Below are 72089 nucleotides of genomic sequence, written 5' to 3'. Positions count from 1 at the left end.
AACGTTTGGGTGTGAAATCCAGGCATTACCATATAGAAGGTGGGGCTGAGGGCTCCAGGACCTTGCTATCAAAAGTATTCCCTTACCAGACATTAGTTCACCACTGCAACAGTATGAACCTGGCTGTGCACCGCACTTCCAGAATAAACTGACGAAGTGAGTTCCAATACAGAAAACATCAATACGGCCATCCCTCGGCAACTCTTTTAGAGCTTTATGAACTCACCAAGATATGATGAGAGTACAAAGCAAAACCATTTGCAAAAATGAAGCTCAGGAAGGACAGAAAGGGAAAAGGCCCGCTTTTAAAGCCAAGCATTCGAGATTGGGAACAGAGGCAACAGTGTCCTCATTGCTTTAAAGGAAAGCACAGGTGGGCACTGGGGTGATTTCCTCCGACAGCCAGTGTATACAGAGCTTGAGACGCTGACAGGCATGCAACACCACTGATCGAGGCCCCACCTTACACCTGTGGTGGCCCCTGAAGAAGCCACGCCAACCTAGTTCATCTGCCCACTGGGAGCCCCAGACTCTGTGCGGATGAGGCTGGACACGAGGACCCCAGCCTTTATGGTTCTCTGGCTTAGCTGTCCTCCATTGTATTGGAAAAGAACCGTCTGTCTGTCTCTACTCCGCAAAACACAGGTACCAGATACTGACCTCCACTGGTCCCTCCTGCCATTTTCCTCCCCATCCCGCCAGCGGCAGGATGCACACGGGAGCCCAGGACATAGGACGACTGGGCAAAGTTTGGATTTTTTGCTGGAAACTCTGAATACACCATGAGCGAGGGAACAGGTAGGCGATCTGGGCAGCAAAGCCCAGGTGCCCCCAAGAGAATCCCACCGTCTTCGTTGGTCAAATTGGAGAAGAAAGTGGAACTGAACTAAGGGTCCGCAAACCACAGCACAAGGGCCAGATCTGGCCTGCTGCCTGGCTTGGTAGATAAAGTTTTGCTTTAATGCATAATGTGTTTCTGCATTTCCCACGGCTGCTTTTGTCCTGCGATGCCAGAGTGGGGGAGCTAGAACAGAGATGATCTGGCCCTCAGAGCCTAAAGCCTTTATCATCTGGCCCTTTGCAGAAAAATGTGTGTCCACCCTGAGCTCAACTGAAGGGTCCCCACGACAATACACTAAAGCTGAATCTGAAGCAACCCGATCTGCTTCATCCACTTACCCATCTATCTATGATCTGCCTATGTATGTATCATCGCTTATCTGTCTGTCTATTACCTATTTGTCTATCTAGAGAGAGGGAGGCAGAGACAGGGAATGTCACAATATATGCAGATACACCACAAATATAATTATTGAAATAGAGAATGGGGAAAAATAGATGGAAATGTGCCAAACTAACTACACGATGACACCTCTATGGATATGCCATTCATTATTTTATAAATTATTTCTCATTTTCACATTATTTTGATGATTGGAATAATTTTATTTAAAAACTGCCAGCACGGGGGCACCTGGGTGGCTCAGGCGGTTAAGCATCCGACTCTTGATCTCAGCTCAGGTCACGATCTCACGGTTCGTGAGATTAAGCTCCACGTCGGGCTCTGCACTTGGCAGGGAGCCCGCTCGAAGTTCTCTCGCACGCCCTCTACCCCTCCCCTCCTGGCATGCGTGCATTTACTCTCTCTCTCCCTCCCTCTCTCTCTCTCTCTCAAAAAAGTAAAAAATAAAACTAAATAAAGATAATTAAATCAAAACTGCCAAGGCGAGTCTGGGGTTTGGGAAGTGGGGCAGGGGGTGGGCTGGAGGAAATGTCTAAATAAATACATATACATATACATACATATATATATAATGAGGTGAATGTACGTAAGCATTTCAATGGCATGAAGAATATTTGTAAAATAATTTTAGAGTGATTGCCATTGGATGGTAGAATTACTACCTTTAAAGTAGTTATTTATTCATCTTTATACTTTTCAAATATTCTGCAATCAAAAACTATTACTTAAACTATAACAATAAAGCACATTAACTTTTTAAATGTTTATTTACTATTTTTTATTATACTTTATTGTCAAATTGGTTTCCATACAACATCCCGTGCTCATTCCAACAGGTGCCCTTCTCCATGCCCATCACCCACGTTTCCCTCCCCTCCACCCCCCATCAACCCTCAGTTTGTTCTCAGTATTGAAGAGTCTCTTATGCTTTGCCTCCTTCCCTCTCTGTAACTTCCCCCCCCCTTTCCCTCCCCCATGGTCTTCTGTTAAGTTTCTCAGGATCCACATAAGATTGAAAACATATGGTATCTTGTCTTTCTCTGTATGACTTATTTCACTTAGCATCATGCCCTCCAGTTCCATCCACGTTGCTACAAATGGCCAGATTTCATTCTTTCTCATTGCCAAGTAGTATTCCGTTGTATATATAAACCACATCTTCTTTATCCATTCATCAGTTGATGGACATTTGGGTTCTTCCCATAATTTGGCTATTGTTGAAAGTGCTGCTGTAAACATTGGGTACAAGTGCCCCTCTACATCAGCACTCCTGTATCCCTTGGGTAAATTCCTAGCAGTGCTATTGCTGGGTCATAGGGTAGCTCTATTTTTAATTTTTTGAGGAACCTCCACACTGTTTTCCAGAGTGGCTGCACCAGTTTGCATTCCCACCAACAGGGCAAGAGGTTTCCTGTTTGTCCCCATCCTCTCCAGCACCTATAGTCGCCTGGTTTGTTCATTTTAGCCACTCTGACCAGTGGCCACACTCTCAGTGTGGTTTTGCTTTGTATTTCCCTGATGAGGAGTGACGTTGAGCATCTTTCATGTGCCATCGGCCATCTGGATGTCTTTTTTAGAAAAGTGTCTGTTCATATCTTCTGTCCATTTCTTCACTGGATTATTTGTTTTTCAGGTGTGGAGTTTGTTGAGTTCTTTATAGATTTTGGATACTAGCCTTTTATCCAATATGTCATTTGCAAATATCTTTTCCCATTCTGTTGGTTGCCTTTTAGTTTTGTTGATTGTTTCCTTTGCAGTACAGAAGCTTGTCATCTTGATGAGGTCCAAATAGTTCACTTCTGCTTTGAATTCCCTTGCCTTTGGAAATGTGTCAAATTAGAAATTGCTGTGGCTGAGGTCAGAGAGGTTTTTTCCTGCTTTCTCTTCTAGGGTTTTGATAGTTTCTTGCCTCACGTTCAGGTCCTTCATCCATTTTGAGTTTATTTTTGTGAGTGGTGTAAGAAAGTGGTCTAGTTTCATTCTTCTGCACGTTGCTGTCCAGTTCTCCCAGCACCATTTGTTAAAGAGACTGTCTTTTTTCCATCGGATATTCTTTCCTACTTTGTCAAAGATTAGTTGGCCATACATTTGTGGGTCCAATTCTGGAGTCTTTATTCTATTCTATTGGTCTATGTGTCTGTTTTTGTGCCAATGCCATACTGTCTTGATGATTACGGCTTTGTAGTAGAGGCTAAAGTCTGGGATTGTGATGCCTCCCACCTTGGTCTTCTTCAAAATTACTTTGGCTATTCAGGGTCTTTTTGTGGTTCCATACAAATTTTAGGATTGCTTGCTCTAGCTTCGAGAAGAATGCTGGTGCAATTTTGATTGGGATTGCATTGAATGTGTAGATTGCTTTGGGTAATATTGACATTTTAACAATATTTATTCTTCCAATCCATGAGCATGGAGTGTGTTTATTTATTATTTTGAGAGGGAGACAGACAGAGCATGAGCAGGGGAGAAGCAGAGAGAGAGGAAGACACAGAATCCGAAGCAGGATTCAGGCTGTGAGCTGTCAGCACAGAGCCCGATGTGGGGCTCGAAATCACAGACCGCGAGATCATGACCTGGGCCAAAGTCAGACACTCAACTGAGTGAGCTACCCAGGCACCCCATTAAAATTAAGTTTTAAAGATTGTTCGATGTGATGAATGGATACACAAAATGTGGTACATACAGCCAATGGAAAACTACACAGCTCTTAAAAAGAATGAAATCCAGGGGTGCCTGGGTGGCTCAGGTTAACCCTCCGATTATTGATTTTGGCTCAGGTCATGAGCTCACGGTTTGTGAGGTCAAGCCCACATCGAGCTCTGCGCTGACAGTGAAGCCTGTGAAGCCTGCTTGGGATTCTCTCTCTCTCTCCCTCTCTGCCCCTCCCCTGCTTGCAAGCTATTTCTCTCTCAAAATAAATAAATAAACTAAAAGGAAAAAAAAGGAAGGAAATTCTGTCACATGCTAAGCATGTGGATAAACCTTGGGGATATTATGCAAAGTGAAAGAAGCCAACCACCAAAGGACAAAATGTTCTATGATCCCACTCATATGAGGTATCTAAAGTTGTCCAAATCATAGACACAGGAAATAGAGTCTTGGGCGCCAGGGGCTGCGGAGGGGGGTAGGCCGTTGGTTACTGGATATGGAATGTCGGTATGCAAGATGAAAAACTTTGGGAAGTCTGTTTCGCAATGATGTAAATGTACATAGCATTACTGAACTGTATATTTAAAACTGTTTTATGATGGTAAATTTTGTATGTGTTTTCTACCCCAATCAAAAAAAAATTGTCGATGTGAATTTGTGTCGCAAATGTTTTATCGTCATGCAACTTGATAGAACGTAAAAACTTCCATATTCATAAAGAAGATGTGTTTTACATATACAATGGAATACTACTTGGCAATGAGAAAGAATGAAATCCTGCCATTGGCAGCAATGTGGATGGAACTGGAGGGTATTATGCTGAGTGAAATAAGTCAGTCAGAGAAAGACAATATATGTTTTCACTCATATGTGGACTTAAGAAACTTAACAGAAGACCATGAGAGAAGGGAAGGGGGAAAAAAAAGAATAGTAACAAACAGAGAGGGAGGGAGCCAAACCATAAGAGACTCTTAAATACAGAGAACAAAATGAGGGTTGATGTGGGGTAAGGGGGGAGGGGAAAGTGCGTGATGGACATTGAGGAGGGCACTTGCTGGGATGAGCACGGGGTGTTGTAGGGAAGCCAATTTGACAATGAGTTATATTTTAAATTTTTTTTTTCAACATTTATTCATTTTTGAGACAGAGAGAGACAGAGCATGAACGGGGGAAGGTCAGAGAGAGAGGGAGACACAGAATCCGAAACAGGCTCCAGGCTCTGAGCTGTCAGCACAGAGCCCGACGCGGGGCTCGAACTCACAGACCGCGAGATCATGACCTGAGCCGAAGTCGGACGTTCAACCAACCGAGCCACCCAGGCGCCCCAGACAATGAGTTATATTTTAAAAAATCTCCCATATTTTATGTAAGATGATGATGATGGGTACACGTTTGGAAGTTAAGAAATTCCTGTCCATTCCTATGACTATACTCTACTTAAGACAAACCACATTAACAAAGTTAAACATATATGATACGAATTATAATAGTATTTCACTTAGGCATATAGCATAGCAGATACACTGACTATGACAGTTGAACCGTGAGTGTAGCCTTAGAAATTATAGCATATTACTCTCCTTTCTAACGAAATATTTCCTTTTTGTTTTCTACTGAAGGTTACTCAAAGTCTTTGCTTCATTTCTGTTCTCATCTGTTCGTTTTCACTTCGAGTCATCCCAGCAATAAATATCCTAAGGATAAAATGATAATCTTGAAAATCATAATGCATGCATTTGGATATACGCTTGCAATAATGCGTCGAGACCCCAGGAGGCTTTCTCTCCTGTGTGCCCCATTCACGGGGCCCGGAGAAACAATGTTCCTGGAGGACTCTGCTCTGCCTGGCACTCATCATCCTGGTAGAGAGTAGGGACCCTGTTTCCCTTTTCCTGCTCTCCACCCAGAGAAAACCTGATACTTCCTAAGTACCTTAAAAATATTTGTTAATGTTTATTTATTTTTGATAGAGAGCGAGAGACACAGAATCCGAAACAGGCTCCAGGCTATGAGCCATCCGCACAGAGCCCGATGGGGGGCTCGAATTCACGCACTACGAGATCATGACCGGACGCTTAACCGACTGAGCCATGCAGGGGCCCCTCATACCTTTAAATGTTTGGCCAGTGATTCAATTAATCTGAACCGTCATCCTTTCAACTCCTATGCCAGGAACAGCCACGGGTTCAATGCATAATTTTTAAGAGAATCCAGCCATTAGCATATGGCACTGGAGATTTTGGAAGGTAACTTTTCAGTGTTTCATGGAAAGCATAGAGATTGCTCTGAGAAGTACTTGATCTTTATCATTAGAAATGCTTTCATGGATTAAAGTATATTTAAACACATTAAAAACAAATAATCTGTTCAGTGCTTGGGTAGGCATACATGTTGAATAATGATAAATATTAATATTTGGACTGATTGATACTCCCAACACCCCTCCCTGTATATATATATATATATATACATATGTTGTGTGTGTGTGAATGTTCGAGATTTGGGGATGTGGGGAGGTCAGCATAGAGCTTTAATTGCCCATTGGAAAGAAGGCACGGATTGCACTCACTCATTAAGTGCCGCAGGTCACTCTGGTCTAGGGAGGAAGCCTCTTGATCCTTTCTTAATCGGCACAAAAATGAGGCTTGCTTTCCCCATTTAGCTATCGATTACTTGGCCTCACCTCGGGGAATATATTTGTCCATGATCCCCTGCTTTAATGGACATCATCTCCTCATTTTTCGAGAATGCACCTAGCTTGGCGACACCGTGTGCCCTGAACACTTGCCCCTAAGAGTGCCATTCAATTACCGTGTAGAGGAGTAGCTACTGGGAATTCAGTAATGAGAAAAACCTTTGGGGGCTGAAGCCACCAATATATCAAAGCCTTCATATATGAGAAAGCAGAATAGATCTTCCAACCAATGGGGCCCATGTGCATGGTGGGGAATTAAAGGGAGAGAAACGGTGGACTGGAGCCTGACAAAGTAACGAACGGGTCTGTGACACTAAGTTTGCTCAGCAAAACAGTCACTGGTGTATTTGTCCTTGAAATTTCACTACCAAATAGGTACAGCGTTTGAAGACATACGAGACTCGCTGAATGAATCTTTAAAAATCTCCGGCAGAATTTTCACTGCCAGCTCTAAAAGCATTGTTCTTTTATTCTTTCTGTCGTAAGTTTTGTTGGAAAAGGGGGAAAAAATATCTCTTCTTTCAGTCTGTATTGCTATAGGCATATGCTAGGAAAAACAATGTTATTTCTTCTTGGTGAAAAAGGATCTCTCCCCAAAGTCTCTTTGTTTATCTTGTCATAATTATAATTTTTTGTATGTTATACATGATACTCACATGAAATACACCTTTAAGTGTAATTGTATGTGTATTTTACATAAAACATTTAAATTTTGTATCTATGCCTTATACTTCCTAAATTGTCATGCAGATCTGAAGCAGATTTAATTTGTGCACTATTCTTGCTCCTTTAGAAAAAAATCCTGGGGCACCTGGGTGGCTCAGTTGGCTGAGCATCTGACTCTTGATTTTGGCTCAGGTCATGATCCCAGTTCAAGCCCCGCATCAGGGTCCGTGCTAAGTGTGGAGCCTGCTTGAGATTCTCTCTCTCTCTCCCACTGCCCCTCTCTCCTACTCCTGATCTCTCTCTCTTAAAAAAAAAGTCTTTATTCTCCTTAATCTAGTATTTCCTAACATGTGATACCCAGATATCTACTTATGGAAATACTCCTACTTCTGCTTCTATTGCAACGCTTCATAATAAATGCTATTGCCCGGGGCCGTTTTATTAATTAACAAATCCTTCTGCGAAGCTTACTCTCTGGCAAGTGCTTTACGAATATTAACTCTTTTTACCTACATAATAACGTTATGAGGTTTGTCAAACCATGACTCCTGTTTCACAGATTAAAACAAATAATCGAAACACAAACCATTACCACAATGGCTGGAGGAACTTGCCCAAGGTCCTGTATGTAATAGGCAGCCTCATTAGGATCTGTCCCTCAGCAAGTTCCCCTCCAGAGCTTATACTCTTTACTTTCGGCTGTTGTACAGGTGTTGCTATGCCATGTGCATTGAGAGTTGGGGCTGATTCTTCCTCTTCTTTGGGATTTCCAGGTCTCAAAGTTCCTAGGCACAGTCAATGCCACAGTGTGCTGCCCACATAAGCTCCTTCTTGACTGACATGCCCAAGTTTTCAGCTGCCAGGAGAATCGAGGGCTGATTGCTCTGCTGAGTCCCGCTCTGGGAATTGCCTTCAGCGGAAGAAAACCACCTTGCCCGAGGTCACAGTCCCTCCTCAGGGGCATCCCAGATACAAACGGTCCATGTTCTTCCAACGACTCACCTTCCTTGCCCAAATGTGAATGGTCATCCCAGCTTCATGGGATCTGCTGGGATTTTGTGCAGATCGTGTTACGGTTCAGTTCAGCTCTGCCTCTGCCCGATTCAATGTCACTCTTTCATCGGCATGGATCCCCAGGGAACTCCCCAATGAACTTCCTGCATGTGAATCCAAGGAAAGCTGGCAGTAGGAAGCCAGATTCACAGCTGGGTTTTGTTGCCTGATCAAGGTGGGAGCCAGACGCTAGTTATGCAAGGGTTTAACTCCACTTAGGTCTTAGGAGAAGAATAAGCCACTGTTACTGCTGTCACTGGAAATGGCTCTGGGGACAAACTAGATAGTCATTTGTCTAGGCTGGTCTAGGCTGATTACTAAACCTGCTCCAAGAGTTTTAAGCCCATAATTTTTTTTTTTTTTTTTTGGATGGGGCATGGTGGCTGGAGTTTCTTATACACTTCTCTGATGTAGCAGAAAAAACATCAAGGGAGACCTCAGTAAATACCCTTCGTGCCAGACACATTCCTCCTTATCACCATTGTGTAGCACCGATCCTAAATCCTCATAGAATACAGGGCAAATTCGTCCCATTAATGTAGCAACTTCTAAGTTTGTCTGCCTGCCCACTGGCCTTAGGAGCCTAAGTCAATCAAGTGGTAGCATCACATTCCATGAAACTCGTGCCAGATACTCTGATAGAACTTCCTTTCAGAGACTAGAACAGAGCTTGAATTTAGGAGAGTGGAATATTCAAATTCTGGAAGGGGTCGCAGGGAATCTTGATGAGAGATCGATCCTATTTCCACCCTGTGATTCCCAGATAGGTGTGCTCTACTCATTGAGACCCAACACCGTTGCCATAATGCCATAAAGCTCCATTGGCCACCGGTCCAATATAAATATCACAACTCAGAGGATGGCACTCCCACCCATCATAAGATTTCTATCAAGCTGAAGTCTGATTGAGACTTCAGCAGGCTAGTCCACTCTTCTATTGGGCTGTCAGCCTTTGAGTGATGAGGCATACTCTATAATACGTAGAATCTGCGGTTACAGGCCCATAAAATGGGTCCCTGGGTCTGAAGCAAATTTAATCAAGATATTACGTCCAGAAAACTGTTGAAGGGTCTCATCGTGGTGAACGCTTTCTGGTGGCAGGGTGGTATTAAGCTGAGACTACAAGTTTTATGCTGACCTTCATCATCTTACCCACATCCTCATTTTCTAAAATTCTTCTCCGTATTTTTCTTCTGATTGGCTATATTGGTTTGAGGAGGTGGGGGATGTTGCACCAGCTCCTTCTTGGTCCTTCCTATCTTAAACTTTTACTCCAAGGTCAAAGAACCAGTAAGAAGGTTACGCCAGCTATGAATGTATGCTATAGAGAGAAGAATGGGACTACAACCAGGGTTTATGGACACTCTGGATCTCTGTGGCATGGACTTGGGCCAGAGGTCAAGTTAACACCGGGCCTCCTTTAGGTTCCAATCTTATTTGAGGATCATGATGGCATTTGAATTACATCGATGTCAGTTCTTTATAGGAACCGGTTAGTACATAGTTACCCTGGTGAATGCCTGCCCATGTCTTTGGTAAGTGGCAATGCTTATCCTTCTTGTTGTGAAGATGCGCAGAGCCCGTCCTCAAGTGGAATCAGTTCTCGCCTGTAATCAATGGACTTTTTGTCTACGAATTGACTTGAATATGAAAATGAAGTGAGCACTCCAATTTTTGATCACCAACTCCCTCTCTGTCTCTCTCCATATCTCCCTGCCCCTCTTCTCTGCTCACCAACTCTCCACTTCTGTTTATAATACAAGGGAAGCAACACTTCACCGGCTCTTCCTACTCATTGATCCGTTGACCTCCACCATAGAGCCCCTGGTTTCTGTTCACTCTGGGCATCATTTCCGCTTGGCTTCCTGGCAGTTCTGGAGCCCCATGTCATTATATCCTACTGTCAATGTATGCCCAGAGGTGACAGTCCCTTCTGAGCCTCTGGGTTCCCCTAATACACGCGTCGTCCAGGAGGACTCCTGGTCTCACGAAGAACCCATTCTAACATTGCTTTTTAGCTTCCTGGCCCCTTCCTCAGTGCTATTCCAGGGGAGTTGGGGAACCTGCAACTGTAGGTGACTGTAGTTACTAGGTTTTCTACATTATCACAACATATTAGGATCGCCTCCATGAGTTCCAGTCAAATCATTAACTGTCGAGTCATAGAAGAATGCTCTCCTGTTGAAATTTTCTCCTGGGCCCTGATTTTGTTCTAGGAGATGTATCATGACTAAGAAGTCTGTCTTTTCTGTGGCTCTGAAATTGTTTCAATTACATCCTGAATTTGGTTTTCTACCCTGTCTTTCCTCTAGAGCTATAGGAGATGAGGGTCTTCTTAAACATGGGCACAGAGGACTTGCAGCTTACAGAGCACATTGAGCTGCCAGTTGGCTGCCCTGGGACCATGTTTTATCTCAAGACTTCCAGCCAATTTCAAAATACTTAAAATTACCTTTATCTCCCTTCCCAATACTGATCATATACCACAGTTAACATACAACGGACTCTTCACCTGCTACTTGAACCTGTTTCCGGCCCTCACAGGTGATAGGGCATCAGTGGTGGTGTTCCATGTGTGGGATTATCACCACCTACTTACTCCAGCAAGGGGGTCTTTTTGCTTTCTCACTAGAGAATGATCCAGCTATGAACTCCTTCTTAATAGGCCTTTAAAGTCCTAATTACTAGGGCTAATTCTAGTCGTGAGCCTGTGTTCCCCCGCAGAGTGGAATCTGAGGCAATCATGTGGGTAGTTTATTTGGGTAGCACTGTGAGGGGTGGGGGAGCACCAGGAGGGAAGGCATACCAGTCAAATCACACGCTTCCCGATTTTTCCACCCTTTGGGGGCAACTAGTCTGCAATCTTCAGCACTTAGTAAAGTTTTATGAGGTGTACCTAAGGGCAAAGAACACAACAGGGAAACCACTTACCCATTGACTCCGGTGTCCTTTAGCCAAGGGCACCTCACAGGCACTGACTCCCCCTTACTAGGGGGCAATGGTCACATTCCCAGAGTGGCCCACGCCAGGCTCAAAGAAGCTCTGTGGCAGGAAGTCAGGTAGTATGGGGCTGGTCTAAGGGGAGGGGCTGCAGGATGCATTTAGGCCAGGCTGATCAAAGTCTGCACGGGATAGAAGAAGAAGAAGATTTGAAGCACACACAAGACATCAAGCATTGACGCGTGGGGTCCAGAGATGAATATGCGGCCCGATGTTATGGGTAGAAAGGTCTATTGCGGGTATACATTGTGCTAACTGGAGACCTCACAGCTAAGACAAGGCTGACTGTCAGATCTAAAGTCGATGGTCTGGAAAGGTGATAACTGCATTGACCCAGAGTTTCTACTGTGGACCTATGACCACAATGTTGTCTTAGTTTTCTGGGACTGCCTGGAACCTGGTGACTTAAAAGAGCAGAATGTATTCTCCCCAAGTTCTGAAGGCCAGAGGTTCAAAATTAAGGGGCAAGTGTTCCCTCCAAAGGCGCTAGGGGATAATCTTTCTCTAGCTCTCTGTAGCTTCCGGTGGTCGCTGGCCGTCCTTGGGGTTCCTTGGCTTGGGGCTCTGTTACTCCACGTCTGCCTCCATCTTCACTGGCCTCCTTTCTTCCGCGTGCGTGCCTCCATCTCTCTGCATGGTTTCAGCAGGACAACATGCACTGGATTTAGGGTCCCCCCCCACTCCAGTGTGACTTTATCTTAACGAAGTACGCCCGCAAAGATGCTATTTTCAAATAAGATCACATTCTGAGGTTCCAGGGGACACGTGTTTTGGGGGGACACCATTCAACCCAGAACAGTCCCGTGTGGATGGCTATTGGATGATAAGGATGAGGGAAGGGCAGGTAATCGGTTGTATCAGTAAGACATTCGAACAAAACCATTGGCTGGGGAGTCACCCAAGGCCCAGATGAGTCTACTTTGGAGCCCTGGTATTTAATGACAGTCAGTAAAACAATAGCTCAGTTAAGTGTGTGTCCTTGGAAAAAAGAGAGAAGACAATTTTTGCAGAGCTAAGTCGACATACATAAAAACTCTCCGACTTCTCATCCAACCTATTTCTGAGAGCCTTCTTCGGGATAGATTTCCCTTTCGGGGCGAGGCACCAACTGTATAAAAGTTACTTAAGATTTTAATGTTTTTACAGGAAGAGTCCCGGCCGCAAGTACCTGTTTTTCTTGTCTTTATTCACATCTAATATTGTTAAAACTGAAAAAGCAGAACATCTCCGTTCTGAGTCTAGGCCTCAGACTATATATCTGAATATCACTTTATGGAAAGAAAGTTATAAGGTAGAGCTTTGCGTTGGCTCTAACTAATCTCCTTTGCTGAGCTAAATTGCTTGAGATTTAGCACGGAGCTCCGCTACAATATTCCAACGGTGAAAAATCAGGTGCAGAGCAAATGAAATGAATGTCTCTGGCAGCACCGTATATTTCCTTTGCTTAACGTGGAGCGTGCCATATTTCCGCTCGTGGTGCGCCTTCGAAGAATCATCATATTTTAGAGTGAAACTAATTGTCAGGGAGAATGGAAGTTCATTTCCACAGACGACTTAGCGCCTGGGGCCTGGGAAGAAAGTGGTTTTCGTTTATCTTTATTTGCATTCTCAAGGATGACTAGAGAGAGAGAGGCATAAAGATGTCTGCACTTACAGCTGGCCAGCCACTCCGGCAACCCCTTTGTTCTCTGCTGACGCGTGACATCCGCTACTGTCCCCCGCTGCGTTTGCACCAGGGAACAAAGAAGTGTAATTCTTGATTGATATGATGATGATGATGAAGGTGGTGGTGGTGATGATGGTGATGATAGATAATAATTAGATACAAGACTCCATTGGGGTGCCTGGGTGGCTCAGTCGGTTAAGCGTCCAACTTCGGCTCAGGTCATGATCTCACGGTCCGTGAGTTGGAGCCCCGCGTCGGGCTCTGTGCTGACAGCTCAGAGCTGCTTCGGATTCTGTGTCTCCCTCTGTCTCTGCCCCTCCCCCGCTCATACTCTGTATCTCTCTGTCTCAAAAATAAATAAAAACATTAAAAAAAAAGATACAAGACTCCGCGCTAGGCACATTCTGCTATAATTTCATTTCACGACCCCGATACTCATCTAGATCACATGTCATTCACAGCATTCTATAAGTGAGGAAGTAGGCTCAAAGAAGCACATCATCACTCAGGATGTGAACAAAAACCATCCTTTTTCCTTCATTCTTCTTCGTCTCCTAGTGGAAGGAAGATGCTGTACTTTATGTTAGCGAACATTATTCAAACGTACAAGATCGGCCAAAGAATCGAAACTAGAATATCAGAACAGGACTTGACGCCTCAAAAAAAAACCATTTATTCATAGTCCCTTATTTTCAAGATTAGGAATGGCAGACCAGAACTTTTCTGCAGCATGGGTTGAAAGTCACTGTGGTAAAGTATTTATGTAATTTCACGATCTGTTTAACAAAGAAGGAGATACCACTTAAGCTAAAATGTTGGCTGGCAAGGCCCACAATGTGTTGAAATAAGTTTTTGCACCTGAGGCATGAAAATCCAAATTTGCTGAACCTAACTCAGAATATCAGAAAATTACGTTTGAGGAAATTCCAAGGTGCATAGAAAGACCAGTCTCCAAAATTGAACTTCAGGCGGTCATTTATCTGGACATACAACAGAGAGGATTTGAGAAACTCAAGCATTTGAGTTTCTGTGGGATAACCATTTGTTAGACAAGGTGGGACATTCTTCAAAAGGTTTTCTTTCTCAGGGGTGTCCGGGTGGCTCTGCTGGTTAAGCATCAGACTCTTGATTTCGGCCCAGGTCACGATCCCACGGTCCGTGAGTTCGAGCCTCACATTGGGCTCTGTGCTGACAGCACAGCATTTAAAAAAATGTTTTTAATGTTTCCTTTCTCTTTTCTTAGGGCTAGAACTTTGTCTAAATTTTTCTAAATTTCCCACCATGACCATAAATTATTGAAGATTGGTATTCAGAGGCAGAGTCGTCATGAAAAAATGAAAGTAAGACTTCATCGTGTTCCACTGGCATGGCTCCTTCCGAGGGCCCCTGGGGGACGTCCTACTGGCTTGATCACTGGCCCACATATTTTCACAAAGTTTGCCAAAATAGAATAGATTCAGCATTCCGGGTTGAGATCCCTGTCCCTTCCACTCTAACACCCCTACTTCATACTTCTCCTTAATGCCTCTTTTTTTAATGTTTATTTATTTGGGGAGGGAAAGTGAGCACCAGTATGGGAGGGGCCAAAAGAGAGGGAGACAGAACCCCGAACAGCCCAACTCAGGGCTCGATCCCAATGAACCGTGATATCATGACCTGAGCCAAAATCAACAGTCAGACACGTAACTGTGCCACCCAGGCGCCCTTTGCCCAATGCCTCTTGTGGCACTAGGCTAACAGAAGGCGGTTTGAGAATTTGGTTAAAGGACGGTGATTAGAGACATTGAATCTGGGTTCGGAGTGACAGATTTATGTGCTTTGCCACTGCTTTCATTTTAATGGAGCTACTGCTAGCATATTAACGTAGTAAGAACTAAAGGAATATATGCACTCGTCTCCCTGTTGACTCGCTCAGGGTGTGTCCCTTGGGGCCACCACCAAGAGTTCGTGAGTAACGGACAGGAAAAGGAGGTTAGAATGTCGGAGATCTAAGCGCGTCCCTCTATGAATGTGTGTTCCTATCCTCTCATCTAGCCTAACGCTGGTTCGGTTATGCAGGGAAAAAATACGTACAAGGAGTACAATAGAGAAGCATGGCAAAGATCTTATCAAGCAAAGCCACGGACAGTTGGCCCATCCCTTATCCCCTGGCCCCATTCCCAACACCAAGCACAGAACCAGAATTCTTTCCAGACTTCTTCTCATGTTTGAACCTGTCTCTTGTTCACCATCTTCATGAAACACCTTGCGATCATATTACTAAAAAATGGCATTTAGCGTTAGATGCTGACCTCCCCCTTCCACAGTGATTTTTAGTCCTTCCACTTGTGGCTCTAATTACTGTATTTTTTCATTCCATCAACTTGAGACATAATAAGTCGACAACTGGGGATTCATCTTCCACAGTCATAATCAATGGTCGGATGACCCATGGGGGACATAAATATCACCGCAGAACAGAATGCAAATAGTGCCTTCATTGTCAAGGTCAGAATGTTTGTGGGGCCCCTGGGTGGCTCAGTCAGTTGAGCATCCGACTTCGGCTCAGGTCATGATCTCATGGTTTTGTGAGCTCAAGCCCAGCGTCAGGCTCTCTGCTGTCAGCACAGAGCCTGGAGCCTGCTTCGGATCCTCTGTCCCTTTCTCTGTCCCTCTCTTTCAAAAATAAATAAGAATTTACAAAATTTCTTTTTTAACGTTTATTTATTATTGAGAGACAGAGAGAGACAGAGCACGAGTTGGGGAGAGGCAGACAGAGAGGGAGACATGGAATCCGAAGCAGGCTCCAGGCTCCGAGCCGTCAGCACAGAGCCCGACAAGGGGCTTGAACCTACAAAGGCAGCGGGGAGGGGTCAATTTCACACAGATGTGTCTTATGCAGCGACAGTTATAAATACGTATCCATAGGCACGTCCACGTGTGTGCGCGTGTGCAGGTGCGTGCATGTGCCTCACTCACAGAGCTCACCCCCCCCCAAGACAATTCTACAAGGCCTTTAGCATTCGGTGAATTTAAAGTCATCTGTTCATGTTCTAATCTTACGTTTGACTTAGTATAACATCCAGAATAGTAAGGGTTAGCATTCCCATCCTTAAAAAAAAAAAAGAAAAGGCCAACATTACATAAGTTAAGTTGTCTTAACTTCAGCGGATCACATTTAAAGCGACCTCTCATGTAGTTTCGAATGATGAAACAAAACTGCCATGGTCAACTGCAGTTCACAAAGTGGAGGGAGGCAGGAACTGTCCCCCGGCCTGCTTCCATCCGGAGGGGCTCCGGGACCAGCAGCGAGGGTGGCTGATGCGGGCGGGACAGTAATTAGAGACCTGTGAGAACGCCAATTCCCTGTGTTAATTAGTTGAGGTTTAAAACCTAGACTGGGGCGTGATTCGCCCTATGAAAGCCTCCCTCCCCTTTCCTTTCCTAATGAGCACATTAATTGTAGCTATTTTAAACATTCCCATGGCTAAAGAACAGGGGATATGCTGTAAATTACTGATATTTTGGCTGTTTGAAAACACACCATGAAGCGATTTTTTTTTAAAGAAATTTTTTTAAATAGTTTTGGTAAATGAAGGAGCAATACCAAATTGTGCTCCGGGAAACACACTGAATTAAATTTACATGGGTATTTTTCCCCCTTCTAAGGATTCATTAAATGATCTGAAGGTGGATGCATGCTGTTCCATTGATCTATTATTTGCAAGATTTCTGTTCTATTAAGAACATGGTCAGCGCTTTATTTGATTAAATCAAAGTATCGGGAAGGATCTTTTTTAAGGAAGACTTGGCAACAGGGGTCCGTTGAGGCTAAGCCATCTTTTCCTTGTAAACTGGAAGGAAAATTTCCATAAGGTCAAAGGAGACCTCAAATATATTTTTGCACCTGGGTACCTTGAGAAACAGTGAATTTTTCCCCCACATAAAAATGAGCTATATATTGCATTTTATAATGGTATAAACTTGAATGAGGTTATTGCTGCCGTAATATTATCCATGCATAATTGATGTGTGCTATTTTTCACAGCACAAAACAAACTTAGCAACACTAACTTAGAACACATCCCTCTTTCAGCTCTGCCCCCCCCCCCCCCACTCCACATGCTTTCTCATTACTAAATAATTTTAACACCTTACCTAGTGCGTCCTCAGTTTCTTTCTCAGGGGGAAAGCAGGAGAGCGTGTGGGTCCAATAGTGAAGACGAACAGAATCGACTTAAGTAAAATGTGCTCTTTGTGCCCAAGAAGCTAAGCTCTTGTTTCTCCAAGGAAGCTGGAAAGATCTAAAGGAAGACCAGTAGTATTAAGACTTGAAAGGGAATTTCAGCCCCCGAGGCTAGTATGATTCTGCACTTCACGATTCAGTGTTTCCTGTTTCTACATTTATGCTCTCCCCAAATTTCTGGCATCGTTTTGGGGGCACACAGCAAGCACAACCCACCTACACAGCAGGTCAGGCTGGCTTCACGTTGGCATGAGTGGGATTCACGGAGGCACTTTAAATTCTATTTCTGGGGGGTGCTTAGGTTGCTCGGTAGGTGAAGCATGGATTCTTGATTTTGATTCAGGTCACCATCTCACAGTTTGTGAGTTCAAGCCCCACGTCAGGCTCTGTGTTGATAGCTTGGAGCCTGCTTGGGATTCTCTCTCTCTCCCTCTCTCTCTCTCTCCCTCTCTCTCTCTCTCTGCCATTGCCCGCTTGTGTGCATGCACGCATGTACTCTCTCCCTCTCTCTCTCTCTCTCAAAATACATAAATAAACATTTTTAAAAGTTTAAAAAAATAAAATTTTCCTTCTGAGAGTACAGGTGGTTTTTATCAGGGGTGTAGAATGCTTTAGGAATTATAGATCTGAGACGTGACCTTCAGTTACTCCTTCTTCCTGCTTCGCGGTCACATCAAGGACCACGTTCCGCCAGGTGAGAAGCAAAACAGGAGAGAAGCCCCTATTGTGACATATTACTGAGTAACATTTATCTATATATTTAGTCATTCGGAAAACTCCCGTTGACTCTTTCTTGAGGGCCAAGCATTGGGTTCCACCGAGAATGCTGCCATGTCCGGCCACGCTGTAGGGGACACAGAGCATAGAGACCTTTACAAATATGGGAAGGCAATCAGCATTTCCTGGAGCATTTGGGAAACAGAAGGGTCCCACGATCTTCCAGTGGCAGGAATGGCAGGGATAGTAACGGTAGCAAGCACAGCAGACCTGAATATGACGATGACAATGATGATGATTTTACGAAGGTCCATACAAGTTTTTTTTTAAATTTTTTTTCAAGTTTTATTTCTTTTTGAGAGGGAGAGCATGAGTTGGGGAGAAGCAGAAAGAGAGGGAGACACAGAATCCGAAGCAGGCTCCAGGCTCTGAGCTGTCAGCACAGAGCCCGACCAGGGGCTCGAACTCACGGACCGTGAGATCATGACCTGAGCTGAAGTAGGACGCTTAACCGACTGAGCCCCCCAGGCACCCAAAGGCCGATACAAATTTTAATTGGAGAAAAGAGTAATATATGAATATCAGGGAGGAATTAGGAACCAGGATCAATGGGCTGAACTTTGAAAGATGAGGAGATTTTTGGGATAAAGAAATGACTGAATAGGGAGTGTTAGCAACATGAGCCAAAACGTGTAAATCACAGAGAAGAACAGTGTGTGTCCCGTGGGAGGAATACTCACTAACTCAGCATGACAGCAACCCACGCCTTGTATGTGGGGACCAGGAAATGTAAAACCAGAAGGACCCTGGCACCAGACTAGGGATGCTCAGGCTAAGGAGCTTGAGTTGTATCCTGTCAGTAATAGGGAGCCTCCGAGAACTCTGGTGGCCAATGGCATGAACCTCCCAGATCTCTCTTCACTGGCCCACGTGCTAAGAGGGTTGGCTAGAGATGACCCTCCCACCAGCAACCCCTTCAAGGACTGAACTCACAGGGAGACTCCTTGCCCAGCATCAGGGACTGCCCGATGCTGGGATAAAAAGGTCTGGCCATCTCAACCTAAAGGGAAATACCTTTCAAGGAGAATCAGACATCCGGAGCCTTAGGTGGGTCAGTGAGGCTGGCGCTGAGCCTATGCTCCATCTTGTCTTCTCCTGCACACCCCCCCCACCCCCCACCTGCTTCCCTGGCCGCTTTCTGCAGGTGCAGATCCTGAAGGCAGCCCCTTGAGGGTAAATTGAGGATTATGGGCACGAGAACCCGTTTTAAGGTGTTAAAAATCTGGCAAGAAGTAAAGAAGGGCCACACTCGGGGGCGGGGGGGGGGACGTGTAAAAAAAGGAACCAATGAGGAGAAATATGCCAAATGAAATCATCAACAGGCTTTGTGAGGCACCGGATGTTCGGAGACAATGGGGCAGAATCAGAAAAGGTTGGATCTTGTGTAATGGAAATGGTAGAAAAGGGTGGAAACGTCCGCTGTAGAAAACGGGGACATCCAGGATAGGACAGTGCTGGGAGACGGTGGCCAGCTCGCATTGGATTCTGGGATGCTGGAGGGACGTCCCCGGCATGTGCCCATCAGGCAAGAGAGCTACTAAGGCTAGACCTTGGGAGCAAGGATGAGACGGAGACAGAACCCGAGGGAGCCAGTCCCAGAAAGAACGGTAGGCGGGTGGGTAAAGGTGTCTTGACCAAAGATTGTGAGAAGCTTCGAAGGAACATGTTATTTTCTGGAAGGAAGAGGAGAATTGGAAATTCCACGGAAATCACCCGACCAACAGCGAGAGGGGGAAAAATCTCCCAGCCCTCCCCAAAGCGCCTCCAGCCACAAGTCGGAGGGGAACTGGAGGGATGGGAGCCATCGAGGCAGAGAGCAGGGGCAGGGGCTCTAGGAGCCCTCCAAGTGGGAGGCAGCGCTGGGCCAGGGGACAGGAGGTCATGTTCAGGGACGAGGAAAGAGCCCCTTGAGTTTTCCTGCCTGCACGACATCAGTGCCCAAAGTGCATTAACGACGCTTTCATCCCGGTGTAGAGACACGACCATCTGCCCATGTTACACGGCGAGAGGAGAACTGTGGACACTGAACTGCGAATTAGGGAGACTGTGTGTAGCATGGAAGGAAAAGGCGCGAAACGTCACAAAATACCCACCCCCAGGATGTTCTGGAGCATCCACCTCATTACGCGTCTGTGAACCAGCCGAGAGTGGGGCGATGCCCAGTGTCTTCTCTCCGGAGTAAACTAATGGCTCTCAACCCCGGCCGCCTCGCTCCCGTCCTTGCCATGAGATCAGTCACAGGGTCACAGCCTGTCCCTCAGCCTCTCCGTTCCAGATCACTGGAAGCGGCCACCCTGCGCCCAGCCCAGCGTGCATTTCCTAAGCATGGATCCAGATGAACGTCCAACGGACGTCCAAGAAACCAACGCACCTGGGCAACGGGCACTCTGACGAAGGCACCGAAGGTGACCAACGACTGCCATCTTCCCCAGGGAACCATGCCGTGTCATGTGGCCCTCACCTCAGACCCTCCCTCGCTCCACATTTTGTGTGCCAGACTCATCCACGTTCTGACCCGCTGTCCATTCTCATTGTTGTACCGGATTCCGACGTCAACGCGACCCGACTTAACTGCCCACTCTACCGCGGACTGTCGTTTCCAGCTTGACTAGTGCTGTTCTAGACGCGCTGGTACACGTCTCTTCGTGAACCCACTTGCACCCTGCTATTTCATATCTCTACTTTCATATCTGGAGTTGAGTGGGGAGTTCAGCTTTAGTAAATACCAGTAGCTTTGTGTCAGTTTACAATCGCACCAGAACAGTGTGAGACGTCGGGTGGGGGTATATCCCCGCCACCCCCCCCCCCAACATTTGGTATTTTTCATCCTTTTTTCTTTAGTTCATCCTGGTGGAGACAAGTGATTTTGCCTGGTGGTTGTGTTTTACACTTGCCTGACAATTAAGAAAATTGAGCCTCTTCTCATGTTTATAGGGGATTTTGATACACTTGTTTTACTTGTCTGTGCAAATGTATTGTTCCCTTGGGTTATCTGAATGTTTTATTAATTTTAGAAGTCATTTACATGTTCTAAATACAAACTGCTTGTAACATTCCACTTACCTAGTATATCTATCATCCATCCATCTTTTTTCCTTTCCCCTTTCTACCCTCCCTACCTTCTTCCCTTCCCTCCTTCCTTCCCTCCTTCCTTTCTTTCTTTTTCCTTCCTCCCTCCCTCCTTTCTTTCTTTTTCTTTCTTTCTTTCCTTCTTTCCTTCCTTCTTTCTTTCTTTTTCTTTCTTTCTTTCCTTCTTTCTTTTTCTTTCTTTCTCTTTCTTTCTTTCTTTCTTTCTTTCTTTCTTTCTTCTTTCTTTCTTCTTTCCTTCTTTCACCTGTCATCCACTATCTGTCTTCATTTTGTCTCGTAATATAGGTGTTTTTTTTTTCCATTCTGTTAACGTCTTCTGCTAAAGAGACGTTCTTAAGTTTTTTTTAATGTTTATTTATTTTTGAGAGAGACACAGAGACAGAGAGAGACAGTGTGTGAGCTGGGAAGGGGCAGGGAGAGAGAGAGGGAGACACAGAATCGGAAGCAGGCTCCAGGCCCCTAGGTGTCAGCACAGTGCCCGACGCGGGGCTCGAACTCACGAGCTATGAGATCATGACCTGAGCCGAAGTCGGACACTTAACCAACTGAGCCACCCAGACGCTCCGAGAAGTTCTTATTTTAATATGGTCCAATTTGTCATCTTCTTTCTTTTATAGTTAGCACTTTTGTTCTCAGTCTCTTTTAAAGATACCACTCCTTCCACCATGCTTAAACATTTGTGTTCTCCAGAAGCTGTTCTTGCCTCTTACTCTGTATCCTTCTCCTGAAGTCATGTTTTCAGCTGTGACAAGTGTGTGCAGCTTTGCAAATTTCCAGCCGAGATCACATTCCTGACTTCTAGATCCAATGTACACACAGTGAAATGCACAGATGCTAAGTGTGAAATTTGATGAGTTAAAAAACATATATATATATGTATATGTATATATACACACACACATATGTGCACATACACATATGTGTGTATATAAAACCCTCAATATAATAAAGACCTAGAAATTAGAAAGTTTCTTCATACCAACCTCTTCTTTATAGGCAACCGTTGTTGTGCTTTGTATGGCCTCTGATTGGATTTGCTTGTTCTAGAACCTCACACAGAATTGATTAATTATGATGGAGACTCTCTCGGCCCCGTTTTCTTTTTTTGACATAACGCTTTCGAGAATCCTCCATAGCGTTGTGTTTTTATCGTCCACAATTTTTATTGCTGAGAAGCATTCAATTTTATCATGTCAATACACCGCCATTTTTGTATCCATTCTCCTATTGGTGGACATCGGGCTCTTTCTAGTTTGGAGCTGTTATGTATCAAGCTGCCACGAACAGTCCTGCACAAGAATTTTTGTGGATATATGTTTCATTTTCCACTGGGTCATGAAATATTAACCTTTCGATTTTTAGTTGTATCTGATTTGCTAATATCTCCTTAAGTATTTATTACATCTAGGTTCATGAGACATATTGGTTGGTCTACAATCACCCTCTCTTAGGCTTTTTTTCAGGCTATGCTGCTCAGGGATATTCTGATTATGTAAAATAAGTAGTGAAACTCCCATCTGCCTCTAATTTCTGGGAAAAAAAATGTTGGCGTAAGATTGGTATTCTTTCCTTTTTAGACGTTTCATGGAATTTAGCAGAGAAACTACTTGAGTATGGAATTTTTTTAAGAGATGGCCTTTGATTATGAAATCACTTTTATTTTTATTTTTTTAATGTTTATTTATCTGTTTTGCAAGAGAGAGGGTGCATGTGAGCAGGATCAGGAGAGGGGCAGAGAAAGAGAGAGAGAAGGTGGGGCAGAGAGAGGATCCCAAGCAGGCTCAGCCCTACAGGGGGCTCTGTCTCATCAACTGTGAGATTGTGACCTGAGCCAAAATCAAGGGTCAGATGCTTAACCCACTGAGCCATCCAGGTACCCCTGAAATAAAAACTTTAAAAATATATACAGATAGCCGGGCACCTGGGCGGCTCAGTCGGTTAAGCGTCCAACTTCAGCTCAGGTCATGATTTCACAGTCCGTGGGTTCGAGCCCCACGTCGGCTGCTGTGCTGACGGCTCGGAGCCTGGAGCCTGCTTCGGATTCTGTGCCTCCCTCTCTCTCTACCTCTCTCCCACTTGCACTCTGTTTTTCTCTCTCAAAAATAAATAAAAATTAAAAAAAATTTAAAGATATATACTGATAGTCATAGGTTCTCTTTGATCCATTTTTGAAATTTTATTTTTAAATAAGTTGCCTGTAGTGTTTATATTGCCTTATTTGTTGACATTAGGGTGTTCTTTATACTCCCTATGATCTTTTTATCATCTCTAGCATATGAATGGATATCCAGCCTTTCATTTATGGTTTTGACACTTTGCATTCATTATAATGGTTTTCCTGAGCCACAGTGTTAAGGGACTTGAATTTCATTAATCTTTCCACAGAATCAACTTTGGCCTTTGTTAATATTCTACATTTGTTTTCTCTCTGTTATAATTCATTCATTTCTGCTAGGTATTCCCTAAATGTATACATTTATGATTATTCTTTTTCATAATTCCTTAACTTCCTAAGGTGGAAATTTAATTTACTTAAACATGTCACCTTCTCTAATAAACATTTAAAATTATACATGTCCACGGGCACCCGCATGGCTCAGTCAGTTAAGCATCTGACTCTTGATTTCAGCTCAGCTCATGATCTCATGGTTCATGGGATCAAGCCCTGAGTGGGTCTCTGCACTGACAGTGCAGAACCTGCTTGGGATTCTCTCTCCCTTGTCTCTCTGCCCGTCCCACCTCTCAAAAATAAATAAATAAATAAATAAAGTCCTTAAACACTAATTTAGCTGTATTCCATAATTCTTTATATGCTACATTTCAAATATCAGTTGATCGAAAGTATTTTCTGATTTCTCTTGCCATTTCTTCTTTGAGAAATGCATTATTTGAATGTTCATAAATTCTTAAATATTTAGGTCTTTTATGAGTGTCGTATTTTGTTGTGAATTTCAAATGATTTTCTGTAAAGTCAGAACATCTATTCTGTAAGATTTCATTCTCAAATTTTATAGCCACTTATTTTACAGTGGAAGATATGGTTTCATTTGGTAAATATTGGCTATGCCATTAAACAGAATGTGAATTCTGCAGTTATTGTGGGTAGTATTCTATAAATGTTGATAGTCTTCTCATATCTTTTATAATCTTAAGGACTTTTTTTGTCTAGTTGTTTTATCAATCACTGAGAAAAGGGTATTAAAGTCTGTACGTGTAGGTTTCTCTATTTCTTTTATTAGTTCACTTAGTTTATGCTTTGTCTTTCCCCATTATCAGATGATGGTTACAATGGTTATATATTTCTAATGAATTAACCTCTTTACATTTATATTGATATTTTATAAACCTCTTTATATTTTATGTTTATAAAATGTCCCTCTTACAACATGCATGGTACTAACAATAATATCTTATCTTGGGCCCCCGAAATATCCGTGCCCTAATTCCCAGAATCAGTGACTATGTTACATGGCAAAATGACCTCGGCAGATGTGATTTAGTTAGGGAGATTGTGGTAGAGAGATTTCCCTGAAATATCAGTGTGGACACAGTCTGATCACACAAATCCTTAAAATCAGAGAAATTGTCCTTGCAGGGAAAACCCCGAGGGAGTTGTGACCAGGGAATAATGATCACAGGAATGCAAAGTTGCTGGCTTGTAAGACGAAGACATTACTCAGTAAATGTAGGAAACTTTGAGAAGCAGGGAAAGGCAAGGAAAAATAATCTCACCTAAACTGCTAGAACAAAAAAAAAAGTAGTAATAATAACTGAATGAATACGAAAAAGTCAAAACATGTGAGCATCGCGTGTAATTTTATATTTTTGTTTTGCTCTGTCTTACAGGGGAAAAAAGTTAATACATATTACCTTTGTAACTAAGAAGTTTACGGCAAATTAGAAAAAAATAGCATTTAACAGAGATACAATTAAAAGATTTTAAAATAATGAGTTAACACAAAAAAAATTTAAAACAAACAAAATTCTCCCCCTACAGACTACAGACAGGAATACAGCCCTACTAACAATTTGATTTTCACCCAGTGAGAGCCCTGCCAGACTTTTAATCTATAGAACTTTAAGATAATAAGTTTTCAGTGTTTTAAGGCACTAAATTTGTGATAATTTATTACAATAGTAGTATAAAACTAGTACAATTACTTCATCTGATATTAACATAGACATGCCAATTTTTTTTTTCTTCCCTCTTTTCACTTTCAAACTATTTCTGTCTTTATATTCAAACTGCTTCTTTGGGAGAATTAAGACTTGTGTTTTTTGTACAGTCTGAAAATATCTGCCTTTTAATTTGAGACATATATTTCATTTGTATTTAATGTAATTATTGAAATTGTTGTATGAAAGTTTGCCACTTTTCTATTTGTTTTCTATTTTTCCCATCAATTTTTTGCTCCTCTACTCCCATCCTATTTTGGGTAAACAAGATATTTTCAATATTTCATTTAATATTTTCTAGAGACTTTTAGCTATATTTTTTTTGTACTTTTGTGGTTGATCTAGGGATCAAATTATGCATCTTTAACTTACCACAATCCATGTAGAGTTAATATTGTATTACTGTATGCAATATATAAGAATTTTGCAACAATATAACTGAAAATACATCAATCTTTGTAATATTGTTGTTATATATATATATATATATACATACATATATATATGTGTATATATATATATATATATATATATATATATTTCATATACTTATAAACCACACAGCAAAATGTTGTAATTTTCAGATGTGGGATTGTGGTTTTTAAAAATTAAATGATTTTTTAAATGTCTTCTTTACTTATTAACATTTCAAATACTTTTCATTCTTTCTTATAGAATAGAGTTTGCTGTTTTTATGTGATGTCCCACTCCTTCAACTTAAATAATTCCTTAAATATATCTCTAATGATATTCTGTTGGTAATGAATTTTGTCAGGTTTCATTGATTTGAAAATATCTTTATTTTATGGGGTGACTGGGTGGCTCAGTCGATTAAGCATCCGACTTCAGCTCAGGTCATAATCTCACGGTACATGAGTTCAAGCCCCACATCAGGCTCTCTGCCCCAGCTCTGAGTCTGGAACCTGATTCAGAATCTATGTCTCCTTCCCTCTCTGCCCACCCCTGCTTGTGCTCTCTCTCTCCCTCTCTCAAAAATAAATAAACATTACAAAAATTTTTTAAAAAGAAAATATCTTTATTTTGCTTTTAGTTTGAGTGATATTTTCATTGGATATATAACTCATATTGGCAATTCTTATTTTTCCAATGCCATAAAGATGTCTTTCCATTGTATCCTGATCTCCAATGACTTTATTGGGAAGATTCAGAATCTATGTCTCCTTCCCTCTCTGCCCACCCCTGCTTGTGCTCTCTCTCTCCCTCTCTCAAAAATAAATAAACATTACAAAAATTTTTTAAAAAGAAAATATCTTTATTTTGCTTTTAGTTTGAGTGATATTTTCATTGGATATATAACTCATATTGGCAATTCTTATTTTTCCAATGCCATAAAGATGTCTTTCCATTGTATCCTGATCTCCAATGACTTTATTGGGAAGTAAGATCTTATTCATATCATTACACCCTTCTATCATATGTGTGGTTGTGTGTGTGTGTGTGTGTGTGTGTGTTTCCTTCTGGCTTCTTCAGGATTTCCCCATTGTCATCGGTTTCAGTAGTGTTAACTATGATGGACCAAAGTTTTGGGTTTCTGATGTTGTTGATTTTTCCCCCTGCATGGAGTTTGCAGGGGTCTTTTGGATCTAGAAGTGAATGATTTTGAACAAATTGGGGTCTTTGACCTGATGTCTTCATGTTTTTTTCTTAATAATTTTTTTCTCCTCTTTTTCTGGTACTCCAAAAATGTGTTTGATACTGTTTGATGGAGTTACTAAACCCTGTTAATATATTTCCATTTATTCTGTCTTTTTGATATTATGTAATTCTTTACTGATTTATTTTAAGCTCACTGGTAAGTTCTTTAGTTATGTCCTTTCTGCTATTAATTCCATTAGGGGGACTTTTCATTTCAGATATTATAGTTTTATTTATATATTTTCCAAGTTTTTCATAGTTTCCATTTCTTTACTAAGACTACCTCTTCACTCATTATGACCCTCTTTATCTTAAACTTTTGATTACATTTATAATAGCTGCTTTAAAAGTCTCAACTGCTCATTTTTGTAATTAGAAAAAAACCTCTTGGCTGTTAATTCCAATATTGGAGTCATCTTAGGGTCATTTCCTGTTACTGCTTCTTTTAAGCATAGGTGATATATTCATGCGTCTTCCATATCTAGTCATTTTGTGTTAGATACTCATCATTGTGAATGATTCATTGAGTATGTTATAGAGACTGAGTTCTGCTGTCTTCCTCTGAGTATAGTTTTTGTTCTCACGGCCAGGTAGAGTACTGTTTTCAGAAATTAGCTCTTTGGAATTGTATAGGTTTGAATTTGCATTTGATCAGAATGGGCCTATTTTAATGGAGAGCCTGGGGTACTTACCAAGCTCTTCTAATTTATTAGGATTCAAACTCCAAACTCTGTCTCTCTTGTCATGGCGGCAGGTAATGTATTTGCTCTGATATTTCTGGTTTCCCACTCTAGTTAACCACTGGGTTCCTTGAGGTCTTCTCCAGGTGCACAGCTCAGTGGTTAGTGAGACCTTTGAGAAGAATTTTTGTATATACGTGTGCAATCTCTCTCTTCAATTCCTCCTTTTGGAGATGCCAACTTTCAATTTTAAGCTCCTCTGATAGCCTCAATCTCCTTCCTTGTGCATCTCAAGCCATAATGACTGTGGCTTTCTACTTGAACCCTAGTGTCTTCACTCAAAAGTCTCTTCTGGAGAAAATGTCGCTTCCTCCTTTCAGGAGTCAATCATCATATTCTTTTGGCTTCAGTTCACTTTCCAGGACTTACAAATAGCCTGGTGTTTAAAAATTCTTCATTCAGAGTTTACTGTTACGTGCTGTAGTATGTGTCTAAGACAACTCATTATACCATCACTAAAATTGGAATCCTCTGGATAATTATTTCTACCTGACTCTTGAACAGCCTTTTCTGGATTGCCCATTAACTCTTTACCTCACACTACACATGGCAGCTTCTCTCACCCATATGCCCTCTGTAAATATTAAGTTACAAAAACCATTTACATACTTATTCTTAGTTTAATGAATACATATTTACTGGATGCCTACCATGAGTCAACAGCTGTTTGAAATAATGGTTATAAGAGTGAGCAAGTCAAACACAGCGTTGCCACGTGAGGCTAATTTTTCCTTGACATCATCCCTTATGTTGAGCTAGTCACCAAGTTTCTTGATTCATCTCCGCAGAACTCGGAAGTTGGCCCACATTTTTACACCCTCATAGCTATTGAATTCTGGTACTTCTGTCTTGTGTAGACACTGAAAATGTCTCTAAACCTCTAAGCCCCTTCCTCCCTTCCCAAAGAACATCTTTTGTGTTTCCTAAGTGATCTTTCTAAAGATAAATATCAACATATTACTTCCGTTTTTAAAATCATTCAATTTCTGTCTATTATGGACTTAAAGGTGAAATCAAATAACTAGTAGATCTACAAGAGCTTTTTATTGTTGAGAAAGAGACAGACAGAGTGTGAGCAGGGGAGGTGCAGAGAGAGAAGGAGACACTGAATCTGAACCAGGATCCAGGCTCTGAGCTGTCAGCACAGAGCCCGATGTGGGGCTTGAACTCATGGACCGTGAGTTCATGACCTGAGCCGAAGTCAGACGCCCAACCGACTGAGCCACCCAGGTGCGCCTACAAGAGCCTCTTCTTTAGCCCTTTACTGACTATGTTTCGGCCCCATCTTTCCTGGTTTCCCACATGCACCTTTTTCAGTCATATTTAAATAGTTAGACTTCACCACCTATGACATGTTTTCCAATATTTCTGAGAAACATTTCTTGAATATTTGCACATTCTGTTCTTTCTTTTTGGAGGGATTTTTATCCAATAATAGTTTAACATGTGATTATCTTCTAAAAATCCCTTTAAATTTCAACTCATGCTCTTTTGTTTTTAAGCAAACTCATCCCTCCTCCAAGTAAAATAACCCTGGCCGAAGAAAGGTTTCTGCCACTTACTATGTATTGTCTATCATGGCCTGGCACTATAACCTAGTGTCTTCTGGCTTATCTTGCAAAGCAAAAAAAATAGCCAAGGACCTCATCACATCCATCTCTGGTTAGCAGATAACACAGGACCAGGTCTACTCCCCACCTCATTGTTAGGGAAATGGAAATTGATATAGAAAACAGGGTTGACACCCCCTTGACAAATGCATTAGTTTCATCCAACAACTAGCTTTGCTTTATTCACAAAGAAGACAGAGAATTAGTTCAAAGTACGTACGCTGTTATGTCATTTTTATTTCTATTTATGTTGGAATTTGTTGTAAGGTGGCTGGTACATTTCTTTCAAGGTTATCTGTTACTCAGGGTTTATTAGCAAAACAACAACAACAACAACAAAAAGACCCGGAAAACAAAAAACAAAACAACAAAGCAAAACAAAGCCTGCGATCGATCGTGTTTTACTTCATCAGGTCATATCCATTATAATCTGACTTGCTGTATGAATATTCCTCAGTAGGACGGTTTGAGAGGATGTAATTCGTTGATGTTAATTACTCCCTATCCACATTCTCTTCCAGCTTAAGCAATCCTTTTAATTATACCTTTTCACAAATAGATTAATCTTCCAATGGGTGTCATTTTAATGTTTTCTCCACTCATGAACTGAACAGAATTTACACCTGGGAGGGAACTTAGAAAGCATCTCACAGAGTGCTTCTCACATTTGGAAACATGAACCCTGTGGGCCTATGGTTTGCATGGCTGGTAGGGCAGAGTGGGGGGAGGGGAGGTGTCTGAAAAGCTACAAGAAAAAACTCTGGGACATATCAGTTTTCCCCAAAGCTTTGGGGAGAGAGGGAAGTCAAGTCATGTAGTTTGCAACTAATTAAAGAATCTTTCCCCATTAACAAAACATGTCTATGTTATGAAGTAGAATGCAAAATTCACGTTAGTGGTTAATCAGGACGTTTCAAAGAAACCTGAGCTTGCGTTGGGTAATTTAAGAGAAAGGGTAATCTAATCTTTTTCTTTCTTTTGCAGAGAGTAAAACACGCTTAAGGCAGCGTGAATTAGAGGATATACTTCAGAGCTTTTATGACTCTGAGTCCACCCCTCTACCCACTCTGCGCTGCTCATTACCCATTTGGGAGGTTTTCTTTAGCTACCATGATATGAGCAAGGTCTCGGACAACGTTTTCCTTTCCTATCAGGCTCTCGTCTAGCTCCGCACATGGTCTCATGGTCACACCAATGGAGCTACGTCACCTCTAACTCACAGTATTCTGTACGATGACATTTTAGCTCACAGAAATGAGGGTTTACAGAGCTTTAAAATGTTGAAAAAGATAAAAATAACAGCGTGGAGCTAAGATCCAAACCACCCATTGAATTCCAAATTCCACCCGTTTTCCAGGATGGTTCTGAGTGACAACTCAAGTGGGTCTATATGAACGGTAACCAGCAAGTTGTGTGTTTATACTGTAACACTTGAGGATTCATTTTCAATGGGGCTCCCATAAGTTATTAATTGAACGAAGCTTGTAGATTACCCTCTTCCTTTGGTCCCAACAGCTCCCCTCATGGGCGACCAGTAACAGCTAGATTTACACACTTCTCCTACAGATTCCAGATGAATGTTTTCTGTTGAAATGAAGGACACCTGACGTTTTTTTGCTTTTTTTTTGTCAACCTTGGAATGCCATCCCATGACTTTGCCCTAAAAGGTTTCTCTCTAATCCACAGGAATAGAATAGTCATGAAGTCACTAAAGGTTTCTGAGGCGGAATTTGTTTAAAATAACTGATTACATTGGTAATTAAAAGCATGTAAAACGTTACTTGGTTTCCTCAATTCTTCAAAAAATCTTCATCCGTGTATAACCATAGGTATGTTTCTTAAAATAAAGAATTCCGTAAAGTATAGCCTAATTTGCAATCATGAATCTCCTTTTTTTGCCTAATATCATAAAGCATAGCAGTCCCTAAACACACGCTAATAGTCAGCATTAAAATTGCAATGATAATCTGCTTAATAAACCCAAGTGCTAGGTAAACCAACAGTTATATTCCTGAAAAAGGTAACAAGTATAATCAGCCGGGCACAGGCAGCCGCATATCTTTTAGAAGTTGTGAAAACGTCATAAACGCAATGAGCATTTTATTTAATTGGCATGATTTAGAAAGTCCGGCCATGTGCCCGAAGCAGAATTTTTTTCTTTAGGATGTGTTACGCGTGGAGTTCCTTCGAGGAGATAGGCTCTTGCAGGAGGGAATTCTCAAACCACCTGTGGGGGAAGCCGTCTTGAAGAAAAAAAATTATGCTCTGTGGATATAGCTAAGAGAGACAAGTACTGCATGCTATTTATTTATCTAGTTAGATCTGTTGAGGTCTGCCACCAGAGAGGAACTTTAACTCCTTAATCCTAGGTAGCACGGCTTTCTGAATGAAATAAGGCACCATTCCCGGGAGGAAACGGTGACTCAAGCCTTAGAAAGGCTTTCCTGATGGAGTGTGCTTACGTGTCCTCGAAATAATGTACTTCTTTGTCCTCCTTGCTTGGTCTCACAGATTGGGCCAAATCAACTTAGAAAAAAACGTGGTTATGGCAGGGAAGAGGAGTGGGAACTGCTCCCTGGGAACTTCCAACATTTCATTTTGACCCCAGGGGAAGAAACGAGTGAAAGATACGCATCTCATTTGGCAGAAAGTGAGCCCAAAAGAGAATGTAGCATCTCAGAAGCCAAAGCCAGACTGCACTGCAAGATGGAGGGAGGGCGTCGTCGCTTCCAATGCTGGTAAGATGTGGAGTAAGTTCCAGAAAGAGAAGTGGTCTTTGGCCTAGGAAAGCAAAGGCCACTGCGATTTGGACAAAAATATTCTAGAATGAGTGGGAAAGTCTTCGTAGGTAGGAGAAGCAGTAGGAATTGAGAAAACACAGACAATGCCGACGGAAAGCTTTCCTGTCAACAGACTGCACAACCACGATGGGATATGAAGACATTCTGGCAGGGTCCAACTCTCTCAAATTTAATCCACCCTCCATTATGCAGTTTGGAGTTCTTAAGATCTTTCTCTATAGTCAAGGATACTTTGAAGTCAAGGATCCTTGACTTCAAATAGTTTACAGCCTAATATGGTATATTTATTGATGCCTGTGGATAAATAAAACAGAGACTGTGGAAGAATTAATTAAGAAGGTACAGATGCAAGTCCAGGGGGATACTTGGAGTGGGGAGACCGGGGGAAGGAGTGATCACGAGGCCGTCTAGGGCAATTAACACTTGAAGGCGAGAGCTGAAGGATGGAGAAGGTTGTGACGTGTGGAGACATGAAGGAGGGAAGGGTAGAGAGATCAAGTAGTGACCGCACATTTGCTTGATTTAGCTCAAGCATAAGAGCATGTGAGGGGAAACAGAGGAAGAGAAACTGAGATGTACAACAGTAGCCACGGCTTCGATGACCTTGAATGTGGACTCAAGAGCACGGACAGGTGAGAGTATCTACAGCAGTGGAATCAAAGTCTGTATTGAAGTGGCCTGAGCATGCATGAAGAATATGTAAGTATTATAAATATCCACACCGTGAGTTTTGAGCTGGATCGTCAGCATAAAATAAGAAGCCCATTCGGGGGTAGCAGCTTGGGCTGGGAACTGGAGTCACATCCCTCGGGTTGTAATCTGTCTGCACCACTTACTACCTACATCGATTATGGGCCATATTCTCAACCCCTTCTTTCGTACATGACAGAGGCCCAAAGAAGTGTCACCTATGGTGATTGCAATATCCCTCCCACGTCCTGGAGAGGCATCCATGACCTCGGAGCCGGGTCAGTGAGAAGGAGGCCCCCGAATGAAGGTGGGGAAAAACGTAGCCAAGGCCAGAATGAGAAGAGCGTGGCAGCTCAGAGAAAGGAATTGCAACTCAATTTTAAAGGTACTAGGGAGCCACTGATTACTTTTAAGAGAGGAAGAGACACTATTGGACACCATCAGAAGTGTTCTTTATGCAATAAACCCGCCTACGGAGTGCAGTATAGCAAGAATTATTCACTCAGGGATTCTTTACCCAAATGTACATTGAATACTTCCTGAGCTACTAGCTGGATTTGCAGAAATAAACAAATCAGACATGATCTCTGTGGGATGGGCCTCACAGGATATCAAGACTGAAACGGGAGAGGCCAGGCCAGGGGCACCAACGCATGCGCATTGGAGATAGTAATGTTCACGGAAGCAGAGGACCCGAGCCACGGGTACACTTTCCACCACAAAGGGCAGGGTGGGAATGAGCACAACTCCCGAGCCCGGCAAGGACTGGGCCCTGACACCAACTTGGTTGGCCTCCTCTTCTTCTCCCCAGAGTGAACGGAAGTGAAATCTGCAAAAGGCCCCCTGGGTTTTAATCAGTGTGTTCCACACACCTCCCGTGTGGGCAGAACACCTTGCTTAACTGAGTGCACCAGGAAAACAGAAGGTCCCGCGTCAAGCCCTTTCCCTCCAAGGACCTCGGTGCTCAGACATGAGTCACCCTCTCCGGCTGAATCTCCCGCCCAATACGATTCTCACAAAACTGCAAGTGCCAGAATCTTCTCTGGTGCTCAGCTGATCCTCTCTCCCCCCGAGAAGTTACTTACTCTTTCCCCACTCTTTACGCAAGCCCAGAACATCTTTCGATTACCAGGCTAAATATCATATCATTTTAATCCCACTCAAGTTCCCAGCATTTTGTTGTGCCTTTCTAATGAAAACTTGTTTTGTCTGGGCCTTTCTCACAGGCCTCAGCATACTACTTTGTTATTTTCATTGGCATCTCTCTTCCCACAAGATGCGTAGCTCCCGAGAATCTAAGCGTGTCTGCTTATATCAGCGGGCACTTATGGCGCATCGAGTTTTCTACAGAGCAGTAATTAAACAAGGAAAAACAGAAGGCTCCTGGTCCACATTTTGTGTTTTGTATTCTTGTACGTACTAAAGATTCACGTCAAGTTATTGGATGTGCACTATTACTAAACCCAATATTGCAGATAAGGAAACTGAAGTACAGAGAGACAGTATAACGTATCTAACATTGCATACACAGAAAATCACAGAACCCAAATGATCAGATCCAGAGAAAGGTATTCAAATTGGGTAGGCCCCCATGTCCTCTGACTTAAAATGCTTACTGAGTGTTCAGGCTCTGTGCTGACAGCTCAGAGCCAGCTTCTGATTCTGTGTCTCCCTCTCTCTCTGCCCCTTCCCTGCTCGTGCTCTGTCTCTGTCTCAAACAGAAACAAAAATTTTTAAGGAGTGTATAAGGGCACCTGGGGGGGCTCAGTCGGTTGAGCATCCGACTTAAGCTCAGGTCATGATCTCACCGTTTGTGGGTTCGAGCCCCGCGTCAGGCTCTGTGCTGACAGCTCGGAGCCTGAAGCCTGCCTCGGATTCCGCGTCTCCCTCTCTCTGTGCCCCTCCCCTGCTTATTCTCTCTCCCAAAAGTAAAGAAACATTAAAAAAAATTTTTTTTAAATGTACAAAAAGAAAAGAAAAGGATAAAATGCTTACTGAGTGTTGATGGGACAGGTTCTGCCCTTCACGCTTCCATATTGCATGAGGCAGGAGAGGACGGGTTATTATGCCGTGACAATCAGTCCTCATATCTTAGTGGTTTCATACAACAAAGCTTACTTTTCACTCACGCTACGTTTCCATGTTACATTGATGGAGCAACATCTCCACCCCTGCCTTCAAAGCTGTGGAAGGTAAAGAGCAAGGCAGAAAGTCCAGACCAACCACCAGGTGTTTTCGCTCCGAGTTGATACCCATCATTTCCTTAGCCAGATGAAGTCCCGTGGGCACGCCTAACTTCAGAAGGATGGAGCGTTCCAGTCGTCCCACGTGCCCAGAAAGAGACATACACCAGATATTGATGAAGTCACATGGTCTTCCACGCAAGTTGAAACCCCTTCATCCTGACAACAGGGCAGTGGGGCAGGTAAGGTGATGAGTCAGGAATCACAGATGAGGAAACTGAACCCGGACGTGTAACTCGCTGATGTGTACGTGCAGCAGAAGTGGCAAAGAGGCTGGATTCAACCGAGGTGGTCCAGCCCACACTTCATGTTCTTGTCTCCTGCACTCCTGCTGCTCCAGGGATGGTGAATCTCACCTGCCCCAGGCAGGGCTCGTGACAATTTTAGGAGCCCATGAAAATGTTTTATGTTCTAGTGTCTTTTTATTTTTTATTTTTATTTATTTATTTTTCTTAATGTTTTTATTTATTTTTGAGACAGAGAGAGACAGAGCATGAGCAGGGAAGGGGCAGAGAGGGAGGGAGACACAGAATCAGAAGCAGGCTCCAGGCTCTGAGCCATCAGCACAGAGCCCGATGCGGGTTTGAACTCATAGACTGTGAGATCATGACCTGAGCCGAAGTCGGATGCTCAACCGACCGAGCCACCCAGGCGCCCCTCTAGTGTCTTTTTAAATCAGAAGAAAAGAAAAGGAATATAATCAGACCTGAGTGATACATGTCATTCTACCAATGTCACTGTGAGAAAATTTTACGTATGTATAAACATACACTTGCATATACTTGTATATATATATATACAACAGCCAGTATACATATGTTTACATTTTTTTTAAATTTTTTTTCAACGTTTTTTATTTATTTTTGGGACAGAGAGAGACAGAGCATGAACGGGGGAGGGGCAGAGAGAGAGGGAGACACAGAATCGGAAATAGGCTCCAGGCTCCGAGCCATCAGCCCAGAGCCTGACACGGGGCTCGAACTCACGGACCGCGAGATCGTGACCTGGCTGAAGTTGGACGCTTAACCGACTGCGCCACCCAGGCACCCCTGTTTACATTTTTATATATATTGTATACACACATATATCTGTGTGTGCATGTATGTATACATACGTATATAATGTGTGTGTGTGTGTGTGTGTGTGTGTGTATACAGTAGTGGTCTAACAAGGCAGAAGCACCCAAGGCCCATTAAATTCATAATGTGGTCTTCTTCTTTGGGTCATTGACTGTGTGACTTAAGTAAGCAAGTGTGTTTAAGCATTTAGGAAAGTGCCGGGACAAATCCAGAATATTGGACTTTAACCTACAGTGACACAGTAGACCCATGAAAGTTTATACACAGGGGTGTGCGCTGATGAACGTTGAATCGCAAAGAATCCAGTCTGTGTTCACTGCTGAACTCTTAAAACCACTGGTGCTCAGAATGGGGTGAGAGAACCACATATTTCCTATGTCTCTAAGAGGGCCTTGAATCCCATCTTCTGGCCTTCTCATTCTTTTTTTTTTTTAACGTTTATTTATTATTGAGAGACAGAGAGATACAGAATATGAGCAGGGGAAGGGTAGAGAGAGGGGGAGACACAGAATCTGAAGTGGGTTCCAGGCTCCGAGCTATCAGCACAGAGCCGATGCAGGGCTCGAACTCACAAACTGTGAGATCATGACCTGAGCCTAAGTTGGACGCTTAACCGACTGAGCCACCCAGGTGACCCTGGGCTTTCTCGTTTCTTGTGTAATACCCTCTCATTGGGTGCTGGCCGGAACAAGTGACTGGCATCTAAGGAATAGAATATGGCAAAAGCCACATAAAGATGAAGAGACCATGGCTTTCGTGCTGGACTGTCCTCTGTCACACACCTGTTCACTCCAAGGAAGACCAAACGCCATATTGTGAGGTGCTCTGTAGAGAAATTTGCGTGACAAGTCGCTGAGGCAGGTCGCCCCCAATCTTCGGGTGAGGAGATAAGACCCTCAGTCCAATTACAAGGGAAGAGTTGAATCCTGCAAACTACCATCTAAGTGAGCTTGGGATATATGACCCTCCCTGTGCTGAGCCCTCACTTGAGGCCACAGCCCCCACCAACACCTAAACTGCACTTCATGAGATACCCTAAGTCAGAGCCACCCAGGAAATCTGACTCACAGGAACAATGAGAACATGGATAAAGAAGATGTGGTTTATATACACAATGGAATACTACTTGGCAACGAGCAAGAATGAAATCCGGCCATTGGCAGCAATGTGGGTGGAACCAGAGGGTATTATGCTGAGTGAAATAAGTCAGGCAGAGAAAGACAGATACCATAGGTTTTCACTCATAGGTGGATCTTGAGAAACTTAACAGAAGACCATGGGGAAAGGAAAGGCAAAAAAAAAAAAAAAATTAGTTACAAACAGAGAGGGAGGGAGACAAACCATAAGAGACTCGTAAATAGAACAAACTGAGGCTTGATGAGGGGCGGGGAGGGACGGAGGAGAGGGGAAGTGGGTAATGGGCATAGAGGAGGGCTCCTGTTGGGATGACCACTGGGTGTTGTAGGTAAGGTATGAATCATGGGAATCTATGCCTGAAACCAAGAACACACTATATACACTGTATGTTAGCTAATTTGACAACAAATTATATTAAATAAATAAATAAAATCAGTGTTTACTGCGTTAAGCCCCCCAAGCGTTGGGAGAGGTTTGTTACCCAAGGGTGGCCAACTAACACACCGTCCCACGTGGCCTCGGGGTTGAAAACCAGAGTCAAATCTCAACACAACCCACTCCTGCAGAAGGCATAGCAAATGACAAAGGAATTCCAGCCACCAGGGAAGCATCCGTGGAAGAGGATGTGAGTGAGGCCCGTGTGCTTGTGTGGAACCATCAGAATATAAATCTCGGTCAGGGGGTGCCTGGGTGGCTCAGTTGGTTGAGCGCCCGACTTCAGCTTAGGTCACGGTCTAGCGAGAGTTCGTGAGTTCGAGCCCTGTGTCGGGCCCTGTGTTGACAGCTCAGAGCCTGGGGCCTGCTTGGGATTCTGTGTCTCCCTCTCTCTCTGCCCCTTCCCCACTCATGCTCTGTCTCTCTCTGTCTCTCAAAAATGAATAAACATGAAAAAAAATTAAAAAAAAAAAAGAATATAAATCTCGGTCAGGAAGAATGTAGTGACCTATGGCATATCACTCATGACTTAGACTTCAGAGTTCCCACTCGGGACCCTGGAGCTGATCCTACTCCACTTGCTGGAATGAAGCCTGGCCATCTGGGCACCAGGCTGACCTATAACAAAAGAGGACGAGATGCCGGATCTGCCTTGACATGTCACCACGGAAGGATGAGGGGACCCCAGCAGAGACTGGACCTCCCAGGGACTGTGCAAGAGACTGGACCTCCCAGGGACTGTGCGACCATAGGTCAGGCCTTTTCAAATGTACCGGACCACACAGTCAGGTGAGTGTAGCAATCCAGGATTTAATGGAAATGTTCTATTAGGAAAAAGCTCCACGCACATCCAGGAATGATGGGTACGTTTCACTAACAGAGAGGCCGGATGTCCATGGCATCCCCTTCCTTTGCACTGAAGCCCCTACTTAAAAGGATGCTAATTTGGGGAGATTCCCAATGCCCTCCTGATAGAGGAGGAAAGAATTATAACCTAGGTCACAGACGTCCTAAGGTAATGCCAAAATGCAGTGGTGTCAGCAAAAGATAGATTCTGCCTGTGGTGGCTCCAAAGAATAGTGGAGAAGGGGAATCTTGCCGAAGACAGTACTGAGAGAGGTTCTCTCAGTACTTCCCGAAGACAGTACTGAGAGAGGTCCTGTGGTTCTCCACTTCCTACGGAGAGAATTGGGCTGAGCTACAGAAATGCAGCATCCTGGACAGTGGGTAAAGCCAGGGACAGTTAGCGAGAGCGGTTGAAGAAGCCAAGGTCACAGATCCAGGACAGGAAGGCCTGGGAAATTTTAGCAAATGGATGGACCAGTGGGAATAGGCAGGAAGTCGGCACATATGTAAGGTCTCACAGGAGTGCCCACCACAGAACCTCTTTCCCAGGGAGGCTCCCAACAGGTGGACAGAATGGCTCATCTTTCTCTTTGGCCACCCCGTTGCTTCACTGTGATTCTCCATTGACAGAGCCAGCATGGCGGCAGGGATAGCCTCATACACAGGCCAAGGTCATGGGCTTGCTCTCTTTCTCTCTCTCATCAAACCCAAGATAGGTTAGTGTTGTTCTCAACTCCCCAACCTGCCAAAAGCATGAGCACCATGATTTGATCAGACCAGTCAGTCCATGGACCCTTTAGCCACCCTGAAGCGGTTAGCAATTGGTCCTTATTGGAATCCATACATACTTGTTATTGTGTATATTTGCATGTGGTTTGCTTCCAGGCAGGCACAGCCTCAGCCACCGCTGCCACGCATGTGAAGACTTACAGAAGGTGCGTGCCAACGTGGCATCCCCGTACAGGGTTGCACCAGACCAAGAGACACATTTTATGGCAAAAAACAAAAGGGATAACAACGGACATACATCGGACCCTGGGATGCACTGACCTTATCCAGCTGCATCGCCCCGACACAGCGGATCTAGTAGGAATGTGCAGGAACCTGTCAGCACTCACGTAACAGGTCACCTGAAGGACACCCCCTGCAAGGCGGGACGCCGCACTCTAGAAGGCAGTCCAACAACTCCTCGCAGGCCAACACAGCCATCCACAGAAGCAACTCGAGCCCTCCTTCTCTCCGCCTGAGGCCCAATGGAGTGAGAGATCCTAACTCCCAACAAACAAGGCTGCTGCCAGAAGGAGTCACAAGTGTGCCACGAAACTCCACTGCGGCTGTCACCTGGTCCCTTGTGTTGAGGAACGGGTGTCCCTGGGACCGGCAGGATCGATTCCCCGGGCACCTTTGCGAGCTTCTTTGCCGGGTGGTGGCAGGAAACGGGTCATTGCAGCTACGGTGGGCAACCAAGAACAAGGCAACGGATTGCTTGCTACCTCTCCTTTCCAGGAAGAAGGGAGGGCTTCTTGGTTTTACAAAAATGGAGTCCCCAGGCGGTATTATAGGAGCCAAATGTAATTGAGATGGTTCAGGGCATGAACTCTGTGCGCTCTCGTGCTGTGCTCCAGACCCACTCGTGCTTCTGATGCTGCCACCCCTCCTGTGACCAGGCTCGCACACAAGGGACAGGCCCACGCAGGCACAGCCCGGCGGCACCCCACGGCATTCCCCTCTTGATCCCAACGGGGGCTCCCGTTGTGTGTGCAAAACCTGGGAGCACCCAGAATGAGACCTCTTTGGATTTAAACTATGGGTGATAGAAGTAGGCAAACGAATCCTTCCGGGTTTCTCCCCCCAAGGCTCTGCTTCCATACCTCCCGCATCCTCTCTTCTTCCATAGGATCCACCCGTGTCACAAAGAGGCAGCTCATGGATCTTGCCCTCAGCTGCCATTTCCGACGAACCCAGGCTGGGAAACCTTCCAGGGCTCCCACCTCATGCCTGCCACAAGCCCCCCTCCCCCCACTAGATTACATGTCTTTCTGCCCTGGTCCAGTCAGAAATGACATATCCATTTCCCTGGTGACGGAGATTAGGGCTAATCGTCAGCAAACTTCTAAGAAGCTAAGGAGGGGACAGAAACTAAGACCCCCGATGTTCTGCTCTGAGATCCCACAGTTGCAACTAGCTCTGCCCACCCCATTCCCCTCTCACGACCCTGACAGCTCTTCCCGTAGAACGGGTTGCCCTGCCCCTCGTGAGTACTTAATTACAGAGAGTCCAAATGCCCTGCCAAAACTCACCATTTTGATGAAAAGCTATGGATCCTCAGAGACTCATAGAGACTCAAGCTTAGTGGGAAAGCTTGTCACAAACTCTGGAACTCCTTCAGAGCCAGGTTAATAATCAATGGTGGGGGGGGGGTGGAAAACCCATGTTTAAACACTTTCCTTTGAATAATATTAAATATTAAGTGATTTGCCCCCCACTGATAAATGACGAATAAATTTCCCCTTCCAGAGCGGTTTTAGTACTGCAGGTGAAATTCTCTACTTGCGCGCCTAAAGTAAGTTATTTTCCAATAGAAGCACAGGCAATCGTTATTTTGCAAATGCAGATGGCTTCTAACAGAACCAGATGGTCAAATCCCCGAAGTCCTCCCAGTTTATGAAGAATTTCCAAAGGATTACCAGGAAAACGGAGGGCTGACCCCCTGGAAATAGGCTTCAAAGGGTCCTGCAGAAAACCCTATGTTGGTCCCATCAAAGGCGGGATGAGCGCCAGATCCCAGAGGCCTTCTGTTGTGAGGAATCGCCAGCCTCTTCTCCTGGGAAACTGCTCAAGAGATTGGCCCCGGTCTACCGCTGCTCCCAGTAGACAGGACTAGCACCGTAGGCTCCTATTTCGAGACCAAGCCTGGGAAGCACGCTACATTAATGCAAAGCGTTGGCCGTTCTGGAAAGAGAATAATCCTTGATGGAGGGGTGACAGGCTTTACTAGCAGTTCGAGCCTGAGTTAACAGTAAGGCAACTGGATGGCTGAGCTGACCAGCAAGAGTGGGGAGATGTAAGGCACGTGGTCGGAAGCCACGGACTCAAGCCCCAACATGTTCTCCCAATGTGACGCTAAATGAGTGGGTCTACCTCTCCGAATCTTAGCTTCTTTGTAGAAAGGAGATAGAAGGAACAAAGCCAAAGGGTGGTAATGAAAATTCAATATGATTTTGGTCTTCCAAAGTTTTAAGTGCTGTACAAATGTAAGCTCTGGTTCCACCGTGACTTGACCTCTGTCAAGGTCCTTACCCTCTCTGAGTAGCAGTCTCATCTGTGAATGGGGTTAAAAATAGCACCTAAACTATAGCCTATTGTCTATTGCAGTGCTTTTTAGGATGAAATACACTACTAAATACGAAAGTTTGTCAATGCCTGACACACCATATCAATGTCTGTCATTGCTATTTTTTAATGTTTAATTATTTGTTTTGGGAGTGAGAGAGACCAAGAGTAAGTGAGCGGGGGAGGGCAGAGAGAGAGGGAGAGAGCGGATCCCAAGCAGGCTCCACGCTGTCTGTGCAGAGCCGGACGTGGGGCTCAAACTCATGAAACTAGGAGATCATGACCTGAGCTGAAACCAAGAGCCGGTTGCTTAACCAACTGAGCCACTCAGGTGCCCCCCCACCATTCTAATTTCTACATAAAATGTATCTAACTCAGTACTGTATTTTTTATGTTATGTGTTTATTTCTTTGTTCTCTGTCTCCATGGCATGGGAGGAAAGCTGAGACTGCCTTCTTTACCACCATGCCTCTGATATACTGGCATCATATTGAGCATATATGTTAGGTTATAAGGTGCTGGCTTATTATAATTGAATAACCCATCGTGTCAGGGTTGGATTCAGTGGTCTCTCACATGTTACCCCCAAATAAGATAGAGTTGTATTTCTCCATTTTGCAAAACAGAGTTCCCAGGTGATCTCCCCAAGGGTGTTTGGACATCCCATAATTATCAGTGACTCAGACTGTTTCCCTTTGTCAGAACCATTTTTTTCAGAACACAGCATGTGTCATCAAGGTTACTTAAAAATCCAAAATGGCTGTAGGTGCTCAGCCATGGTGACCGCATTCCACTTAGCAGGAAAGACACAGCCCTATTCCAACACGTTTTCCTTGACATGGAACCAGCAAAACCTTTTCCGTGGCCATGCCTGGCAGAAAATGAGTCTGGGAAATCGTTGCCTGTATTTTGTAACAAAGTCAAAGGGGATTGTGTCAAGAGAAGAGTGGATAACTGACGTGAGAGGCAATGCCGAGCCATTAGTGCACTGATTGCGGCATTTAAATGATCTCTTCATATGTGTCTTACTTTCAAGACGGTGAGGACTCTGAGGACAGGGACCTCATTGACTTACTTTTCGTGTCAACAGAGTCTGGTTCAATGCTTCAGCACCTAGGAGGCATTAGATTTGCTGAAGGCACGATTAAAAGGATGAATAAATAATGTAATCAACAAACAAACAGATGTTTGAAGAGAAGAGAAGCATTTGGCAGATGCACTTCAGGACCCTCATTCTACATGAGTTTTTCAATTATTGAATCTAATATTTATCACCATTTAAAGTTTAACAAATTGCTTAACAGGAGATCCGAGATTATTCTGACATTTCAAATAAGAGAGACTTTTTCTTCGCAAACATTACAGGGCTATAAATTTTCATTAGTTACGTTTGCCCATTCCCTAATGTGGATGTGGCTTTTTTTTTCTTTCCAAAGGTTAATTGTGTTTTTCAAATGTCTGCTTTTTCCTAACTCTCGCAAGGTACACTATTTAAACAGTGACCTCATTCTTTTTCATATATTACTAGCATTTATTCTGATCTTGTTACTGATGAGATCTGAACATAACATTCCAAAACCTGACTTGGTTGCTTTCAAACGATATTGACTTCAATTTCTTTCAAAATTCTAAAGCTTTTGCAAGAATATGCCGTTTCTTTTCTAATATAAACAGGTGCATTTCATCGAAGCTTGCAGCTATAAATAAAACGCTAAGGCAAGGCGTAGATTCCTCTAAATCTTGAGGTTTCGAAAAAAAGAAGTGCGGAGAGTGCTGAGTTTCAAATATATTTTGATTTGAAATTAATTGCTGATTTAGATCCTAGGGCTTTTATCATCTGTGCATACGTAACTAGAAACGCACTTGGAAATGTACCAAATTCCATGCATCATTAAGCACTTTAAATAATTAATAGTTGATTATTTTCTCTTTTAAGATGGCCTCATGCATAATTCTGCCTCGGCGATGAGATTGACCTTTAGGTTAAAATCAAGTTGCCTTTCTATTCAGAACGTAGTTCTTTACTCAGAGAGAGTAATAAATGACACTGTCAACTTTAGGCTATGTGAAGGGCTTAAGGCCTGGCCAATGTTATATAAACATTAAGTGAAGAGATCAATAATCATTGTGATGACACAATGCTCAACTTGGTGTTTTTAGTGGCTGACCCCTGGGACCCTTTGCTAAGCCACCGATTGTAATTTAGTAAGCAAGACGCATCCTGTGCCAAGTGATGAAGCCAGGCCACTGAGAAGACCATCCTTCCACCTGTCATCCCCTGAACGAGAGGGCTGATCCCCTTTTTTGGTGCCTTCCTCCCTTAGCAACTGAGCAGCACCTAGAAAACGTTTGGAGCCAGGTTTTGCAAACCCGGGTCAAGATACTTTAGACGGGAAATACACCTCTGTAGGATAACGATAAACTTTCCCAATCTGCATGCACCTCAAAAGGAGTCTTCAATAAAGTATCATCGAAGTCTTTGTGACCAATAGAGTTCATAATTTGGACTAAAGGACAAGAAAGTAAGTAGTTCCTGGGGATACGTCCCCATGTGATGGTGCCCAGGTAGCTAAATAAGATGTGATGGTGCCCAGGTAGCTAAATAAGATGTGATGGACCCACAAACGCAACTTCACTCCTCTCCACAATTGGCCGTTAAGCCACCGTTCTTGCCTAGCCAGACGAACCTCACCTTCCAGTTCTTCCAAGTCCCCTAGACAGAAGGACAAAATCCAATTTCAAAAGAGCCACACCAGCCTTCAACTGGTATTAATTAACTGAAAATAAATGTTGCTCACTGGTCCGATCTCTGCGCTCGACAAGAACTTGCCCACCACCCTTTCCCTACATCCTAAGGTATTGACTGCGACTTGACCCACTTCAGAGAAGGTTGTAGGTGTTCAGCTGGGCCATGGTGCCAACAAAGGAAATTGGCCTGGAATTGGCATCCCCAGGGGTAGGGAAGCCTTCTTACAAATGAAAGGAGAGAGCAATTAATTGGTAGACTTTGACAACTATGTTTACGGAAGAAGCGCATCTAATCCCCTTAATGGTCCCGGTAGGGCAAGTAGGATTATTTCCAATTTCCAAATTAGGGCCCGGTGACTTAGAGAGGTTTGAACTCAACAATGAAAACATTTATCTAAGTCAATGGCAAGACGTCTGCACTTCCAAAGATTCGGGAAGTACAGTTGAAGAAGAGCGAAAAACGAAATGTGGCTTAGGAAAGCACAAAAGCAATTACACAGACCACATCTCTTGTGCTAAGCAGGTGGCGAGACAGCAGAATGAAGTAAAGAAATGCCTGAAATCCCGACTTCAGTCTCTGTCCTTCTTTGAGAGTATTTTTCAGTTCAGGAATCAGGGGTGTTCTAACACGCTTCCTTAAAAATCTTCAGGAACACAACGCACAAGTTGTGAAACACTACTCCGGTAATGTAGACGGTTCAATTTATTGTGTATAAATCTTCTAGAGATGGTTAGCTGGGGGGCTAATAGCAATGTGGAGTGTGCTTGAAAGCTCATTCCTTCCCTTGGCCCTTCTGGACTTATTATGTACTAGCAGTGGGTTAACTTCACTCATGTAATGTGGGAAACATATAAATCTCAGTGCCCTGAAATAGTCTTCAGGGAGGTATTGACTTTTTATGGATGTAATTATTTTATGAATGATCACAATGTTTTAAGCCTTAGAGTGATATTTCACCGTGAGTTATGATGTTTCACTGCATCAATATTTTCACAGATCCTTCGGTCACCAGAAAGTTCCAGAGCCGGGAAAGCAGGCACCATAACTGCCAGACCGAAGGGAATGTCACAGAAGTCGGGTCACAGGAAAGTCTTAAATTAAGTAAGCAGACCTTACACTCGGTGCGTATATTTGGACTCCTTCTTAACCCAACTCAGACCTGAATTTGCAAAGTGGATGGAGTCATTCACATTCCAGAACACTGGCAACTAAAAGACCACAAAGACCCAAATAGCTTCTTCCGCCTCATCCTCACCCTGCTTCTGATTCTTCTTCTCCCCCCTTCTTTGGAATACATTCTGGAAACTGCTGGCTACACTAGGTTGCCTTTCCGCCATGTTGGTTATTTCCTGGGCTGTAAGGAAATCTGACCATGTGTGATAACATACATAGACCTGGAGGTCATCGTGCCCAGTGAAATAAGTCAGCCGCAAATGCTGTGTGATTCCACTTCTATGCGGTATCTAAAAGAGTCTAACTAACAGAAACAAAAAACAAGAATGCTAGTTGCTAGGGACAGAGTGAAGGAGAAATGCGGAGTTGTTCGGTGGGCATAGAGTTTAGAGTTATGTCAGACTATATCAGTTCTAGATATATGTTGGACAGCATAATGCCTGTAGGTAACAATACAGTATTCTGCACTTAAAAAACTTGCTTAAGGGGTAGATCCATATTAAGTGATCTTACTACACACACACACACACACACATGCATGCCTCACATGCATACACACCCACACACGTGCACACACACATGCACACAAAAGCAAAGAGGAACTAGAAAATATTTGGAAGGGTTGGATATGTTTATTCATCTTGATTGTGGTAATGATAGCAAGCATATGTCAAAAAACTAGCAAACTGTAAGGGGCACCTGGGTGGCTCCGTTGGTTGAGTGTCCCACTCTTGATGTTGGCTCAGGTCATGATCTCGCAGTTCATGAGTTCGAGCCCCGCATCAGGCTCTGTGATGACCGTGCAGAGGCTGCTTGGATTCTCTCTCTCCCTCTCTGCCCCTTCCTTTCTCTCTCTCTCTCTCTCTCTCTCTCTCTCTCTCAAAATTGGTAAACTTAAAAAAACTTTAAACATTAAAACAAAAACAAAAAACCCAACAAGTTATATACATTAATATGTGAAGTGGATTGTATATCAATGATACCTCAATAACGCTGTTAAAAAAAAAAAAGAAAATATGTACTTCAACAAAAGAGAACAAAACCAAGAGATTTTATCTTTGTTTTTAATTGAAGTGTAGTTGACCTACAATATTCTGTTAGTTCCAGGTATAGACCTGGTGATTCCATATTCATGTACATTGTGAGGTGATCGCCACCAAAACTCTAGCTACCATCTGTCACCACCCAAAGGTGTTACAATAGGACGGCCTATGTCACCTCTGTCATACATTACTGCTCTGTCTTATTTGTTTTGTAACTGGAAGTTTGTACCTGTTCACTCCCTCCCCCTATTCTCCCATCCCTTCATTCTCCTCGCCTCTGGCCATAGTCGTAAAAAAACAAACCAAACAAACGAATCCAGGGAAATACATGAAATGAACGATTTTTTCAATGGAAAAGATTCTAATTAACAAATGAATCAAATTTGGCTCCTTTAAATAGACAATATAATACACACGACACCAAGAAGCAGCAACAGAATGTAAATACAAGAGAGAAGACAGCGAGTCTGCAGGGAAGTTAAAGACACGTCCTTTCAGCTGTATAAAGAATTGACAACTCCCATTCCAAATCATGAAAGTGAATTAAAAAATAATAATTGAAGGTCCTCCGTTCTTTTTTATTCATCCAACATAAGGCTGGCATTGAAGCTAGTCCAAGCAATACAAAGAACAAATTTCTTCAGCCGTGTAGGCAAGCGTCCTGACTATAATTTTAGCAAATTTATTTTAGCATTATGTTCAACTGGTAATGTACTGTTGACCATGATGTGTACTTCAAGAACGATTCCACACTGAGACAACATAATTAAGTACTAATAATTAAAAGAAGGAAAAGCATAGGTTTTGAATAATTCTGAAAGGCATCTCATAAAATCCCATGGCCCTTACCCGCAAGTAGTCATGTAGCTTGTCATAAATTTCTAGAACCTGCACATGGCCAAGGAAAATCACGTAAAACAGAAGAAAGCACAATGACTAGAGGCGTCTTGCACAAGTCTTGGAAAGTACCCAGGAGATGTCTACCAGCACCGTCGGTTACTGTTATTTCCTTGATACGTATGTCTCCAGAAGCCAATAGAAAGAGGAGGCATACATATTGAAGGAGAGTGTGGTGTTAAGCCCTGACAGTTGCTTTCTTTTTTCGTTTATGTAATGCAACTGCCTGACTGAAGCTTTAACTTGTAAGGCGTCCCTTTCAAAGAAGCTTCTACTTCAAAGACCCATATCTCCAGTAATCACGTGGCCAGCCACGCAGCCTCCTCCCACTGAGGGTCCTTTGTTTTAGGTCCTTGCTGGATTCTGATAACTGAACATCTGGGCCGCTCATTTTTTTTTTTCTTTCCAAGCTTTAAATTCCCTCTCTTACGTTTTCAATTCACCAGTAGACAGTGAGTCTTCAAAACCTTGGGCCCTAGATCAAGCCCCAAAAAGGCAGAACCTCAGGGTGGAATTTGCACACTCTATGGTCCTCTCTGTCTCTCTGTCTCTCTCTCTCTCTACCCGTGACCTCCCTGGGTGGCTTTGTTGTGCTGTATACCTTCCAGGTCTTGTTAGTAATGAACCTGAATTTTCTCAGTTTCCTGATGGTTGTTGCTGAAGGACACCTTGAAATCTTTTATTTATTTATTTATTTTTTGAGACAGAGAGAGACAGAGCATGAGCAGGGGAAGGGCAGAGAGAGAGGGAGACACAGAATCCGAAGCAGGCTCCAGGCTCCGAGCTGTGGGCACAGAGCCCGACGCGGGGCTCGAACTCATGGACCGTGAGATCATGACCTGAGCCGAAGTCGGACACTTCACCGACTGAGCCACCCAGGCGCCCCTATCTTGAAGTCTTAATAGGAACCACAGGGGCCAGTCCGACCATAACACTGGTTATCGGTAGGCTGAGGCCAGCACAATACAAGGATAAACAATCATCATTACTCACAGGTTGATGACACACAGCACAAGAACAGACTGAAAAGCTCTCAGAAATAATGACAGTTCAGTAATGAGGTCATGTACAAATTAAATATTAAAGCAACTGTTCCTCATTACAGCACTATGCAGTTTGCACGCACACGTGATCATTCTCGAAAAGTTTCAAGACGTGGAAAGTACTTACAGATATAATTCCGTAGGAAATACACATGGCCTAAGCAAACACAATTATACAGCAGCACTGAGGGAAATGAGAGTAAACTAAGCAGATAGATGTATCAGGTTCTAAAACTGAGATCTTTCTGTATAACAAAGATTTCAAATGCTATCATTTTAACACAATCTTGATAAAATCACCTTAAGATTGCTCTGGAACTGGTCGAGGTTGATTGAGGTATCATCTGCAGGAAAGACTGGAAGGATTCAGACTGAATGGGTCACTGGCAGGCACATAATTCAAGCAAACAAAAACCAAACAAGAATCCTATAGAGACACAGATGGCAAAGAGGCCTCAAAATGTCTAAATCATTTATTGAAATTGAAAACTCAGGACAATTAGAGTCAACCTCGCCAATAGTCACATTTTAACTTGTCACTTGGATATCAGAACTGCAATAATTTAAAACTGTAAAAAGTTAAAACTTCAATAATTAAATATATATTTAATTATTATATATATATAATTTATATATATATATTATTATATATATAATTTATATTATATATACATATAATATATTTAATTATTATATATATATACATATATATACATATATATATACATATATATATTATATATATACATATATATATATTATATATATACAGACACACACAATATCTTCCTCTCAAAGAACAACCATTCTGGACAATTGAGTGAAATTTATCAAAAAGAGCTCAGTATGCAATTATGCCAACATAAGTGATACAGAGAAATGTAACAAGGTCTCTATAAGGGGAAATGTGGTGTATTAACCTACCGACGATCTATAAGAAAATAAGTAAATAAGTATGATGACACAAATCATTTTTTTCTTTGGCAACATTTCAACTGGAAAGCTATAAAATGAATGATCATTAAGGTTTGGAGCCATGCTTTATCATGAAGAAGGAACTAGAAATTGAAATATGCCCCTTGCCACTAGATTAATCTTCTTTCGGTATTCTATTTTACTCCTCTACTCAAAAATCAATGAATTCCCACCACCTAGAAAATATGATGTGAATTACTTAATCAGGTATTCAAGGGCCTTGATGCACTGACTAATTTCTCTCTCCCCAGAATTACCTCATGCCCTCATCCAGCACTGCCCAATGGAAAAATAATCTGAGCCACATAGGTAATTTTTCATCTTTCCAGTAGGAATAACTTTTAATCATATTTTTATTTAATCCACTGTCTCCAGAATAGTAATGCTTTGACATGTGATCAATATAAAAAAGATAATGACTTGTTTTTCATTGCTTTTTTTTTTCCTCGGGGGTGCTAAGTCTTTCATATCCACTCTGTAGTTTTACACTTACAACGCATCTCAATTCGGATGTGTGGTTCAATAGCCACACGTAGTGAGTGGCTACCGAGTAGAACAGGGGGACCCCCAGCTGAACTATTACTTGCGTTCGTCTGCCTTCCAAACCTTCGTTCGTGATGCATCCTGTGTCCGTAACGTGCATGTTGCCTGTGGTAGACCAGTGGCCAACATCTTTGTGGACGCTTCCTCAGTAACGATTCCCCATGAATCACGATCAGTGCTCCCCCAGCGAAAACTCCTGGAGACACAACATTTCAGGCCCAGGAAGGGCTTTCTTGATGTTCTGGTTCATTCTCCTTCATAATTAGGTAAGTTAAATGACCTGATGGTGGCCTCCTCTGAAATGCACCATCTGTTGGTCACTCTTACAGGGCGGTATCACAGCAAATATTGATATGCCCCGATTCGAGAGACCCCCCGAAAACAAACCACCAGAGTCCAGAGTCAAAGCCAAGCGGCAAGGGTCGTTTATTGCAGGTTCGAACCGGGTCCTCTGCGCACTCGTTGCCGGTGACGCTAAGAGGCCCCGAGCGAGGATCTTACAGCTTCTTTTATAGACAGGCACAAACAAGTTAGGGATTTTTTGCGGTTACAGAGCAGTTATTGGTTGACATTTAAATTTGAACACTCAGCAGAACTTGATTGGTTCCCGCCTTTAGGTCAGACCACAACCAGGCACACCCTGGCTGGTTCCGGGAATGGCGGGGTGGGGAGGGTGGGGAGGGTGGGGGGAGGGTGGGGGGGTGGGGAGGGTGGGGGGAGGTCTTTTCTTTGCAGTTGTGAGTACACCTGGTAATTTTTCTCTTAGTCTCTCAATATCACATCCTATGTACACACCCAGTCTCTCTTTGAGAAGACGGGAGCTATAGATTTTTTTTTTTTTATCTTTGCAATTATAGCTTCCACCATCTTCCGCTGGCTATATACTATTCCAGTGGAGCACACGTTTTGTTGTTTTTATTTTTACATTTTTAATAAATGTTTCTTGAAAACAATATATGATAAATAAAAGTAAATAGTTTGGCCCCTCACCCAGTGCTGCTAGGCCTCGCTTTTACTCTTTTATAAATGGCGTAGGAATGGACTATACCATGAAGTGCCCTATTTTGCAGATCTCAGAGGCAGTGAAATGCCAGGCTCGCAAGGATAAATTGCAGGAAAAAGGGAACTCACAGGGCTCCGTGAGCGAGCAGAAACCTGACAAATGATCTCCACTGTGAAGAAGGGGAAGAAAATGCATCTAAGAAGAAAATCTACCTTATTTATAAAAGGTATAAATAAGCCACTGAGGCGGCTTGCGAAAAGCCAGCAAAACTGACCCACAATTAGTCAAAAATTAGGAAAGTGCTCTTCTACTTGAACAAAGGCTCGGTTCAAACGTAGGAGCAGCCAGGCACAAAGAGGGTAACAGAAGTGGTTCTCGGAAGAAACCAGTAGTCAGAAGCCCAGACACGGACATGCCCACTGGGGAGGGGTCAGCCCTGGAGGATGAAGGGGTGAATGCAGATAACAGATTGCAAATCCTGCAGAGAGGAAGCAGCTTGGACAGGGGGAGGTGGTCAGAAAAACGGCCAGGAACAGGTCTGAGTTTTCAACAAGCAAGGCCCCCAAAGCCCAGAAAGGACGTGAATGTCCCATAACCTCCACAGGGCTGTGAGGTTGAGGTCGGCCTGCGGCTGCCTGGGGTCGGGGGTTCAGGAGGTCAGGAAGGGCAGGCGGCGCCCCCATTCTCTTAGCCACGTTATCATGCTAAATGTTAGCTGTCGAGGAGAAGGACAAAACATAAGCAAACAGAATGAGCTCCACGGTAAGTGCACAGACACAGGGATGGGAGAGAAGCCAAGTTATTAAGAAACAAGCAGAGTCAGAAGATCAAGGATTCTGGTGTGAATCCATCTCAGCCCATGGCTTAGATGCGCTGCACCCGCACAGATTCGAGGCCGGTGTGTGTTTGAAGCTACAGACGTCTGGGTTTGGCTGTGAGGATCCAGGGTTTTCAACATGTAAGGCATCAAACAACTCAATGGCCAATGCTGTGTGTATCTGGACTAGTTCATTTCTAACCAAATGAAAATGCAGTAGAAATAGTTACAGTTATAGATTCAAAACTGTGTCGGCACAGCCAACTAATCCCTTGCAGCCCCCTAGTTTTGATGGCCGGATCAAGGCATAGGACGCCTAGAGTCCAAGGGATCCAGAATTCTTCACAGGGGTCTAGGTCGACATCATCCGAAAGCAGCTCGGCTGGAAGGCTGCACCAACAGAGAAGTCAGTTAAGAGGGCTTCTCCCCACCGCATTGGCATCTTCTAAACAAAGCTCCCCGTGGCCAGCAGCACCGGAAGCAGCACATAAAATCGAGTCCAAACAGGGGCGCCTGGGTGGCTCAGTCAGTTGGGCGGCCAGCTCCTGATTTCAGCTCAGGTCACGATCTTGCAGTTGTGAGATCGAGTCCCGTATTGGGGTCTGTGCTGACGGTGCGGAGCCTGCTTGGGATTCTCTCTCTCTCTCTCTCTCTCTCTCTCTCTCTGTCTTTCAAATAATAAATAAATAAAATTAAAAAAAGAACTGTTTAAAAAATTCAGTCCAAATATAGGGAACAGAAATCCAGTTTCCACCACACCTGTAACAAATACAAAGAATAAACTACATAGGCTTGAGTTTCCTGCTACGAAACCCATTGTTTCTAGTGGCATCCTTTCACTCCATTAAACTGGGAAATGAAGATAAACAAATGATACAAACTTAAGTCAATTGTCTTTTTAGCTAGCATGCAAGAAAAGACACCAAAAGAAACTCAGCTGACATTGACGAAATGCAAAGAGAATGCGCTCTCTTCTTTTATGACCACAAAGCCATTCATTTTGGAGGATTCATTTAAAAAATTAACTCCAACCAATTTTCCAAAAGGTTTTGCAATATAAAAGAAGGAAAAAATTTGGACTAAACATACAAGATTGAAGTATGTGTTACATGGTAGCTAGTCACTCAAATGTCTAGAATATAAAGCAAAACTATTTGGTATACAAAGAATCAGGAAAATCTCAACACCCACAGGATGGGACAACAGACAATAAGACTCAGACTAAGACCATACAGACATTGGAATAGTCTAACCACCAAACATGAGAGCTCTTGAAACGAACGAAAAACAGAATGTTGTAGCAGAGAAGTAGAAGAGAGAAGGACCAGGTGAAAAGATTAGAACTAAAAAAACCCCACAATAACCAAGATAAGAACAAATTAATTAATAGTAGATAAGTGACAAGAAAAAAATTAAAGTAAAGGTAGAAAGTCAATGTATCTGATTGACTATAAAGATTTACTGTAAGGGGCGCCTGGGTGGCTCAGTCGGTGAAGCGTCTGACTTCAGCTCAGATCATGATTTCACTGTTTGTGGGTTCAAGCCCCACGTAGGAATCTGTGCTGACAGCTCAGAGCCTGGAGCCTGCTTTGAATTCTGTGTCTCCCTCTCTCTCTGCCCCACTCCCGCTTGTGCTCTGTCTCTCTCTGTCACTCTGACTCTTGATTTCACCTCGGGTCATGATCTCCCATTCATGAGATTGAGCTCATGCACTGAGCGTTGGAGCCTGCTTGATTCTCTTCCTCCCCCTCTCTCTCTCTGCCCCTCCCTAGCTCGTGCTCTCAAGCTGCTCGGTCTGTGATGTTTTTTTACAGCAGTTTGAGCTAAATCGACACTTCTTTTTGATGCCTACATGTATTACATTTTGTTTATCCATTCACCTGTTGTCACACAATGTGATTGCTTCCAAGTTTTGGCAATTCCGAATACAACTGCTGTAAACATTTGTGTGCATATTTTTCTGGGGACATAAGTTTTCAACTTATTTGGGTAAATACCAGGGGGCACACAATTGCTGGGTTGTACAAGAAGAATGTGTTTAGTTTTCTAAAAAACTGCCATACTGTGTTCCAAAGTTGTATCAGTTCGCATTCCTGCCGGCGATGAAAGAGTTCCTGTTGTTCCATACCTCGCTCGCATTTTATGTTGGCCGTGTATGGATTTTAGCCGCTCTAAAAAGCGTGTCACGGAATTCTCTTGTTCTCATTTGCAATCCCGTAATGACACAGGATGTTACACATCTTTTCACATGCTTTTTTGCCCTCTGTGTATCTTTTTGGTTAAGTATCTGTTGAGATATTTGCCTTTTTTTTCTTTTTTTAATTATTTTTAATGCTTCTTTATTTTTGAGAGAGAGGGCGAGGGAGTGCGAGCTGGGGAGGGGCAGAGAGAGGAAGACAGAGGATCCAAAGTGGGCTCCACGCCGACAACAAAGAACCTGATGCGGGGCTCAGACATGACTTAAACCAAAACCAAGAGTTGGATGCTTAACCGGCTGAGCCACCTAGGCACCCCTGCCTTATTTGTAATTGGGTGGTTTGTTTTCTTATTGTTGAGGCTTCAGATTCCAGTCCTTTATCAGATATGTGTTTAGCAAATACTTTCTCCCAATTTGTGGTTTATCTTTTCATTTTTTTAATGGTGTCTATCAAGGAGCAGAAGTTTTTCATCTTAGTCAAGTACAACTTACCATTTTTTTTTCTTTTTCATGAATTCTGCTTTTGTGTTTTATATAAGGGATATCACTAAATCCAATGTCACCGAGATGTTCTTGTATATTATCTTCTAGAATAGGTATACTTTAGTAGATTACAATTAGGTCTATGGATCTTGTAAAAAGTGAAAGGTCTGTGTGTAGATTCATTTTTTTAAGTTGTTTTTTAATGTTTGTTTATTTTTGAGAGATAGAGACAGAGACAGAGTGCAAGCAGGGGAGGAGCAAAGAGAGAGAGAGGGACACACAGAATCCAAAGCAGGCTCCAGGCTCCTAGCTGTGAGTATGGAGCCCGTTGCAGGGCTCGAACTCATGAACCGCGAGATCATGACCTGAGCCAAAGTCAGACGCCCAACCGACTGAGCCACCCAGGCGCCCCTAGATTCATTTTTTTTAATGTGAATGGTTAGCTGTTCCAACAACAGTTTGTTGAAAAGTCTGTTCATTCCCTATTGAATTATCTGATCTTTTGTCAAAGTTCAATTGACTATATTTTTGTGCATCTGTTTCTGGGCTTTTTATTCTGGTTCATTTCTATTTGTTTATTTCTTCACCAATGCCACAGAGTCTTGATTATTGTAGCTTGACAGTGATATTTGAAGTCAGGCAATATCAGTATTCTGATTTTGTTCTTGTCATTTCATATGTATTGGCTATTTTGGGTCTTTTGTCTTTCAGTACAAACTATAGAAGTAATTTGTTGATGTCCATAAAATAACTTTCTGGGATTTTGCTAGGGATTTCATTGAATCTATAGATCAAGAGAAATTAATATCTTGATGACATTGAGTTTTCTTATCTATGTATATGAAGTATCTCATCATTTATTTAGATGGTTGGTTTCATTTATCAGATTTTTACAGCTTTTCAAATAGGTTTGATATGCACATTTTGTTAGATTTATACCTAGGTTTTCTTTTTTATTGTTGCTAATTTGATAATATTGTGCTTTTAACCTCAAATTCCAATGATTTGTTCCTTGCATGTTAGAACACAATTGACTGTCAATATTAACTTTGTTTCCTGAACCTTGCTATAATCACTTATTAGTTCCAGAAGGATTTTTCAGGGGGGAGGTGGTGAAGGGGGGCAATTAGTTCTTTGAGATTTCCTACATAGACGATTATATTATATGTAAACAAAGGCAGTTTTATTTCTCTATTCTCAATCTATATACCTGTTATTTACTTTTCTTGTCTTACTGCATTGGCTAAGGCTTCCCAGTACAATGTTGAAGAGCAGTGGTGAGAGCAAACATCCTTCCCTTGATCCTGACCTTGTTGTGAACACATCTATTTTCTCAACATTCAGTCTGATTTTAGCTGCAGAATTTTTGTAGATGTTCTTTATTAGGTTGAGAAAGCTAACCTCTACTCCTAGTTTACTCTAAGGTTTTAACCAGAATGAATGTTGAATTTTTTAAATTGTTTTTTCTACATCTCTTGGCATGATCATATATTTCTTCTTTAACCTGTTGATGTGATGGATTACATTAATCGGTCTTCAAATGTTTGAACCAGGCTTGCATACCTGAGATGAATCCCACATGGTCTGGTATAACCTTTTTATACATTGTTAGATTTCTTACTATTCAGGCGAGGATTTTTGCATCTATGTTCATGAGAGATATTTCTTATGTCTTTGCCTGGTTTTGATATTAGCATAATACTGACCTCAAAGAATGAGTTAAGAAATATTCCCTCTCCAACTTCTTGGAAGAAATTTTAAGTAATTGGAAAAAACATCTTCCTTAAATGTTTGGTAGAATTTATCAGAAAAAAAAATTGGGGTTTGGTGTTCTTTGTTTTGCAAGTTAATAGCTATTGATTCAGTTTTTTAACAGAGTGAAGCCTTTTCAAATTCTCTATGTCTCCTCATTTGACTTTTGGTTAATTGTATTTTTCAAGAAATTGATATATTTAATCTGTTATCAAATTTGTAGGCATAGAATTGCCCATAATATTCTTTATTGTCTTCTTAATGTTCATAGAATCATTAGTCATGATCCTTCTTTCATTCTTGATATTAAGTTATATCTTCTCTCTCTTTTTTTTAGTTAACATGGTGAGAAGTTTATCAATTTCATTCATCATTTCAAAGACCCAGCTTTTCTCTTCATTGTTTTTTCTCTATTGGCTTATTATTTTCAAGTTCAGTAAGTCTTTTTGTTGTTTCATAATTGATCTTAAATCTTTCTTATTTATATTGAGGCATTGAGCGCTTTTAATTTCCCTTTAAACACTACTTTTGCTGCACCCCACAAATTTTAATAATTGTGTTTTTATTTCCATTAATTCCAAAATATTTTAAAATAGTTTGAGATTGTTTTTTTCTCTTTAACCCATGTGTTCTTTAGAAGTTCCTAGGTTTCTTTATGTTATTAATATCAGATTTAATTCTTTTGTGTTTTGAAAGCAGACATTGCATGATTTATATTCTTTTTAATTTGTTAAGGTTCATTTTATGGCCCAGAATGTTGCCTAACTTGGTGAATGCTCCATATGAGCTTAAGAATGTGTATTCTGCCATTATTGGATGCACTATCCTATAATAAATGTCAGTTACATCTAGTTGATTGCTGGGGCTATATAATTCAACAATGTCATTACTGATACTCCTTTTTTATTCTTTCTTTCTTTCTTTCTTTCTTTCTTTCTTTCTTTCTTTCTTTTTAAATTTACATCCAAGTTAGTTAGCATATGATGCAACAATGATTTCACGAGTAGATTCCTTAATGCCCCTTACCCATTTAGACCATCCCCCTTCCCACAACCCCTTCAGCAACCCTCTGTTTTCTATATTTAAGAGTCTCTTATGTTTTGTCCCCCTCCCTGTTTTTATATTATTTTTGCTTCCCTTCCCTTATGTTCATCTATTTTGTACCTTAAAGTTCTCATATAAGTGAGGACATTTGTCTTTCTCTGACTGACTAATTTCTCTTAGCATAATACCCTCTAGTTCCATCCACGTAGTTGCAAATGGCAAGATTTCATTCTTTTTGATGGCCATATATATACTCCATTGTATATATATACCACAATTTATCCATTTATCCACCAATGGACGTTTGGGCTCTTTCCATGGCTATTTTTGATAGCGATGCTACAAACATGGGGGTGCACGTGCCCCTTTGAAACAGCACACCTGTATCCCTTGGATAAATGCCTAGTAGTGCAATTGCTGGGTCATAGGGTAGTTCTATTTTTAGTTTTTTGAGGAACCTCCATACTCAAAGAGTGGCTGCACCAGCTTGCATTCCCACCAGCAATGCAAAAGAGATCCTCTTTCTCCACATCCTCACCAACATCTGTTGTTGCCTGAGTTGTTAACATTAGCCATTCTGACAGGTGTGAGGTGGTATCTCATTGTGGTCTTGATTTGTATTTCCCTGATGATGAGTGATGTGGAGCATTTTTTCATGTGTTGGTTGGCCATCTGGATGTCTTTGGAGAAGTGTTTATTCATGTCTTGTGCCCATTTCTTCACTGGATTATTTGTTTTTTGGGTGTTGAATTTGATAAGTTGTTTATAGATTTTGGATACTAACCTTTTATCTGATATGTCATTTGAAAATATCTTCTCCCATTCTGTCGGTTGCCTTTCAGTTTTTCTGATTGTTTCCTTCGCTGTGCAGAAGCTTTTTATTTTGATGAGGTCCCAGTAGTTCATTTTTGCTTTTGTTTCCCTTGCTTCTGGAGTGTGTTGAGTAAGAAGTTGCTGCAGCCAAGATCAAAGAGGTTTTTGTCTGCTTTCTCCTTGAGGATTTTGATGGCTTTCTGTCTTCCATTTAGGTCTTTCATCCATTTTCAGTTTGTTTTTGTGTATGGTGTAAGAAAGTGGTCCAGGTTCATTCTTCTGCATGTCGCTGCCCAGTTTTCCCAGCACCACTTGCTGAAGAGACTGTCTTTATTCCATTGGATATTCTTTCGTGCTTTGTCAAGATGAGTTGGCCATACGTTTGTGGGTCCATTTCTGGGTTCTCTATTCTGTTCAACTTATCTAAGTGTCTGTTCTTGTGCCAGTACCATACTGTCTTGATGATGACAGCTTTGTAGTATAGCTTGAAGTCTGGGATTGTGATGCCTCCTGCTTTGGTTTTCTTTTTCAAGATTGCTTTGGCTATTCGGGGTCTTTTCTGGTTCCATACAAATTTTAGGATTATTGGTTCTAGCTCTGTGAAGAATGCCTGTGTTATTTTGATAGGGATTGCATTGAATTTGTAGATTGCTTTGGGTAGTATCGACATTTTAACAATATTTGTTCTTCCAATCCAGGAGCATGGAGTATTTTCCCATTTTTTAATGTCTTCTTCATTTTCTTGCATAACCTTTCTATAGTTTTCAGCGTATAAATTTTTCACCTCTTTGGTTAGATTTCTTCCTCAGCATTTATTTGTGGCTTTTGGTGCAATTATAAATGGGATTGATTCCTTGATTTCTCTTTCTGTTGCTTTCTGTTGGTGTATAGGAATGCAACCGTTTTCTGTGCATTGGTTTTATATCCTGCAACTTTGCTGAATTCACGGATCAGTTCTAGCAGTGTTTTGGTGGAATCTTTTGGGTTTTCCTTATAGAGTATCATGTCATCTGTGAAGAATGAAAGTTTGACCTCCTCCTGGCCGATGTCGTTACTGATATTCTGCATACTGGATATGTTACTGATGGAGAGAGAGAGGTTGAACTCCCAACCAAAACAGTGGATTCATTTATTCCTCCTTGTAGTCTTATCAGATTTTTCCACACATGTTTTGCTGCTCTATTGTTAAGCACATTCACATTAAGGTTTGTTATGTCTTCTTGTAGCTTCAACCCCTTTATTATTATGTCATATTTCTCTATATCCCTGATAATTTTCTTTTCTTTGAAGTCTGTCTGAAATTAATATAGCTACTGTAGCTCTTTTTTGATGAGTATGATCTTCCTCTGAGCCTTTTAATATATCTGAATTTGTAGTTAAAGTGGGATTCTTTTTGACAACATACAATTGGAACTATTTTTTATTCATGCTGACAGTCTGTCTTTTAATTGGTGTTTTTAGACTACTGATTTTTCTTATTTTTTAATGTGTATTTATTTAGAGATAGAGAAGGTGTGCAAACAGGATAGGGGCAAGAAGAGAGGGAGAGAAAGTATCCCAGGCAGTCTCCTTGCGGCCAGCTCAGAGCCTGAAGTGGGACTCAATCCCACGAACTGTGAGATCATGACTTGAGCCGAGATCAAGAGTCAGATGCTTAACCGATTGAGCCACCCATGTGCCCCTAGACTACCAATGTTTAAAGGAATTATTGATATAGTTGGATTAGTATCTATCATATCTGTTACCATTTTCTGCTTGTTGCCTTTGGTCTTTGTTTCTCTTTATTGTGTTCTAGTTTTATGTGTGTGTGTGTGTGTGTGTGTGTGTGTGTCTTTTCTAGTTTTAACTCAGAATGTTTTCTGACTCCACTTTTTCTGCTGTTAGCATTTCTATTATACTCCTTTAACTTTTTAGTAGTTGTTCTTGATTTTGCTATTTACAATGAATCTAAATCCTTTTCAAATAACCATACAACCTCCTGGGTAGTGAAAGTAGCTTACAATAAGATATTCCCAATTCTTCCCTCTTAACCTTTGTAACTTGACAGTGATTCATGTCACTTATCCATAAATGATAATCACTGAATGCATCATTCCTACCATTTTGAAAAGTTATATTAGATCAATTAAGAATAAGACAAATAAAATATTTTGTTTTATTCTTATTTATTCCTTTTCTAATGTTCCTCCTTTATTTTCATACATCTGAATTTCTGATTTCTGACCTATCTGGTTTTCCTTCTTTCTGAAATATTTCTTTTTTTTTTAGATTATTTAATTTTTTTAGTAATCTCTACACAGAATATGGGGTGCGAACTCCTGACGCAAGATCAAGAGCCACATTCTCTTCTGACTGAGCCAGTCAGGTGCCTCCTGAAATATTTCTTTGAACATTTCATTTAAGCCACATCTACTGGTGATAAATTCCCTCAATTCCTGTTCATCTGAGAAAGCCTTTATTTCTCTCTCACCTTTGAAGGATAATTTTGCTGGACACAGAATTCCACCTTTTCATTCAACACTTTAAATTTTCACTTTATTCTCACTTGCATGATTTCTAAAGGGAAATCTGATATAATTTATATTAACACTGCTGCTCTGTAAGGTGTTTCTTTCTCTGGATTCTTTGAGGATTTTTTTCTTTGTTTTTGATTTTCTGTGGCTTGAATATGATATGTTTGGGTATAGGGTTGGGGTTTTTTTTCTTTTTTTTAAAAATTTTTTTAACGTTTATTTATTTTTGAGATAGAGAGAGACAGAGCATGAACGGGGAGGGGCAGAGAGAGAGGGAGACACAGAATCGGAAGCAGGCTCCAGGCTCTGAGCTGTCAGCCCAGAGCCCGATGCAGGGCTCAAACTCACAGACCGCGAGATCGTGACCTGAGCTGAAGTCGGACGCTTAACCGACTGAGCCACCCAGGCGCCCCGGTTCTTTTTTTTTCATATTTATCATTTGTAGTGCGCTCTGAGCTGCCTGTGTCTACTTCAGTGTCTCCCATGTTTTTGGGGAACTTACCAGTCAGTATCGCTTCAAGTACCAATTTCTGCTCCTTTCATTCCTTCTCTTTTTGTACTCTCTTTTGTATTTCCCCTTTCTTGTATAGAATATCCAAGTACACAATCTTAGATATTCTACTCGTTCTTTTTCATTTTTTTTTTCTTTGAACTTTGGCTTGGGAAGTGTCTTTTGACATGTTCTTCAAGCACACTGACTTTCTCCTGGACTGTGTGGAATCTGTAGGTGGGCTCATCTAAATCATTCGTCATTTTGACAACAGTGTTTTGATTTCTTTTGATTCTTCCTTACAGTTTACATCTCTTTGCCTACATTATCCACCTATTTCTGCACATTGTCCACTCAGCTTATTAATCATATTTGTATTAAATTTCTGGTCTGATAATTCCAAACTCTCTGCCATATCTGAATCTGGTATTCATGCTTACTCTGTCTCTTCAAACTTTGTAGGTTTTTTGTTTGTTTTTTTGTTTTGTTTTGTTTTTGTTTTCTGTAGGGTTTTTGGTTTGTTTTTTTTAGTATGTGTTATAATTTTTTGTTGAAATATGGACATGAGGTAGTGGTTAGCAGAACCTGAGACACAGAGCCCTTTTGTGTGAGGTTTTATATTTTGTATGGCTAAGGGTTAGACTGTGTACTGCTTTCTCTATCCCTAGGTGTCAGAAGCTAATATTTCCCCTTGAACCCTTGTTTTTGTCTCTTCTGTGGTCTTTAGGTTTCCCTAGATAATGTTTTTTTTAAAATAACTTCTGAGTTCTTTCCATTGCATTTCTCTGTTATCACACACGACCCCTATTTATGTAGTGGTATGGGGTAGGGGGGCAGGCAGAGAAAGGATATTCCTATCAGTATGTATCAGTCTTTTAGTGAACCCATGTTCCTGGCTTGTGCTGTTCCCAAGCACTTCTCAGCTTGAGTTTTTATTTGTTTATTTCTTTTTTATTTGAGAGATGAAGTCCAAAGGCTAGAGTTGGATATTTCCCTTCACCAAGTTGGTTTGGCTCTGGTAAAGTGGTTTTCCTGAAGTCAGGCCCTATTAAGGAAAGCAAGAATGCTTTGGATATATATTCCAAATGGCTACCTTATCCTCCCCCTGCCAAAGAGTCGGACACTTAACCGGTTGAGCCACCCAGGTGCCCAATGAAGAAAATTCTGAAAACCATAGAGTACAAAGAAAGAAAAATATATTCGTTAACCACAAATTAATCTATAAATTTATGATGTAATGAAATCACATTAAAAACTCAGTTGGATTTTTTCAAGTGCTCAACAAAATTATTTTAAAAACTATATGAAAGAATTAAGACCCATGAATAGCTAAATTAGTCTTGAGAAAAAAGAAACTTGTCAGAAGAATTTAAGATGGAATATAATATAATAATAATAATAATGTTAGTAATAAAAAAACAGCATGATACTGTAGTGCCAATTCAAATATAAACTCTCCTGCAATAGGATAGCAGGCTCAGAAATAAACCCTGGTAAAACAGATGAAACAACATATAATAAGTGTGGCACCAATAAACCAATAATGAAAGGAGAAATCATTAGATACGTGACTTGAGGAAGACCATTCACTTCACATGAAAATCAAGCTGGGACTCTATCTTTCACTAATTACAAGGCAGATGCAGAATTAAAGATTTAAAAATGAAAGATAAAACATGAACAGAAAACATGAATACACATTTCTCCAAAGAAGATATCCAGATGGCCAACAGACACATGAAAAGATGCTCAACATCACTCCTCATCAGGGAAATCAAAATCGAAACTACAATGACAAGGGTATCTGGATGGCTCAGTGGGTTAAGCATCTCACTCTTGATTTCAGCTCAGATCATGATCTCACACTTTGTGAGATCGAGCCCCATGTTGGGCTCTGTGCTGACAGCATAGAGCCTGCTTGGGATTCTTTTCTCTTTGCCCCTCCCCAGCTCACTCACTCTCTCCCTCTCTCTCAAAATAAATAAATAAACTTAAAAAAACTACAAAGACATATCACTTCACACCTGTCAAATGACTAAAATCAACAGCACAAGAAACAACAGGTGTTGGCGAGGATGTGGAGAAAGGGGAACCCTCTTGCACTGTTGGTGGGAATGTAGACTGGTGCGGTCACTCTGGAGAAGAGTATGAAGGGTCCTCAAAAAGTTAAAAATAGAACTAGCTTATGATCCAGCAATTGTACTACTGGGTATTTACCCAAAGAATACAAACTTAATAATTCTAAGGGATACATGCACCCCAATGTTTATGGCAGCATTATCTGCAATAGCTAAATTATGGAAACAGCCCAAGTGTCCATCAACTGATGAATGGATAAAGCAGATGTGAGATAGATATAGATATAGATATAAATATAGATATAGATATGGTGAAATATTACTCAGCCATAAAAAAGAATAAAATCTTGCCATTTGCAACAATGTGGATGGATCCAGAGAATATTATGCTAAACGAAATAAGTCAGAGAGAGACAAATAACAGATGACTTAACTCATGTGGGGAATTTAAGAAACAAAACAAATGAGCAATGGGGAAAAAATGAGAGAGAGAGGCAAATCAAGCAACAGACTCTTAACTATAGAGAACAAACTGATGCTTACCAGAGGGGAGGTGGGTGTGGAGTTGGGTTAGGTAGGTGATGGGGTTTAAGGAGGGCACTTGTCGCGATGAGCACTGGGTGATGTATGCAAGTGTTGAATCATTATATTCTATACCTGAAACTAATATTACCCTGTATATTAACTAACGAAATTTAAAAAAAAAATAAAGTAAAATAAAACAAAAACGTGGGGCACCTGGGTGGCTCAGTCGGTTGAGCTTCCGGCTTCAGCTCAGGTCATGATCTCATGGTTTGTGAGTTCGAGCCCCGCGTCGGGCTCTGTGCTGACAGCTCAGAGCCTGCAGCCTGTTTCAGATTCTGTGTCTCCCTCTCTCTCTGCTCCTCCCCCGCTTGTGCTCTGTCTCTCTCTCTCTCTCTCTCAAAAATAAATAAACATTAAAAAATAAAACAAAAATGAAAGATAAAGTTCAGAGATGAAAATACAAAATCGTGTCTTTGTGACCTAGAAGTAGAGAATTATCTCTGCAGTAATAGTAAACACTCACAAGCCATCAAGATCAATAAAATTACTGGAACTTGCTACATCAAAATTGGAAATATCCGTTCAACCAAGAGAGACAAATGTGAGCGTATTTGAAAGGCAATAGTGAGGAGATCACTGAAATGTAGACACTGGATAAAAATGAATATCTAAGAATATAAAAGAGACTTTTTTTCTTTTGGAGTGAACAAATTTTATTCCTTAAAATTTACAAAGAGATTCCTAAAAATAGAAACAAATACAGGAAAACTGAGGCTCCTGGGGGGGGGGGGGGCGTGGCTCAGTTGGTTGAGCATCTGACTCTTGATTTCATCTCAGGTCATGATTTCATGGTTCAGGAGTTTGAGCCCCGCGTCAGGCTCTGCACTGATATCGCAGAACCTGCTTGGGATTTTCTCTCTCCCTTTCTCTCTCTGTCCCTCCCCTGCTGAAGCTCTCACTTGCTCTCTCTCAAAATAAAATCAGTAGATAAATAAGCAAACAAACAAATACAGGATAACCAATAAAAGTGCAGTTCAGCAAAGGCAGAAAACAGACAAATAACACAAGGGGAGCCGCCAAAAAGCTAACAAGTTCAGAAAGAAGATGCTTACGTTTATTAGTAGTCAGACAATTTCAAGGAAAAGCAGCAATAAAACATCATTCTACGCACCGCTTCGATCATGACTTATTGGCCACATCCACTCCACTGCCCATTTTTGTGCAGGTCACGAGATAAGAATGATCTTAGGCACTTCAGTGGTTGGACAGGGAGGGAACAAAAGAGGAAGAATATTTCATAACAAGGGAAAATTATTGAAATTCAAATTTTAGTGCTCCTGTCTAAAGTTGTATTGGAACATTTTTTTTTTAATTTTAATTAGAAAGAAAAAGACATTCGACACCATTCGGATTGACGAAAGCAAGTACCCCTCCCAGAAAAATCCACAGGTCATAAGGGGACATTCACAGGACTAATCTTGGCTGCCATATACGCAGTATTCCAAGTTGGATGAAGCATAAATGTTCACTGCTAAGAAACGGGGCAAATAAAATGTGATGTTTCCTTGACAGAGAATACCAGGCCACAATGAAACGCAGAATATTTTCTTGACGTATGGCAACATGATGGTTTTAAATGCTTAGGGTTGTGCCAAAAAGAAAGAGAAAGAAAAGCAGACTTATCGCATGGTAGCATTTATGAAATTTTAGGACATACACGTCTACAACGCCACCACCTGAGTTCAAACAAAATATGGAACGGCTCCCCGATCACACACTGTACTGGATGCTGGAGACTATCAGGGAACAAAAAAGAAAGGCAGGAAAATCTTTGTCCTGGGACAATGCACATTGAGTGGTGGAAACTGACAATAAGTTAACTACATCAACGATGGAAACGACGAGGGCTCCAGGGCATAACCGAGCAAGAGAACACCAAGCAAACAAAGCATAGGAAGAAGCAGCAGCCGGTGAGATGGACGGAAAATCAGGAGGCTGTGAGCACAGCTTTTCCAGAAAGAGGGTGTGGTCAGCCGTGCAGCCACTCGGGGAGACCCATGAAGTGGCATCCAATGGCATCACGCGACATCCTTAGTGACCACATCATGAGCCACCTCACCCAGCATCAGGTCCTGGAGGAATAGACGGTGACAGACTGAGGTGAAGTAGACACAGCGAATACGTGCAGCGTTTCCAGGCAGCCTGGAGGAACCTTCTAGAATGAGGAACCTTGTTTAGATTCAATGCATGGGACTTAACGGCTGTCCGTGGGCTGAAGGGAAAGAGTGAAGCTGGTGATGCAGGGAGGACAGGATAATCGCAGGTGCAAAACATTCATAAAGAGGGGCATGACTGGTGTCCCAAGGCTGAGGACAGGAGCCGCTCTGCACGGAAAAAGGGCGCTTTGCTGTCGTGCCAGACCTGAGCACGCAGGATGCTGATGCCGATGTGTGGAGTGGGTACACTTGGTGGCAGGAAGATGAAAACAATGTCCCCATCCATTTCTTTTCTCTGTAAGATGTGAGGCAAGACATCTGCGATGACGTCATCATCTCGGGGCGTTGTCTGTAAGTAGTTTCCACCCCTCAAGCTGTGAACCTTAGGATCTGGGCATGGCCGTGGTCAGACGAAGTGAAAAGTTTCAGGCGGTCCCTTCTCCAACCCCACGTCACAATGAAGGCCTTAGGCACTGGTGAGCGGGCCTTGTTCATACGTGGTCCACCGGCACGTTCTCAGGAGTGGGCAACGACAATCGGGTTCTGTGTCTAAAGGGAACGACAATCGGGTTCTGCGTCTAAAGGGAGAATCGTGACCCGAGGAAGTGACCTTCAAAAAGGTGAAGGGAGAAGACCAAGTGAGCGCACGCTCATTAAGAAACCGACAGGTACGTACGTGCGAAGGTTCTCGGCCTCTCTCATCATCAGGGAAATGCGAATCAAAACCACAATGAGATATCACCTGACACCCTGCCGGGATGGCTACGCTCAGAGACGCCAGAAACCACAGGTGGTGGTGACGATGTGGAGAAAGAGGACCGTCAGGCACTGTTGGTGGGAATGCAAACTGCAAAGCCACCCCGGAGAAGGGTAGGGAGGTTCCTGAAACAATCAGAAATAGAGCTACCATGTAATTCGGTAGTCGCACTTGTGGTTATTCATCAGAGGGAAATGAGGGCACTAACTGGAATAGATGTCTTCGCCCTTATGGGTATGGCAGCATTGTTTACGACAGCCAAGATACGTAGACTCCTGAGTGTCCTTGATGGGTGAATGCCTGAAGAATTCACACGCACACGGTGGAACAGGCAGCCATAAGAAAGCAATCGTGCCATTTGCGACGACTTGGATGGGCCTTGAGGACTTTATCCGAAGTGAAGTGAAGTCAGAGAAAGACAAATACCGTATGATGTCACTTCAAAACAAAAGAGCACGAAATGAGTTCATAGATGCAAAGAACCGATTAGCGGTTGCCAGAAAGGGGAGGAGGGGGGGTTGGGGGGGACAAGGAGTGGGCTGGATGGGAAAAAGGAGTCAGAAGGTACAAATGTCCATTTACAAAATAAATGAGTCACGGGGTGTAATGTACAGCATGGTGACCTTAGGCGACAATACTGACCATATAACTGGAAGTTGCTAAGAGGGTAGGTATTAAAAGTTCTCAAGGCAAGAAATAGATGTGTAAATACGCGTGGTGATGGAAGCTATCTAGACTGATTGTAGCGACCATTTTACAGTGTTTACAAATATCAAATCACTTCACTGTATACCTGAAACTAACAGAATGTCACTTCTACCTCGAGTTTTAAAAATGACCTTTTCAGGGGCGCCTGGGTGGCTCAGTCGGTTAAGCGTCCGACTTCAGCTCAGGTCACGATCTCGCGGTCCGTGAGTTCGAGCCCTGCGTCGGCTCTGGGCTGACAGCTCAGAGCCTGGAGCCTGCTTCCGATTCTGTGTCTCCCTCTCTCTCTGCCGCTCCCCCGTTCATGCTCTGTCTCTGTCTCAAAAATAAATAAACATTTAAAAAAATTTTTTAAAAAAGACCTTTTCTTCGCAAGCAGACCCTATTCCATCTATGTGGCAGCATGTTAGCAGGGTTTGAAATCAACATAGTGGGTCAAGACCATATTCTAAAAATGAGAGAGAATGGAAGAGAAGAGATTAGACAAAATTGACGGTGCAGTCACGTGCTTGGGTGTTTGCGTGCGTGTCTTGCTGTGTTGTAGGGTATATTTGTAGGGTTGGTCGTTGACAACATACTGCTGGGGGACAGCCAGAGAATGAGAGCGGCGTCCCCGGAGTGGCGGGCTGGAGATCGGCTCCAATGCCGCGTCCCCTGGCCACTCCACGTCTCGCCCCAAAAAGAGTGTCCACAGATACTCCATTGTGTCTCACCTCGCTCTACGCCTACAGCGCTATTTATATTCCTCACATCATAACCGCTGTCGTTTTCACTTTTTAAAATCCCCTCTGAATTTTCTCTGGAATCCATTTCCTTATTAGGAAATACGGCCAGAAACACAGTCTATCGGGGTTTTTCTCTTGCCGCAGATATCAGCTGGTCGGGTCGGCTTGCTCAAGTAATGGGCTGCAGGGGGTGGTGGTGTTTTGTGCTATCTGACCCTGGGCGCTGGTTTTCTTTTTTCAGTCCCATGTTTTGTTTGCTCGTCACTGGATTGCACTCCTCACAGAACTATCCGATGGGTGGTCTGAATTGAAGCTCACGGATTAGAAGCTGGATGTAGGGGGAAAAATTGAACAAAATCTGTGTATCTTTCAAAGACTTTTTGCCATTCTAAATATTTTATCAGTGACGGGATGGCGGTTTACCAGTAATCCCTTCCCTTTTGCAAAGTGATCGTATTTCCCAGAGAACTATTACCTTCCACTTACGTTCTCATATTTTCCCTAAGAGACAAGACGGAATTCTGCATACGGCGTCCCATTGATGATTTTCACTAACATATCTGCATTTTATTTCCTCCTTTTTGGAAACAGAAATGCCGCAGCTGTGTTGCCATAACCTGTTTATGCAAATCTCCATTCTGGTTACTGCATTGGAAAAAAAGAAAGAAAAAAACCCACATTTTTTAAGGGCTCTGATCACTTTTGTTGATTTTAAAAACCACTAAAACGTAGACCATGCAGATTTTATCTTCCTCTCACAGCAGAAGCAAGGAACTCTGGTCCTTGACCTACACCACCCCGAGCAGCTACGCCCAGTGTTATTAACCCGGGGACTCAGGGTGAATTTCAGCATGCTGTCGGTTCCAGGCTCCTAGCAGATGCCTATCAGCTCAGCCACAGCTGCCCATAAAGCAGTGTTACACTTAGAAATCACTGGAAACCTTCAGGGCATCAAGTTTCGCCCTAGAAATTGGAAAGTATGTGCTGAGTCCAAGGGAAGGGAGAGGCAGCCTTCAAAAACAAAACGTTGGCTACGCTGTGGGTGCAGTGAGGGGGCAGCAGGAGAGGGGTTCCTTCAGAGGATAAATGTGTCTGTAGGGCTTGAGGGGCTGGGGCGGGAGGCTGCACCCCCAGTCTTCGAAAGCACTCGCTCTGTCCTCCTCCTACATAGACTTCCTGGACAGCTGTCTTCCCCTCCAGCAGGTGGTTGCTGGAAGCAGGGGGCGGGGTGGGAGAGTGGGGGGCCAGCTCCTTCTGCCATAGACCCCCCCTCCCCACCACAGAGCCAATCACGAAATTGGAGGTGTGGGATTTTCCTCGTTCACTTGGCCAAGTTCATCAGTCCTTCCAGACCCTGACCCTCCGTCATCGGCAGCCTCGGGTGCCCTCTCTGGCCTCACTTATAGCATCGTCTTATATACATCATCATCCGTCGTGTGGACGACACCCTTGTTCTCTTAGCTCTTTCCGTTTTTCTTGTCAACATGCCGTCACCTGCCCCATTTAATCCTCCACTGCTCACCCTACCATTCAAATCCCTAACCACGTATACAGACACAGAAGTGACCACAAGACCCTCCTTTCTTCCAAGCTCAGAAGTGGCCAGATCTCATTTGCGTCTCCCTAATAAGGTCCCATTCCCTTAGGTGACTCAGGGACTATTTTAAATATGCACGATGTCCCTCCCAATCTCCTTCCATCAATCTCTTGACTGGCAGAGTAGCAGATCCGCACTTTTCATTTCAAAAGGAAAACAGAGCTGGCAAGGACACAGGTGTGCAGGACGTGCACTGCACAAAATCAACAGACTGAGGGGCGGAGTGGAAACTGACATCCGGTCTGTGCTGGCACAGGGCTTTGTCAGTTTGTGTAATTTGTCTGATGGGACAGGGAGTTGTTTGGTGGTTGACCCACCCAGAGAAGATGCTGTCTTTGCAATTTGTGCAATTCTGCATCGGACATGAATTTCTCCTGACCTTCGCCCAACACACACACACACACACACACACACACACGTCTCATTATTCCCACCTACACCTTGTTCTCTCCCATCCTAGTGAAGGTCAAACTTCTCCGCTTGTTTAGATTTATCTGCACGCGTGTGTTCTCCATCTCACCCCCTTGATCCTTCCCTGGAATATTCCTCCAGCGTCTGTTCTCTTTCTCTCCTGGGTCTTCAAGCTTTCTCGCATGACTCATTTCCAAAGTAATCTCAGAATTGGGAAACGACTTTTGGTGTTTGTAACAGAATGAATCCTGAGCTAGGGATTTTCTGCACCACCAGCTAAGTCAGAGGAGTTGAAAATAAGCTGAGATGGATGAATTATTACCTGGGGGGCGGGGGGGGGGCGGAAATGTCAATCAATTTGCTTTAAGAATGCATCACCAGGGCCATCATGATGTCATACAAATGGTTTGTGGCAGCTGAATGCGGGAACGCGAGAACAATCAGAGCCACAATGTGTTTCCTTGTTGCACGAGCAGACTCCGTGTATCTGCTGAAGTGATGTGCACAGTGCGTTTAGAAACAGGAAAGGCCAGGGGCGCCTGGGTGTCTCAGTGGGGTAAGCATCCGACTCTTGACCTCGGCTCAGGTCACGATCTCATGGTTTGTGAGTTCGAGCCCCGTGTCGGGCTCAGCGCTAACAGTGTGGAGTCTGCTTGGGATTCTCTCTCTGTGCCCTAGCTCTCGCTCGCTCGCTCTCTGTCTCTCTCTCTACTTCTCAAAAATAAACAAACACACTTCTTGGACGTCACGGAGTTGTCCTGAGCCTCCGTCCTTACTTCCAGCCCAAGGCTCCAGCTACCGCCTTCACGTAATGAAAAACCACTTTTGCAACCCTCCTTCTGACCCAGTGCTGAATAGAGGCTACAGTTTTATTTCTATGAATAGGATCGCATCCATCGACTTGCGTTTCACTTCTCGTAAATAGGTGCCTGCCTTGATCAAGTCTGGGACCCCCTCCCTCCTAAACCAGGACCTCTCTCGCCTTTTGACAGTGACCCTGGCCAGGACCCCTGTTGTGGTAAAGGCATCCATGATGTTCACGGTCTGGCCCCACTTGCCTCACTGTTTCTGTCCGTGAAATGAAGCTTCCCCTGCACCCTCGGTGCCCCATCTTGTTGTCCTGGTAGAACACGGTGCCTGGGAACCCGGTCCGTACCTGTGCTGTGACACCATGGTCTCTGTACATCTGCTAAGACCAAAAGGACCCTGGAACTCCGATGGCTCCCTGCAAAGCAGGGTATCTCCTTCCAACCTTTATCACCTCCCAGTGGACTATAGCCGAAGCCTTCTTTTTTTTTTTTTCCAACGTTTTTTATTTATTTTTGGGACAGAGAGAGACAGAGCATGAATGGGGGAGGGGCAGAGAGAGGGAGACACAGAATCGGAAACAGGCTCCAGGCTCCGAGCCATCAGCCCAGAGCCTGACGCGGGGCTCGAACTCACGGACCGCGAGATCGTGACCTGGCTGAAGTCGGACGCTTAACCGACTGCGCCACCCAGGCGCCCCAAGCCGAAGCCTTCTTAATGCCACGCCTTTCAGTCCTCTGGGTAAAATCTCACGGCTACCAGATTCGCTTTCTTGGGGTATGGCCCTCCTCAGGGAATTACCCTGTTCAGCAAAGCATCATGGCCAAAATCTTCTGATAGGGCAACTATTCCCCGTTTTCTAAAACTTTCCATTTTGCTAATCTGCATGCTTTTTTTTTTTTTTTTCTGTTTCATTCTATCGTTAT

The 72089-nt window shown here is 42.8% G+C and overlaps 1 long non-coding RNA gene across 1 annotated transcript; it reads left to right on the top strand.

The window, feature by feature from the left end:
• Positions 1 to 44051: 44051 nt before the first annotated feature.
• Positions 44052 to 47245, top strand: LOC122236422. The gene is made up of 3 exons (XR_006214476.1): positions 44052 to 44329; positions 45553 to 45677; positions 47173 to 47245. It is a non-coding gene; the product is annotated as an uncharacterized LOC122236422 (long non-coding RNA).
• Positions 47246 to 72089: the final 24844 nt, after the last annotated feature.

This window comes from Panthera tigris, chromosome A2 (genome assembly GCF_018350195.1).
Source record: "Panthera tigris isolate Pti1 chromosome A2, P.tigris_Pti1_mat1.1, whole genome shotgun sequence".
NCBI lineage: Eukaryota > Metazoa > Chordata > Mammalia > Carnivora > Felidae > Panthera > Panthera tigris.
The sequence above is the reverse complement of the archived record's forward strand: the minus strand, read 5'-3'. Positions and strand labels throughout refer to the sequence as shown.